The following is a 72089-nucleotide window of genomic DNA, read 5'->3' on the forward strand; positions in this document are numbered from 1 at the left end:
TTCCTGTTCCACAAAACTACCAAATAACATTAAACCTCTTATCTAGTGCAATTTTGAAAATTAAAAATGTCAAATAACATAAAACCATAAAACACATAATAGATTAGAATACAAAAAATAAAATACACATTTTTTTCTTGAATTTGAGGGTTTATCGCTACCAACCTGAGCTACTCCCCAAGATGGTTGGAAAAAATCAGGCCTTAATTTACTTCAAAATTTCTTTAGGGGCTCCTTAAGCCGGTTGGAAGAAATCACGCCTTAATTTACTTCAAAATTTAGTGAAGGGTTGTATACCATATCAAAATATACATATAACTTGTAAGTATTTTTTAGGTTTCACAATAGCTAACTACATAAGTAAATAAAGCAACCAGGCCTTAATTTACTTCAAAACTTCCTTATGGACTGTATACCATATCAAATTTGACATAACTTGTAAGTATTTTTCAGTGTTACAATAAATAAAGAGTACATACCTTATAGGCTGATGCCACCAGTATAGCAGTTTTGAACGAAAAAGCATGCCATATTCAGAGACTAACAAATTCAACATTGCAGTAGAGTAAAAACAAATTCAAAAGCAACCATGTCTTAATTTACTTCAAAATTTCGTGAGGGGTTGTATACCATATCAAATTTTACATAACTTTTAAGTATTTTTCAGGTTTTACAATAAACTAATGACATAAGTAAATAAAGAGGACATACCTCATAGGCTGATACCACCAGTCTAGCAGTTTTGAACTAGAAAGCATGCCATATTTAGAGGCTTACAAATTCAACACTGCAGTAGCATAAAAACAAAATCAAAAGCAACCACGCCTTAATTTACTTCAAAATTTCACCATATCAAATTTTACATAACTTGTAAGTATTTTTTAGGTTTTACAATAAACTAATGGCGTAAGTAAATAAAGAGTACATACCTCATCCAGTCTAGCAGTTTTTAAGCATGCCATATTCACAGGCTAACAAATTCAACGCTCAACACTGCAATAGGGTAAAAACAAATTCAACAGTGAAGTAGGGTAAATTAAAAGATTGTAGGGATGTTATTGCTTTTCCCAATTAGAAAGAAGAGCAATCACAGAGGAAAATGTAAGACCATAAAACACATAATTCATCAAACCACTTATAGTTAGATGTGAAAGGCGAAAGTGGTAACTGGACCATGGTAAATTCTAAAGAAAAAAGTGGTAATTGGACCTTGGTAAATTCTAAACTGGACCTTGGTAGATTCTAAAGGCTAAAGTGGTAAGTGGACTAAGTGGACCCTCGTAAATTCTAAAGGCGAAACCCTCGTAAATTCTAAAGGCGAAAGTGATATTTGGACCTGGTAAATTCTAAAGGTGAAAGTGGTATTTGGACCCTGGTAAATTCTAAAGTTGTTTTGCAAGAAAGTGAAAGCCAATGCTAGTAAATAGGTCATTAAATTATGTCATAAATAATAAATAAATAAATAATTTTGATTAGATTTGACGTGCAAAAATTTTCACCAACCATAAAATATGTGCTGAAAATACGTCTTATAAGACGTCAATTTCCAGGATTGGCAGCCATGGGCTAAATCTCATTTCCTAGAAGCTCCTCCTTCCATTCTAGAGTGCACCCAAACAACCATGCCAACCCATCTGCAAGAACAACTAAAACAATACTTTGTCATTATGCAGACAAAGTGCATTTGCTATGAAATTTTACATAGATGAACCAAAATTTGATTAAAAAATTATAATAAGATCACAAAATGACACGTGTAAAAAAATTATATAGGAGAGAGCTGAACAAATTTGCAATTATTATTATTATGTTTGATGCAAGTTACACAATGTATTGCTCTGTTGTTCTATTAATTATTTAATCACATTGTTTTACCAATTATCTTTGGAGCTTTCTGCATACGAGCTTTCTTTGCTTGCACACTGCTTGTCAGTAGAAGTATAGAAGTTCTATCAGAATAATGAACACGTGAACTTGATGGATTTTACCCTACAATCGTCGATTCACTACCTTTCAAAGGGTATAATCCAATCCATTGTAGAGTTATAGGGTTCGGTGGATGCTCATGTGTTCTATAAATGTTATAGTCCTCTCACTGTTTCAATAACCATATTGTTCGAACTTCGCAATACATTGTCGTCAAGCTATAATCCTTTCATTGTTTCAATAACCATAAATAGTCTAATATTAGAGGCGATAGTCTCAATAGCAGATTAAGGGAAGCACAACACTACTAACACAACAAAAGTTATCCATTCACTATATTAAATATCCAGATACCTATATTGAAATACCTATAATATTAATAGATATCCACATATAGGTAATAATAAGGTATCTATGGAGTATAGTGAAGAGATTAAGCTGCAATAATGTTGATAGGTATTCTACTATCGAAGAAATTATACTGAATCCAGTGTGCCTACATATAAATAATAATAATCAATCAAAAATATCTTAAAGGCAGGAGCATGGTTTTCTGGTACAGGAGGAATTCATTGGGCATTAGAAGAGGATCTACCATATGGCGGAATTCATTGGGCATTAGAAGAGGATCTACCATATGGCTAAGCTTCAGGAAGATTCAGTTCTTCTTCATGGAGAATTTAAGATGGAGACTTTCCTCAGGATCGAGTATTTATATAGGTTTTGACTCAACTCTGTATGAGCTGGAATCAAGGCTTCCCCCTGCTCTGATCTCTTTTTTCCACTCAAAAGGCTTTTTCACGTGGAATAAGCTAATTAAATCATGGTCCTCTCAGAAGCCAGTTTGGAAGGATGGGGACGACTTATCCTTGCCCCTTTCACTCCGTCCTTTTTGGTTATCGGCTATCACAGGCTTTTCAAGCAAAGGCATTAAACAATCGGGTTCAAAGGATGAACTGATATGGTCACTTGAGAAATCCTCTCAATCTATCTGCATCAGAGATCTATATGCAGCTTTCTCATCCGGCCAGCCGCCTTCATCCCCCATCTTTCCACTCAAATTCTGGAAATCGACTTGTCCGCTCAAGATGATATTATTTTCATGGTTACTCTTTTCAAACAGGAATCTCACTTGGGAAGTTCTCCAAAGAAAGGGATGGCAGGGTCCGGGAAGATGTCAAATGTGTCAATCTGCAGCTGAATCAAATGCGCACATGTTTTTCCAATGTGCCTCATCTTCTAAAATCTGGTACGACTTGTCATTGATTTATGGTTTTTCTCACCGGGTTTTTTCATCTGTTCAGGATGGCTTCAAATGGTGGAGTGTTCAGCGTCCTATCTGGCGTTCATTATTCATTCTCACTTGCTGGTTTTTATGGAGATGGAGAAATGAACGCATTTTTCAGGACTCCAGGATACCCCTTGCCTCTATCCTGGTTTCAATATCGGCCTTCATGCCTCCTCCGGATTAATCTCAGATCTATGGTCTGTTTTTTTAGCATGTTCTTTTTGGTCTCATGCGTCTTCTTCTTCGCGGCTTATGTTGATCCTGTTCATTTTAGATCTATCTCGATAGATGGTTTTCACTTTCGCCTTCCCTGGAGGTGTATTATGTGTTGTTTTTCTCTGGTCAATATGCTGGTGGAAGTATTTGGTACAATCTGTAATTTTCCGCCCTTGTCCACATAACGACAATCATGTATTTAGATCTTTATATTCTCTTAATATAATCCATGATGATTTTCTCTCTGAAAAAAAAAAGGTATATATGGACTATAGTGAAAAGATTAAGCCGCAATAATGTTGATAAGTATTCTACTATCAAAGAAATTATATTGAATAATGTTGATAGGTATTCTACTATCGAAGAAATTATATTAAATCCAGTCCCAGTACTGCATTGGAAGTTAGGCTTCACCATTTTAAACGAAGAAATTAATAAATATGGAGTACTAGCTTCTTAAGCTGGGAGCAATTTTCAGAGATATTTTATTGGGAATTAATTACGTGAAATTAAAAGTATTTACGATTTTTATTTATTTAATTTTTAAATGTCCACTAGTTCTTATTTATTTATTACAATTTTTATTTATTTAATTTATTTAATTTTTAAATGTCCACTAATTCTTATTTATTTATTTTTATTGTTCTTTTACACTACAGATCAATTGTAATTTTCTATATTGGATTTAGAATTTGCAATTTAGAAATTCAGCCATTCAAAACTACACTTGGAAAATTTTAGCAATTCAAAGCTAAAATCAGCACTGCTGTAAATTAAAGGGAGATTTGGAATAGGGAAAAGAGCTTCATCCACGGAGATTTGGAATAGGGAAAAGAGCTTCATCCACGATGGTAGCAGATGAGGCCGTTAAGGCAATATTATGGCTAACGGTAATTATAGACTTATATGGTTAATTCAATACCATTAATAATTCAATATGTGGATTAATTAGTGATAATTATAGACTTATATGGTTAATTCAATACCATTAATAATTCAATATGTGGATTAATTAGTTATAAGTAACCCATTAATATGATATTGTTACTATTTTTTTTTTTTTTAAAGGGAGAGACTAGTTCTCAATCAGAAGCATTATAAGGCCCTCTTTTTTTAATTACAATATATGCATATCAGCCAAGCTGATAGCTGTCACATCGAAGTGATCATATAACCAAGGAGATTTGGAATAGGGAAAAGAGCTTCATCCACGATGGTAGCAGATGAGGCCGTTAAGGCAATATTATGGCTAACGGTAATTATAGACTTATATGGTTAATTCAATACCATTAATAATTCAATATGTGGATTAATTAGTGGTAATTATAGACTTATATGGTTAATTCAATACCATTAATAATTCAATATGTGGATTAATTAGTTACAAGTAACCCATTAATATGATATTGTTACTATTTTTTTTTTTTTAAAGGGAGAGACTAGTTCTCAATCAGAAGCATTATAAGGCCCTCTTTTTTTAATTACAATATATGCAAATCAGCCAAGCTGATAGCCGTCACATCGAAGTGATCATATAACCAAGTTGTCACATCCACATTCGCAGAATACGCTGCTGCGTAGCTACACCATAGGGGTCGAACCTGGGCGGGGTGGGAAGTAACCGACTTCCCCTACCACTGTATCATGCACTTGTCACTATTTAGATTAACGTTAATACGAGTATAGCTAGCTAAATTAATAGCGCTATAATTATTCTATTAGTTTACCACAAATAGGGTTATAAAGAATAATATAACCGCTAATATTTAATGGATAAATCTTTTTCCATTATTAACATTATTTATTAATTAATTATAAAGTAATAAATATCACTAGGGTTTGCGCAGGAATTTAGTTAATATTCATGCCCACGTTTTCTTATTGCAACCATGGAGAACATTGAACTTCCAATAGTCTTTGCGATTTATTTGAGTCTTGCTTTAACTATATTGTTTGTGAAATTTTAGTTATATTTTGAAAAAATTTGGTAGGGATTTTTGTAAATACAAGTTAAACTTGTTAAACTTCAAGATTTTAGGTGCTCCAAAGGTTTTGATAGTGCTAATCTATTTCCACCATCAAAAATATGATTCAAACACTTTTTCTACAAAAAAAAATTGAATTTTTTTGCCTTAACCATTTTTAACCATCAAAACAACTTTTGACCATCAAGACAATTACTCTGCCTACACTTATATTTCTCCAAAAGCCTGTCTATTTCACTACATAGGTTTATTTGTACGAGAACAGATGAACCACTCCCACTTTATTTTAAAACTTTGTACGAAATAATATTTTTGTTTAATAATGATATTTCTATTTTCGTTAGCCAAGGAATCATTGTAGGGAAGTACAAAAGCTCCACACAATTAGTTCCTCCCTCACAACGAGAATATATATATATATATAAAATATCGTTAAATGAAGTATGAAAAAATATGGCCCTATGTGGTCAGCAACATTGTGCGGAAGCTTCACACAATTTTTTCCTTTACACAATGAACAATTAAAACTAATTTATATAAAAGCCCTCCAAAAGTAGATTCCTTTCTAAGAGAATCAGTTGACACTCAACTTTCTCTATACAATGAACCATTAAAACTAAATTTCATAATAAGATTTCTATAAAAATCCTCAAGTAGATTCCTTTCCAAAAGAATCAGTTGACGCATCCGTTTCAAATATATGAAAGTGCTTTGCTATAAGTAGTTTCAAATATATGAAAGTGCTTTGCTATTGTAATAGTTTTATTCTAATTAAGTACGTTAGGTTAATATTGAGATATACATATACATATAACTAGTGATAATGATATATTGTAATATGAGTAATATTATTATTATTAAAAAATTTATAATTAGTTTTAAATATATGAAAGTGTTTTACTATTGTAATAGTTTTATTTTAAGTATGTTAAGTTAATATTGAGATATACATATATTAATAATTAGTGATAATTATACATTCTAATATGAGTAATATTACCATAGAAAAATGAGCATATTATACATATAATATAAGTAATTATGAAGTATAATGCATAAGGAAAAGGATAAATCTATGTTTGCATTTCAATGTACACAACATAGCAACAACAGATAAGATTCAAAAATCTATTTATAGTGTCAATCTTTTGGTTATTATTTGTAAATTGATTTGTAAAACTTGCATACTTCAAACTGATTCCTAATATGAAAGTACTTAACTCACAACGTATATTGAACAAGCCAGTGGTGGTGGCAAAGTGGCTTTGTGGAGGTGGATGTGGTTGTGTAGAGGAAACATGTGCAGAGGATGACTATGCATAAGAAAACATGTGCATAGGATGGCTATGCAGAGGAAGTTCTATGCAGAGAAAGTTATGCAGAAAGAGCTTGTGCGGAGTAAACATCTGCAAATATAAAAATACGACATTTCGATTTCATTAACTATAGTGATAAACATGAACTATGCTAGCGATTAATCTTGTTAATTTTTTTTTTTTTGTATACATGGTAGTACTCTCTATATTTACTTTTTGCAAAAATTTACAGTCAAATCCTCCGATCAGTCACCTGCCCGAAGGAAACCAGGTGACCATCAGTTAGCATTGTATGCACTCCAAAATTTAAATAAGTTCATCAAAACCATATTGTTTTTGCTAACCATTACACAGGTTCTTATCTTTCGCATTTCAAACAAAAACATTCAAAAACTAAAGATAATTAAACTAATCCTCATCAGAGGAAGTTATCGGTACTGTCGCCTTTTCTTTCGGACTCAACACCTTCCCTCTAGAATTCGACATCTTCACCCCTGGGCCTGGAAGCTCTCGTCCCTGGAACATTTTCCATTTTATCTCAGACAATGTCTACTCAATCTGGCCCAAAGCTAGATTATTCCTGTATGTTTGGATTTGAATTGTCGCCAACTCTTTCATAATTTCCCCCCGTACTGGGTTTGGTTCCTTGTTTCTTTCCTACCTGTTTAGCACTTCCCTTTACATATGTTCTTGGTGCAGGGTCATGGCGCGAGCTACAATGTGTTTCATTATCCAATATTGTTGCATGGTCCTGTTAAAAAGAGGTTGCTGGCCATTTGACGTACCCGGGTCCTGCAACATTCCTTCCCATTCATCCATAGGGAAGTCTCTACCTCTCAGGCTATTTCTTAGATCTCTTTCCCAGCCCCATATTTGGTCTCTGACCTCCTTCAGATTTGCCTCCATGTAGGCGTCAATTATTCTCTTCATCTACTCTTCGTTCGGTTTCCTTCCTTTTTTCTTCCCTGTGTCGCTTGCTCCTTCTTCTTTTTTAACAATCCTCTTGCTGCGCTTAGTTGCCATGTTTCTTCTCGTCTTCGCCTTGGCTCTCTTATCCTTGGAATGCTCTGTTTGAGTAGCAGTTGCGTCCTTACCGATGGTCAGACCTATCACATAGTAAACAGAAATGTCAGTTTTGGCCATTGAGGGTATATATTTGATCGGGGTATTTCTACCCCCTCTCATCATGGTTCTACTTCTGCATTTTCTTTCTCTTTGGTGCAGTGCTGAGGCCTCTCTAATTCTTTTAGTTTCAGGACCCCCATCATTCTGACTTGCACTATGTATGCTAGAGTTCTTTTCCTGGGTTGAGTGCTCCGCCTTTCTCACACGGTCACTCCTTTCTCTACTTGGCTTGCCTGCCCCTTTCCTAGGTTTGGTTTTCTCAGTTCCTGTGTCCCTATCTTGGTTATCTTCAGTTTCTCCTCTCCCTATGAGGTTCGCCCTATTCCTCCCTCGTTTTTGTCGGGTTTTCATTTCCCTCCTAATAGGGTTCAACTCAACAGGTTGAGTCTCTGGGCTGGAATTGCCTGATTCATCAATTCGGCTACATGGGTTATGGATGGTTGGGTCCTCCATGTCCTTTCTCTTCCTCACATTACTCTTATGCTCATCGTTCCCGGCCATAGTCCCCAAGGCTTCTTACCTGTCCCGAACTCCCTTATCTATATACTTGCTGCTGAGTTTCTGATGATCATCCCTATCTATCTTTAGGCCTACTCTATAATTCAAACTGAATATTTTTTTGAAGGATGGAGTGGGAGATTTTACATACCTGTCTACCTTGTTGCCCTGTTCTATCTTCTGAAGCTCTCGTTTGCTGTCTGTGCGTTCTCTCTCGCCACCTTCCTTCTTTCACGTCCACATGCAAAATGCATGGTTTCCCTCTGACTCTATCCCTTTATCATTCTCCTATCGTAATTCTACCACCAGTTGTCCACTCTTCCTTCCTTCCTTGGCCCGCCTTCCTTCCCACTTGCCTTGGGATGCTACCCATCTGTCTTGTCCTCCGTTCTTCATTTATTTCTTTCCTCTCCTAGCTGCTCTTGTTGTCTGTTTGCTGACTCTGCACTACCATTTGGCATCAACTTGCTGCCCCTTCTCGGTCTTGATGTCCTGCCCTCCCTTCTTCCACACCTTTCCATTTCTGCCCCCACTCTCCTCGGGTCTGTCCTTTCTCTGCCCCCCTCCGTCATCTAATTCATCTCTGTCCTTTCATCTGTCCTTTGGTGTTTCGTGGTTGATCTGTTCTATCCTGCCTATGCCTGCCCTTGTCCTTCTTCGCTCCCATCCACATCAGCTAAATTCTCTAAATGCTTACTGTGTTGCTTATCTTCTTCCACTGCTTGTATCATTTGTTTCATTTCCTCTTTCTGATTAAGCTCTTCCCCTCTCGCGTCTAACTGCTGCTCTCTATTTCGGCATCCCCTGTCCGTGAGTAGGTCCACCAGGGCATTTCCTCTCCTTTTCACATGGGATGGTATGGTGTATGCAATCTTCTGTAGTTGATGTCGTAATTCTGTTATTACCCAAGCCGTCCTCCAGCTTTTGCTCAACTTTTTAGCTATTGTTCCCTGCTATAGTTGTTTCACTATTTCTATTACCAGCATTGAGTCCCCTTCTATCTACAGACTTAGGTACCCTTCCCTTATTGCTATCTCTAGTCCAGTGTTTAGTGCATGGTATTTTGCTTCATTGTTCGTGGCGATGCCACAGTCCATTGCATAGGCCCATTTGATATTCCCTTCCTCGTATTTGAATATCCATCTTATGCCAGCCTCCCCTGGATTTCCTTTTGCCACACCATCAAAGTTTAGCTTGATGAACCCCTGTGGTGGGTTCCTATATTGTTCTTCGGCTCTTGCCTTGCCTGAATCATGTTCCTTCCCTATCCTGTTTGTGTTTTTGATTTTCATTTTTAGTCGGTTCATAATGCGGGTCTCTGTTCCTTCCATCTTCTAGTCATCCTCTTTCCAGTTTTCCAAAATTATTGTTTCTCTTATGTTTTTCATGGTTTGGTTCCATATTTCCCCTTTGTCTTTTTTATCTTCGTTGAATATCGCCCTGTTTCATGCCTTCCAAAGGTTCCACGGGAGAAACCCAATTGACAACTTCCAGGCATGGTTCAAGATTGTGTTGCGGTACGACTTGCTGCTCCACATCTCTATTGTTGTTTTTATACTCCCTATGTTCCTATCAGTAATCTTGAATAGTTGGTGGTGGTTTTGCCATAGGTTGTTACTTACACTGCAGGAGTTTGCAACGTGCTCCATGGTTTCTTCTTGGTTTTGTCATAATGCGCATCGCAAGGGCCCACGCGTCCCTTTCCTTCTCAATTGGTCCCAAGTTAAGGCGTGCCCATGCAGCACTGTCCAGGTAAAAAACGCCACTTTTGGCCAAGTTTTTAACTGCCATATTCTTTTCCATTTTTTATGTCTGAGTTTCCAATTCCTCCTGTCTTTATATGGTAACCTTCTGAGATATTAAATGTGCCTTTTATGCGTTTAACCCATCTTATCATATCTGATCCTTCTTTAATTACAATTTTCCTAGTTGCCAATTCTTTTTGATAAATTATCCATTGATCAGTTTTGGGTGCTTCGGGCCAGTTTCTCTTCGTCTTCCATTTTCTCCAGTAACTATTCTGTTCCACTACCTAATAGTTTCTTACGGCATCTTCCATTATTTGGGTTGTGTACTATTGGATTTCTTGGAGCTAAGGTTCCTGATTCAGAATTCCTCTCTGTTGCCACGTTTCCTGCCAAAAGTTTGCTTTGTCCCCCTCTCGGATTTCCCAAAAACCGTGGTCTCTTATCAAGGCTCTATTCAGGCTTGCCAGGTTTCAAATGGCTGATCCTTTCCTTTCTGATAGTGTTTATAGTTTGCCCTCCGGAGTCCTGGCTATCTCATATTTCTTTTCCCATAGCAGTTTCCATAGGTCGTCCCCTCCTTGAACCCATCTCCCCCATAATTTTGCCCCCATGACTTGGTTTAATAAGTATGGGTCTCTTAGTCCTAGGCCCCCCTCTGTGACAAATTTTCTTAACCATGTCCATGAAAGTAAAGCCCACTTTTTTGTTTTGTTTGACCCTTGCCACATAAATTTTTTGAATATTTGTGCCATTTTCTGGCATATGGTTTTAGGTATTGCTTGACTAGCCATCTGATATACTGGCATAGCTTGAAGGACAAATTTCAATAGTATAAGACAACTCGGGGTGTTGAGCGTTTTGAATGTCCAATTGTCCATTCTTTTTTGAATTTTCCCTAGCAATCCTTTCCAATTCACAATTCTATTCTGTTGATCACTCAGTTGGACTCTTAGGTATTTAGTTGGAAAATGTCCAATTTTGAACCTCATTGTTCTTGCTAGGAAGGCTTGGCTCACCCTTGGTGTGTTGAAGAAGAATATTTCTGTTTTCTCCTTATTTACCTCTGTTCCTGATGCTTTTGTGAATTCTGTAAGGATTTCCCCTAGTTGTTTTGCTTCCTTGAGATTTTCTTGACTATACATCATTACATCATCCACGAATTGTTGATGTGTAATGGTTAATTCTTCCCCCCATAATCTCAGCCCTTTGAATTCCCCTCTACTTACTCTTGCATTGATTAATTTACCTAAACCATCGGCTGCTAAAATAAACAAGAACTGTGAAAGTGGATCTCCCTGTCTTAGGTCACGGGATGGTTTAAAGGTGTTTGTTGGGGTTCCATTGAGCAGGATTGACATGCTTGGCATGGATATAATTGACATTATCCATGCTACCCATCTATCGTCAAATACATAGGCTTGTAGGATTCTTTGAAGATATTGCGAGCTGAGTTTATCATAGGATTTTGCTAAGTCAAGTTTAATCGACATTCCTTTATTTCCTGTCTTCTTTAAGGAATGAATCACCTCTTGAGCGATGACAATCTCATCCACTATCTGTCTCCCTTTCACAAACCCTGTTTGTTATTTTGCTATCAAATCTGGGAGTAGAGGTTGTAATCTTTTTACCATTATGGTAGCTATAATTTTATAGATTACATTACAAAAAGCTATTGGTCTGAAGCTATGAGGTTCCTCAGCCTGTTCTACCTTTGGTATTAATGCCATAAAGGTTGCATTCCATGCTGGATGCATTCTTTTATTGCATCTTGATTCTTCTAATGCGCTAACTATATCTTTTTTCATAAAGCTCCATGCTACTTGAAAGAACTCTACTGTAAATCCATCCGGGCTAGGAGCTTTATCTTTGGCCATTGTCTTTACTACTTCCTCTACCTCTTTCTCAGTGATTACCCTTAGGAGAGCTAGGTTTTGTTCCCTATTTACATTTTTTGGGATGTATTGACTTATCTTTGCTATCTCCTCTTCTCTGTTACTTTTCGACTCTGTCAGTATGCCCTTGAATTGCTGAATTAGGAGATTTTCCATTTCCTTTTTCTGGGTTACCCTATTACCTTGTTTGTTTTTTAGGGAGAAAATTCTATTCTACTACCTATGTTGCTGCATCGCTCTGTGGAAGAATTTTGTGTTCCTTTCCCCCTATTTTAACCACTATACCCTTGATTTTTGTCACCATATGATTTCCACATGTTTTCTTCTTTCCTCCAATCTAATTAGCACCCCTCCTTCTTATTGCGCAAGCTCCTCTGTTCTCCCTTCTGCTATTATTTTCTATTGTATCTTTTTCATTGCTATTTGGTGTTGTTCCTGGTCTTTATGTATGTTGCCAAATTCTTCTTTGTTCCAAGTATTAATTTTAATTTTTAACTCTTAAGTTTCAGTTGGAGTGTGTGCATCTTATTCTTTCCTTGTATTTCCTCTTCGCTACTCTACCACTATTTTTCCATCTTTTCTATGAGGGTTGGGTCTCTTAGCCAAAATGCTTAAAACCTGAAAGGTTTGTGCTGGTTTTGGTTGTTCATAGCGATTTCAAGTTTTATTGGCTAGTGGTTTTATCCTTGGCATGGTAAGATAGTTGCTTCATAGAATATATCTTTCCCAAGAAATTGTTCTGTTGCTAAGGACCTGTCCATTCTAGAGGCTATCTGCCAGCTGCCTCCTCTTCTATTATTCCAGGTGTATTTTCCATTGATAGTGTTTATATCAATCAATTGTAGGGCTGTCTGGGTTTCCCTAAATCTCTCCATATTTGAATCCACCTATTGTAGTCCGCCTTTCTTTTCCATTGTGGTTGTGATCATATTAAAATATCCTGCTATCACCCACAGTTTTTCTATGTGTCGGTTACCTAGTCGTTGCAACTGTGTTAGGAAGGCCTCTCTCTCTATCGGTATGTGAGGCCCATACACCACCGATACAAGGAACCATTCTTTATGTCCTATCATTCTAAATCTCCCTGAGAGAATCCTTTTCATTCCTATCCATAAGTCAACCATGACTTCTGCTGGATTCCACAAGATTGCAATACCCCCTGCACTCCCTTTTGAATCCAATGTCATGCTTTCATAAGAGGGTTTGATTTTTTTTAGAATTTCCTCCATTCCCCCCCCCGGTTATTTTTGTTTCTTGAAGCAACATAATTTGGGGTTTTTCTTTTTTGATCCTCTCTCCCAGGTACCTTTGCTTACCCTTGCTGTTAAGCCCTCTTATATTCCATGATGTAATAATCATTGGGGAAGTTGGGTTGTTTGATGGAAGACCGTTGAAAGTGGCACTACTCTTCCTGTATTGCCTAGCATTTCTCCCATTACTTGAATTGATTCCTGTAGGTTCTTCCTTCCTCGTTTCCCCCCCCCTTTCCCTTTGCTTTGATGTTCCTAGCTATTGTCATGTTGTGTTCCTAACTGCTCATTCATCCCTGTAGTTCCATGCTCCCATTTTTCTTTGTATTTTTGGAATGTTTCTTTGTATAATTTTTTATCCTCTTCTGGGATAAACCTCTCATCCAGGTTTCGCCACTTATCCAATAGGTTTTTTAGAATTTCCTCTTCCGTTGTTGGATCGTCTCCTTTATTTATGTCTATTTCCATTACTTCATTCTCCTGGTTTTCCTCCTTTTCTTTTCTCCCCTTTTTCTCTGTTTCTCCTTTAGCTTTCTACTTGTTGTTGTTAGCATCTTGATTTATTCTACCTTCCTAATTTGGTTCCTCTTGGTAGTCCATACCTCGAGTTTCTTCATCTTCTTCTTTTGTCTGCAATATTTCGAACTTGTTTGTCTCTTTTACTTTGGTTTTCTGTTCTTTCCTACCTTCCTTAGGGGTTTCCTTGGTAGGTCGTTTCTTGGTTTTGATTTCTTGAAACCCCTCGTTGTCTTCGGTGGTTTTCCACTGTTGCTTAGTCTTTCTTTCCTCTTCCTCTGCATTTAAGGGGCATTCCTTGAAAAGGTGTCCATATTCATGACATTTTCTGCATCTAAAAGGTATGTGTTCGTAGTCCAATGCCTGCTGCCAGACCTCTTCGTGATATTCTAGTTCAACTGCACCTGGTATAGGGTTTGCAATGTTCATATAAACACATATTCTTGCATACGAGGTATATCTTCCTCTTTTAGTTGATTCCGCTATCTTTACAAAGCTACCTATGGTATTCCCTATTCCTTTTAGTATCTCTAGGTCTTAGAAATCCATAGGTAGTCCAAACAGTTTGACCCATACAGGTGTTGCTAGGAATTTCTCCTTATCCGGATTATAGAATTCCTCTCAATACCTCATAAATAAACCTGCATTGGTATGGAAATATGGGCCATTTTCAAAAACTTTTTCTTTGTCTTGCAGGTTTGAGAAGATTACCGTAAAGAATCCTCGTGCTCCTGGCTTCAGTTCGATGTGGTCGCGTGGCTGCCATTTCTGTTGGACCCATCTTGTCAGCTCTTTCTCTGAGGGCTAGATGTCGATGAACTTGCATATCATTGCATGGTCTTTCATGTAACATCTGTACCTTTCAAGTTTGTTCATTGGAATAACAAACCTCGGTTTCTTCGCTGCGTAGGGTAGACATTTTCCTTTACTTCCTGCTTGCCAGTGTGCTCCCAGGACTGGTCCCAGTGTCCTTTGTCCAGCCTCTGCTTTGTTGTTGCTTGTTCCTTCTCCCATTGTTGCATCTCTATAGGAGGGGATCTCTCCCCTCCTAGTCTCCTCTGCCATTTTTGAGCTGCCTGTCCTCTTCTTTCCGTGCCTGTCTGTTTGTTTTCATGGTGTTCCGCGCTGCCTACCTCATGGCCGCAAGGTCATTAGGGTTGCAGAGCTCCAAGAATCCCTCATCGTTATCTCAAAATCCAATATAAATTTTAATCTTGTTAAAAACTTCATTCCATACTAAATATGCATTTAAATACATTAGAATATATACTTTAATATAACTTTTATATCTATCTATATATATATAGTTTTATTAATCTAAAAATATCTAATTTAATTTATTTTTTCATTATCTAAAAAAATTGAAAATCTATCATATTTTTGTGGGAAAATTGATGAAAAAGAAATTTTCATTAAAATATTCATAGTTTCATGTAATTATGCATAGTTTCAAAAATATTCATAGGTTCATGCTAAGTTTGCATAGCTTCAAAAGGTTGATAGAAGAAACTAACAACCTATGACTATTGGAAATTGCCATATTTTAAGATGACTTGGAAAAATGAGAAATTGAGTTCAAACCAAGTCAATGAGTAGGTGGTGGTAACACTTGCTTTATTTCATTCTTGTGCAATGCAAAGTTAGCAGGTACATGATGATGGAATTAGAAGTATAAAACCACATCTCCTTCTCTTGGTTTTTTCTTTCTTTTATCGTTGCTTCACTACAAACTCAATATCATATACCCTCTCCACATTAAATTGATTTTTTATTCAAAGATCTTGAAGCAAGCAGAGTATCCTCATGAAGTGTACATGCTTTCTCCAAAGCTAACGCTCATTAAATTGATTTTTTATTCAAAGATCTTGAAGCAAGCACAGTATCCTCATGAAGTGTATATGCTTTCTCCAAAGCTAACGCTAACTTGGTTTTCATGAGCCAGTATGTCTCAATAATCTTGTAATATTTTGTGTTCATCCTACATAATTTAAAGAACCCTAAAACCTAGATCTCTTTCATTATCTGGGCTCCTTGTGACTGGAAGTGTCTAAGTGATGGGATACAGGTAGGCAAATAGATGATCACGTCCCTCCTGTAATCACCCTATCCGTGTGTACATGCGCTATATTTTAATCATCCGATCTGAGTGTAGATGCACTATATTTTCATTGCGAGGTGTTTTTCTTTTTTCAAGTTAAGAATTTTATATTTATTAAGTTTAGAATTTTTTTTTAATTATTTTACATTATATTAATAATCTCTATTTAAGGTAGTTAAAAATAAAATTGAATTAATAATATACCAAGTTTAACATCTATAATATCAATAATTTAACATTAAATCATAAAATAGATTTTAAATTAATTTTAAAATTTTTATCTAATTAAATGGAATATTGTGGCTAAGTATTTTTTTAGATAGTTTTCATAAATATTTTAGGAATATATCTTCAATTTTGATAGTCTTACATAAAATGTTCAATTTCCTATCCAGTATTATTTTTGTATTGTACTGAATCTAAATGTGTTGCACAAATTGTATTGCAAAATTTGGGGTTTGTTTGAAAGGTTTTGATTTAGGTTTCTGGTGATTTAAATATTATATTTCACTAACAAAATTACAACAAACAAAGTCATCATGAAAACACTCAGATAGAGTCACTTGTATTAGGTGTCAAATGTTTGAATAAATTCCTAATGCAAAACGTAGAGGATCAATTTCATAAACAAACAATTCATTAATTAAATTCTCCAAAAACTTGAGTTTGCAAATGAATTACATGACTATTTATTTTGAAGGAGGAAAACTCTCAAATTCTTCAAAGAGATAACTCCTTCTTAGATATTTGGAGGAAGTTGAGAGAAATCCTCTCAATTCTAGGAATTTATCCTAACTACTTAATCCTAGCAATTTCTCCACAAAATCTATAATTTTCTAAAATTCTCCAAATTAAATAAATAAATAAATACAAAATAGAAGATTCTCTTGCGTCATACTACACGGGAGGAAAATATACATTCATATTTTTTGCTTATGAAGTTCTTCAATACTAGTACCATATTTTGAAATCTCTTTTGCTGTCATCCAAGCAACATCTTTGACTAGTTGATTCTTCCATTTAACCAAGTATTGAAAATACTATTCATATTTTTTGCTTATGAAGTTCTTCAACACTAGTACCATATTTTGAAATCTCTTTTGCTGTCATCCAAGCAACATCTTCGACTAGTTGATTCTTCCATTTAACCAAGTATTGAAAATACTTTTTATTCCTGGTCCTTTTAGCCAACCTTTTATTGATGATTGATTGAATCTGCTTTGCTGGTGCTTAAGGTAATTGTTTCTCCCAGTGAACTTTATCACTAGCCGGTGCATTTGTAGAATCATTTAATGGTTCCTTATAGGGATATGGATGTGAATGGTTCCTTAAAGGGGTATAGATGTGAAACAGTGAAGATTGGTGAAATGCCAGAGCCTTTAGGTAGTTCTATTTCATAAGCGTGAAATGCCAGAGCCTTTAGGTAGTTCTATTTCATAAGCATTCGAGGAAAATTTCCTCAAAATTTTCCATGGTTTGATCTTTTTCAATTTTAACTTATTATATTCCCCTTTAGGAAATCTTTCTTTCCTAAGATGTGCCATAAACAAGTGTCCAACATCAAAATCCAGTTGTCCTCTTTTCGAATCTACTCTTTGTTTATACTTGCTATTGCTTTCTTGTAATTGTTGCTTGACTCAGTCCTGTATTTCCTGCATGCTAACTACAAACTCTTCGCCATATGTACTTCTAAATTCAATTGTCTTCTTAATCTAAAATATAAGTCTAATCTCTTTAGAATCAAAGTGTTTTATAATGGTCTTCATAGCTCTTAAAATATGGAAAACCTATAAAGAAAGAAATGTCTTTTGTGTTTTAACATAATCATCATTATATGAAGAAGAAAAACTAATATAAATATAATCATAAACCCTTCATAAGAAGATTACAAACAATTATACTTTCCAAATTAGAGTCAATTTTACTAGTATATAATTACAAATAATAAAATGTCACATAACCTTTCATTAAATTACTTAATATTTTTCAAAACTAACCAGTATAACATGATGCATAATACATATAATATGACTTATTATGTTAATAAACTTACTTTAAATACCATAAATTTTAAATTTTTTGTATTTTATTATTAACCAATCATAATTAATTGAAAACAAGCGAATTCCTAGCTAGATGTGAAAAATAACATTGTCAATATTGACCCAAAAAATAACAACCACTTATTTTAACATCAAACTAAAATGATGTTATTTCTTAAATAGATAAATAATACTCTTATAATTATAAAATAAATATAATTTATTCAAATTTGAAACTTATAAATCTAGATATTTATAAAACTTTAAAAAATGTGCGAAACCTTAGAAGAAGCCCGCCTCCTTAAGGGTACATATATTAGACATATACAATATAGTCTCATCAGATATACAACATAATTGCATCATGAGAGTAAAACCAAGGTAAGGAGGTTATTATTAAACCCTCCCAACCATCGGAAATATCTTTAATTTATTTAAATTTAAAACTAATAAATCTCAATATTTATAAAACTTGTAACCCTAATATAATCTGACAACTGTACATTCATTTTCAAATTCTTTTACAAATAAATTAATTTTACCATCAGAATTTGGAAATCTTTTTATCTTAAAGCTTTAAAAAATCCAACCAAAGTACTCTGTTGAATATGAGAGCCCATCTTCTATAATTTTAGAATAACTGATTTGGCTTAACCATGGGCATGGGGATGCAATTACCCAAAAAAACAATTAGCCATATGAAAGACCATTATCAAGCACTGAAACGTTCTTCCTCTGCAAGCAAGGTGATATTGAAATATGAGCTCTTTGCATTAAGCAATTCTCAGGTTAAATCAACAGCTCAAGTGTTTGAAAGACCATTATCAAGCACTGAAACGTTCTTCCTCTGCAAGCAAGGTGATATTGAAATATGAGCTCTTTGCATTAAGCAATTCTCAGGTTAAATCAACAGCTCAAGTGTTAGAAAATAAAAATATATGTATGTATGTATTTACAGAAGTTTAGACAGATTCTCCTCGAGCAGAATTGTTGCAATAATCTTATAGACATTTTGTGTAGGGTGGAAACTATCCCAGAATACATATTTCGTAGCATCAGTGCAGGTAAAAGGGCTTGCCCTATTGCATAACACGGCCACTTCTAGTAGACCGGTGCCACAGCAGCCATCTCTTACTTCCACAAACCCTGTCAAACAGAATGTTAATTTTTTGTCAATGAGATTTTAGCAAAACTATGATTGCAGGTTTTGAAATATTTTGGAACGAATTTTAACACTTAACTTTACTCTTGTCCATTAATTTTCTGAAATATTTTTATTATTTAAACAAAAATGGTTTAAACTTAATAAATATATATTTTTATCAAATTATATATAATATATATAATTTTATTAAGGATATATTTTTATCAAATTATATATAATTTTATTAAGGATATATTTTATGTGGGTTTCTTTATTTCTATTACATATTTTCCGAATATTTCAAACCTAAGAAATATTAAATAATTAATTTAATCAATTAAATTCTAAAATATTCCAAAAATCCACAATCAACTTAACCTCAAAAATTTTATGCCTTACCATATTTCTGTGGAAACTGTATAATGTCATAGAGAATACTGTAAATATCACCATAGGCCATCTTCAGTCCGACGAGCTCAATGCTCAATGAGTCCACAGCTGCAATTAATTTCTGATTGAAGCCCATGGAAGCTTCATTATATTCATTCACGCATCCTTCGCTGTGTCCTCCCCTTATCGTTATCACCGAAGGCAAGCAACCTAAGGGAGGAACCCCTATGACAGCGAGTTTACGAGCACCCATACTGTATATCCACTGTATTTGAGGAAAAAGAAAAATGGTGTAAAAATTGGATATTATGGTAGACTTTTGGAAGATTTTAGAATTTAAAAGATATTTAAAAAGTATGCAAAATAAATTTGAGAATATTCCAGAAATCAAACATAAATTTGAAGTAAAAATCTATATTAAATTAGCAATAACAAGCATAAAAAACTGTGGGTTGCATGCCTACCCTGATAAATCCTGTGGCGATTTCCACCAGGAAATCTTCGTATTCTTCCACAGTGTACTGCGCCATTCTGATTGGATTTATAAAGTAATTGTTGACAAAGTCGTTGCTCCCCATGCTTATACCATAGATTGCTTCAGATAAGATGTAAGATGCAGCTGCTTTTCCCACTAGCTCTATCAGTTGGTTTTGATACTGGGTGAAGTACTCCATTTGTTTCCACAGAGGTATGACAGACTATATTCAAGTATGGCAGGATACACACCCGTCATAAATTGGTTTTTGCGTTTAGAAAAGCTATTTGCGAAGGTAAATTTAAACTAAAAGCTTAGATAAAATGCCACAATCTATTTTAAAAACATATATAGAATTGAGCTGGATTTACCTGTTAAACAAAATAAAAATTAAAGCAGCCTGGTAGTAGTAGCCAGTGATATTAGTAGTTATTCTGCTAGTGTGAAATTATGATAATTATTGTTTAGTGTGAAATTATGATTGGAAAATGGATAATATATCTTTCTTTAGGTTTGCTTTAATATTTTGAAGAAGCAGTGGAGAAATAATATAGACAACATTTAAGGGAGATTTTAGAGAAATAATAAAAAAATTATTATTTTATTTTGAGAAGTGTGAAAAAATAATAGAGAAAATATAACAATATTAGTTTTTATTATTTTAAATTATCTTTTTAGTGTGAAATTATGATTGGAAAATAGATTTTATATATATATATATATATATATTTTAGGTTTGCTGTAATATTTTGAAAAAGGCAATAAAAAAATAATATAGAAAACATTTAAAGGAGATTTTAGAGAAATAAAATATCTATATATATGTATATTATTTTATTTTGAGAGGTAGGAAGAAATAATAGAGAAAATATAACAATATTAGTCTCTATGGGCAGCAGTGGATGAAAAAAAACATGATAATGATAATTTATATTATTTTGGGAGGGGTGAGAAGGAATAATGCAAAAAAATATAATAATGTTGATTTTATTATTTTCAGAAAAAGACTAGGAGAAATAACTAAAAAAAAATAACAATGTTAATTAAAAAATATTAATACAATCAGTGATCGGAGGGGTGAAGAGAAATAATGGTGAAAATATATAATGTTATTCACAAAATATTAAAACAATTAGTAATATATATAATTATCGAGGAAGGGGGAGGACCAGGCTGAGGGAGAAATAATGGCCAAAACATAACAATATTAGTCACAAAATATTAAAACAATCAGTAATATATATAACTATTTAGGGAGAGAAGAAATAAGAAAGAAAACATAACAATACTGAAAAAAAAAATATGAAAACAACCCAGTAATTATTGAATTTGGGTGATATTGTGATTGAAAAATGATTGATATATATTAACTTCAGATTTAAGAAGTGCACTTGAATGTTTATATATCAACTTGCAACCTCCCACTACCTATGACACCAGAGAGTATTGGCCAATGAAAATAATATAAAATTGATTTTAAACTTTAAAATTATTAAATACAAATTAAAATTGATCTTAACATTTAAAATAAGAAATTTAAAATCATTAAATATATTTACAAATAAGGAAATATGTAGTTATAAATGTAAAGTGTTTTCATCTTAATAGAATAAAATTCTATTAAGGTAAGAATAAATGAGTGAATTTTGAATTTGTATAGGAATTATGATATTAATATAGTTACTTTGAAAGCTAGAGGCATCAGCCACTGCTGCAGGACTATTTGCTAAATGGCATAAGACTTGATGTCTACCAATAGCTAACTTACGAAACAGTGAGGAGAATAGCTATTACTTTGAAAGCTAGAGGCATCCGCCACTGCTGCAGGACTATACTAATAGCTAACTTATGAAACAGTGAGGAGAATACCTATGAATTCTATTTTTCAGTAATCTCATAAGTAATTACTCAATAGTAATCTGATAAGTAATTACTCAATAGTTTAACTAAGAGAGTGAATTTATAATTAAGTTAAGGAAATGTGAAAATATAATCAAGGATTTAGGCTTATAAAATGGAGATAATAAAACTATGCCACAATCTTTGATTCAGACTCTAACATCAAAATTTGAATAAAAAATATATTAATATATAAACTTACAGAAAATTTTGATTAAAAAAGAGGAACCCAAAAATTGAGGAAATGGTAAGAATATATCACTATCTTTCATTACTGGTGTAACATCAAAAATTTGATTAAAAGAAAAATAATATGCAAATTTATAAAACAAGTCGATACACATAACTATAATTTTCCCGAATGTTTCCTTGTAACTATATATGGTAATGTTACCAGAATTGTCGCGGTGACATTATCATATCCTGTCCCCGAGGATGCAAAGCTCACTCCAGTGATCAGATCTTCACTTTTGAGCTCAGGATCCAAGTAAGCAGGAAGAAGCTCTTTGATTCCCAGAGAAGAAGCTGCAAAGGACATGAAAAAAGAGTTAGCAACATTGGATGAAAATGTAAACCTAATACCCAATCTGCTAATTTTTTTGATCTTTACCTATATAATCCGTGACGATCTTTCCATTACAAAACCGCCCCGTGGGCTTATGACCATAGAAGTCCCTGCCATAGGGAGGAAAATCACTCTTGATAAGGGTGAAGACTTTGTTGTTGTTGCCTGGATCTACAGTGGAATCACCAAAAATTATCACAGCAGGTGCAAGAGGTGGTTGTGTGCCATTGCCTGGATATTCTTCTGAGGCTCCACACTGAACAACAAGTATGAGAAACACAAGAAGTTTGAGAAAAACAACTTGGGATGTTGCCATGACTACTTTGAATAAATTACACAGTAGAGAGGTTCTTGCGCCCTAGGCAATAGCCAAGCGTATTTAAGGAAACTATGTAATGACTCTGAATTATACTTCTCTGTAGTTTTTAAGATATTTTTCGGAATCTACAATGAACATAAGTTTAATATATTCAATAAATTTTCCGCATATTTTCTGGAATCTGCCATCGACATAAGTTCAATATATTCAATAAGATTTTTCCAGATTACATCTCTCAGAATTTTACCCAGAAAGGAATTTTTCTTTGATTTTGGCATTTGATCAAGAAAATTGAAGGAATTTTTCTTTGGTTTTTGCCTGTGATGATCTCAATGGAGCGTTTTGACTAGATCTTTCTCGAATCCAGTTTTCTGGAATCGCCCTGACACGAGTTTTTTTTTCAATCAATGCAAAGTAATCAATGTGCAGAGAGGATTCTCTCATTAAAGAGCATGCATGGGCGCTTCTCAACGGGTGTGATTTCAAATTTATGATGCCAACAAAGAAAATTGGAAGAAAATCAGTTTTACCCAATTATGACGCAGGTCTGGTGCGATTCTAATTAGCAGTAGGTTGTTATGTGGAGACAAGATTTTCATGGAGGAATTATGGCCAGAAGCCAGCCGGCTATTCAGATTCCTTCATTCATAGCTCTGGGTATCGTCAGACAGTTAGTTGCAGATCTATAGCAATTAATGGCGAAAAATGCTCTAGGATACAAGAATCTGATCAAGTTTTCTGCATCAGTTTTTTTATTTATTTCATCTGAGCGCCCATGCAGTGAGAATTACTCCAGCTAGAACGACGGTTTCATTCCTCGGTTGTGCAGGAGGAGATTGAACAGTGATAAACGCTGAAGTAATATTCTGTTAATTCCTTTCCAAAATTAGGATCTGCTCTTAAGACCAAAATGCAAAGCGCAGACACTCCCGATCTATCAATTTCTGTTTGGAAAAATGGATTTTTTTTAAGAAATTCACGTTTGACAATTAGAGCGAAGGGGATGTTATATTCATAGTAATCGTAAGTTTAAGTAACCACAATTTTTGTTTGCATTTATTAATAAAAAATACAAAATAATTCAACATAAATATGATTTATTTTTTAAATGGGACAAAGGCACTTTATATTTCATTTCAAAAACTGACATAAATATGAGGGTTTGAACCCCATATAAGTTTTAGCTATATAAAATATAAACATAGTAAACATATCTTCACTGGGTATAAGCATTAAAAATCCCATGTTTAGAGGCCATGAATTACACCTGAAAAAAAAAAAAAACCAAGCAACTAAGTAGGTTATATGTAGTAACCAAAGCATAATATCATATGAAATCCAAAAACGCATAATATTATTTGACATCCAAAAGCATTAGGAATTTCGATAAACTACATCATATATGGCAGAGGGAACACGTCATATACTCCACAACAACAAAGGAGCATCCCAGTGAGTACCCAAGTCCATACCCAAAATCTTAATGCCATAGAATTCCATCACTCCACAATGTCAGAGGAGCATTCCAGTGAGAACCCAGATCCATAGAACCAGACCATGTGCATAAAAGTATGCCCCCATTTATAAGTCATAAAACATAACCAGAGACTAGACCATCATGTTGAGGACAACATTGTTGCCACAAGAAAATTCCAAGACATAATATTTCAAGAGTTAACCAGATAGACCTCCCAAGTACCATCCAAAATCCAGAAATCCAGAGGACCAAAAAACCAAAAACATGTTACTCATTATGGTCTGAGAGCATAGTAGGGGACTGAACACTATCATTCGTTGGAGGTTTTGTTAGATCTCCAGTTGCAGAATGACAAAGAAAAAAACCTTCCATCTTAGACAGACGAGCATTAAAATTGTCTAAACAAAACCACATATCACGAAGCATTCACTTCATATCTTTCAAACCAATGAAAACATTGTAATTATTCACTTGTTTGTCTTTGAAGATAAGATGTAACATGGTTGTGAGCTCATGGTTAAGAGCCAAGGAACTCAAAAAATGGCACCTCCTCTGTCGAAATCTTCCAAGTGTTGGCAACCATTTCTCGTCCTTGGAGAATAATTCTGAATCAGAATAATATGGATGGTCTCCAACTTATGCACTCTCTAGGATGAGAATCTCTCGCTAAATTTCTAGGGGAACCACATCAAAAGCAGAGGATACTGAATCATAAGCAAAATGGCACACCCTTATGTACCCATAATCACTGAAACCTCCTCTCCAACTGCTCATCCTTTGTCTTGGAGGCACGAGGACAGAAGCAAAAAGACACACAACACATCCACTTAACAACCCACACCCAATGAAACTATATGAGGAATGAAGTGGAAGTTCGTCCAACTCAAACCAAAAAATAGGAAGGTTGTCTCCTACAGACCAAATAAGAGATCCAGTGCCTGGAATATTGTTCAATTCCCCACAATGAAGACTCATAACCCACAGAGATAACCAACCACCATAAAAACACTAAAATGAGACAGGATACGACTATCCTACCACAGAAATGTGTCTGAATGGATTCCTAGGCCAATATAGATAACCATCTAGAATTAGCTATCAACAACAACCCCACTACTAATTGAATTGGGAATTTGTCCATAGAAGACAAACAATAAACTATATATGCTAACATACCAATTTCCAAACATAGACAAGGCAAGTTTGAAAAATATACAATTAACTAGACCCATAAGTCCATATTCATTTGAAATTTCCTAAGGATGATGAGAAATATTTTTGTAATGGCTATGTGGCTCCAACAATACATTTCAAGCAATATTGTGATTTTTTTTTGTTTAAAATACATTTTTGAATGCATAAATAGATCCAACATATTGGCTTTACAGAAAACATCTATTAGAAATGGAACAATATTCATATATACATATATACATTTTGGTCAAAATCATATATACATTTGAAAAAACATGGAACATGATTCTTATCTATGGAGATTCTTAATATGTAAGTATACTTTGTCACAATACCATGGACCAATACTATGACTTATTAATAGTAAATGCCCCAAAACTATAAGTCATTTCATACGACATTATTCAATTTAATTAAAAAATAAAAATAACATAATTATTTGAAAGATAAATCTCAATCTTTGATTTGTGTATATTATTAAAAATATTCAAGAATATTTTATATAGGTTAAATTTCTACTATCTATCTAATAATTATTGATAATTAAATTAAAATTTTAGAAACATTCTAGAATAAACAAATCTATTAATATAATAATTTTTTTTAATTTATTTACTGATATTATATATCTATATATATATATATATATATATATATATATATATATATATATATATAAATATATAAACCATTAGGGAATATTGACCTAATACAATTGTGTAACGATGAATAGTAAAACCCAAACACAATATGCATTACATGGATAGGAATTTTATTTGAGATATTATTAATTTTAAAGATATTCATCGTCGTATTAAGAGGTACAGATATTCATGAGAGTAATAAAAATAGGATATTATGGTGAAAGTTCAATTTTGTTAATGAATTAATTAAAAAATAATGTTTTTTTTTTCTAAGTTAAGACTAATCTAAGTACCCACGGGGGATTTGAAACGGTGACCTATCGCAAGGAGTGCTTTAACAATGCACCCATTCACCGTCAATCCAAAGCCCCGTGGGCAATTAAAAAATAATGTTATAGTGAAATTTAAATTTTGTTTTTTGGTATTGGGTGAGATGGGATATTATTGGATCTAGAAGATGATGAGTTTCGGGATGATATGTTTTTATTGGATGAGGTCAAGAATTTATAGCTTCAAAAGCCTTGTGAAGGAGGTTAGGAGATCCAAGTTTTGTCCATCTGAAGAGAAGATGTGATATTCCGAGACCATGTAAATATTTAAATTTATTGCAGACCAAACAAACTATTTATTATTTTAGTTATAAAAACTATTTCTGTATTTTTTTTTTTTGAAAAGGTGAAATAGGAGTTATATGTAAGTATTGTTTTTACTTGCTAAGTAGTTAGAGAGATAGTTACCTGTCCCTAACTGATTTCTTGAGGATTTATTCAAGAAGATCAAGAGGATAGGGGTATTTGAGATCAGGAAGCAAGAAGCAAGAAAGGCAAGGAAGAAAATCTGTGCTAGTTTGTCAGACAATTTTCGGTGGCTACATCTGGTTAGGACCAGATAGCTGAGATTATTGATACTAAAAGAAAGAAAGGTTCCTGTAATCAGGAACAACTCGGGGGGAGATTCACTGATACAGTAATCTCAAGGTTGGGAGGCAAAATAGTGAGCAGGTCTAGTGGTAGACCAAATCTGGAAAACATCATAACCCAGATAAGTGAAAATTCTTGTATTAGTAAGGATAGAACATATACCTCTATACAAGTTTATGTTTGAAGCTTGCTAACAGATAATAGCACTCGACTGGTTAATTTATGGAAATTTGTAAGTATGTCATTTTGTATATCTATAAGAAGTAGATTTACTTCGTGAGAATTCAATAAGTAGTATAATTAAAAATTATAGTGTAAAACTAAAAAAAAAAAAACTGAGAAAGTTATCTTTTATACTCATGAATAACATAGTTAAGATTCCATGGAAAGAAAACTCAAAACTGATAGCGCATTTCGTTTATAACTCAGTAAAGTAGCATAGTTAAAATTAGAGTGGAAAATCTTACCAATGTATTGAATATAATAGAAAATTGAAGATTGACAAATACATAGCATTTATACCCTATGAATAATATTAAGGAAAAACCCTAAATCCCGATAGTATCAAGATATACATATAAATCATAGCAAAAACCAAAATACTCAATAGCGGAAATCTAGTTAGGAGTTCCACTTCATATAGGTTTAATCACAAAAATCTTGTACGCCAAATCAATACTGTAAGAGAGCAAAACCCTGAACTAGGGTAAGTAGATAGTCGAACACTGACAATCATTTAGCATTGAAATATATACTAGAATAAGAAATAAAGTAGAGTCTTGGGATCATCGAGATTTCTAAAAGATTTAAAAAATTCATAAGGCTGAGATAAGTAAATCACCGACTTTCTCTTTAAAATTTTACATAGTCAAGACTGTGCCTTTGCGGGACAGGCTCAGTTTAAACATCAACTCATTTAATGAAACACAGGCAAATGAGATAAATATAATCTTATCAAGAGACACAAAATTTACATAGTTGTTATTCCTTCCAGTAAAAATAGCTAAGTAACTTAGGAAAAATTCTTTACAACATCCATAGCCGGCCATACAAAAGTATGCAAAAGCAAACATCGCGGTGGTGCGAGGCTGCAAAAAATCCATGAAACAAAGGAGTTGGGCCAATTCCTCAGACCCCATATTTCTGTACTTATACAAAAATACATACCTCCCTCAGGGCTTAACATATTACAGACAATAAAGACAAATAAGTTAACAGTTTGTAAACAAAGTCCACCTCTAGGATCTCAGACCTGAGAAACTCTCAACAGAGCACAGTAGAAAGATTTAAGTACCTGGTTGTGAGAGGTTCCACCTTTTCCACGCGTAGAGGACCGAATGAGGGTTTCCCCCAGTCCACCACCTAAATCTTTAGTACCTATGAAGCCCTCCATCCACGCTGGATGGGTAACTGAAATTAAAACTCTTATAATACAACTGTAATAAATTTAAAGAGTGATAGAAGGGAAGTATTCAACCGAACTTACCCAATGGCAGTTGCTGGTAGAAACCCTCTCCGCGAAATTTCAGAACTAGATTCCAATGAAGCTGACAGAGAAGCCACAAGCAAACAATAGTCATACATGCTGCCGGAGAACAAGTATGGAGAACGAACAGACCTCAGCCACAAACAAAACCACTGTAAGAACCTGTGTATGGAAAGGAACCTTTGGTAGAGCAGGCGACATTCCTTCCCCAGAAGAGCACAATAACCGAACATTGTCGATACACCCTAGGCATAGAACCCGAAGGTTAACCATCGTCATCTAATCCGAGCCACATTTGTAGACCATCGATAAGGAGTCGATCTCGATGATGACAATGGAGTTGTACCGCAACAAAGCCTCCAGACCGCCACCTAGGCTGATAATAGCTGGACAACTTAAATATGCATGTAAAGGGCTGAGTGGTACAACCAGATTAACTTAAATGCACATGCAAAAAACTAGATGGTAAGCAATGATATAGGCTCAGAGGTCGAAATTATTAAAGAGCGACATTAATTGTAAACTCAGGCTTAGTCCTATTTTAATTAATACAAATCATAACATAATCTCGAGGTTGGTAAGTGGGCTTGTTGGCTCGTGTGACAAAACTATCCAAGGTTAAATTACCCTCAAAAATATTGCCACGAGATTACATACCTGTAATATGGTTGATCCAAATAATCATATAATAATAATAAAGAAATGACAACTGTCTAAAGTTATGCTGCTGTCAAAGTTATAGATTCTCCATGGTAAATAATCTTAGTTTAATTGAATCTTTTTATTATAATTGTTTTAATATGTGAATACATACCGCCCTTAGGGCTTAACATATTATAGATAGTAAAGACAAATAAGTTAACAGTTTGTAAGCAAAGTCCACCTCTGGGCCCTTAGACCCGAGAAACTCTCAACAGATCACAATAGAAAGATTTAAGTACCCGATGGTGAGATGGTTCTGCCTTTTCCACGCGTAGAGGATAGAATGAGGGTTTCCCCCAGTCCATCACCTAAATCTTCAGTACCTGCGAAACCCTCCATCCAAGCTGGATGGGTAACCAAAATTAAAACTCGTATAATACAACTGTAATAAATTTAAAGAGTGACGAAAAGGAAGTATTCAACCGAACTTACTCAATGGCAGCCGCTGGTAGAAACCCTCTATGTGAAATGTTGGAACTGGATTCCAATGAAGCTGACTGAGAAACCACAAGCAAACAGGAGTCATACATGCTATTGGAGAACGAGTATGGAGAATGAGCATACCTCAGCCACAAAGAAAACGACTGTAAGAACCTATGTAGGGCAAGGAACCTTTGGCAGAGCAGGCGACATTCCTTCCCCGAAAGAGAACAATGATCGAACATTGTCAATACACCCCAGGCATAGAACCCCAAGGTTCACCATCTTCGTCCGATCTGAGCCACATTCGTAGACCGTTGATAAGGAGTCGATCCTGATGATGACAATGGAGTTGTACCACAGCAAAGCCTCCAGAGCACCACCTAGGCCGATAACAACTGGAGAAATTAAATACGCATGCAGAGGGCCGAGTTGTATAGCCGAAGTAACTTAAATAAGCATGCAAAAAATCAAATGGTAAGCAACAATATAGGCTCAGAGGTCGGAATTATTAAAGACCGACATTAATTTTAAACTTAAGCTTAGTCCTGTTTTAATTAATACAAATCATAGCATGAATCTCGAAGTTGGAAGTGGGCCTGTTGGCTCGTGTGACAAAACTATCCAAGGTTAAATTACCCTCAAAATTATTGCCACGAGATTACATGCCTGTAATATGGTTGATCCAAATAATCATGTAATAATAATAAAGAAATGACAACTGTCTAAAGTTATGCTGCTGTCAAAATTATAGATTCTCCATGGTAAATAATCTTAGTTTAATTGAATATTTTATTATGATTGTTTTAATATGTGGATGTGTGACATAGGGTATCAGAGCGCTCAGGTTTCCAAATTGAGACCTCTAGAATAAAGAAAATAACAACCTCGGTGATGTGCATAGAGGAAGAAGGGAGTAGTCAGCATGAGGAGAACTGGGAATCCGCCACACAGGTCAGTAATGGGAGCAGGACCAACATCCTTTCAAGAAGGAAATCTTGAGGTATGGGTGCAATTAGGAGATGAGCCGTGAAACACCAATACAACTATCATGGAAACTATACAAGAATTGAAGGACGAGATGGCTCGGCTATGGGAAGATAATGAAAGACTGATGCAGGAGTAGGAAAAGATTATGAAGAGTCTATTTGATAGACAGAATCATCAGCCACTAGTCCCTAGCCCTGAGCACAGAAATATGACAGGAGAACAAGAGTTTCGAACTGAGAATGTGGAAACAAAAGGTGGCGAAGAGAATCATGAAGAAGAATCAGATAATGTGTCGGATCACAAGACACAGAAAAGACAGAAAATGGAACTTCAAGGGGAGTTTTGAAAAATAAAGCCTCCTCTCTTTGATGGTGAACAGGAAGAGGCAATAGAAGCATGGCTCATCAATATGAACAAGTACTTCCAGCTGTACAAGTATGACCATAATCTAAAGGCTCGTTTGGCCATTTTCTAGCTACAAGGAAAAGCCACCCTGTGGTGGGAGGAAGTAAAAACAGTTTGCGGAGTAAATGAACAAAGTATAACCTGGGAAAAATTTCAAAGATATTTTAAAGAAAAATATCTAATGGAAAGATTTTATGACGAAAAAGAAAAAGAGTTTCATGATCTCCAACTAGGCCAAATGTCCATGGACGAGTTCATAACAAAGTTTACATCATTACTTCATTATGTCCCTTACATACGCGAAGAAAAAGCAAAAGTACAATGGTTTATCAGCAGTCTTCCGTTGTTCATGAAAGAACGATTGGAGTTTGATAACCCAAAAACCATGGATGAAGTAATATGTAAGGCGCAGATATGCTACCAGCAAAACAAACCGAAGGGAGATATGGGAAAGAGATGGGCCGACAAAAAGGGAAGTAAATTTACTCCCAATCACAAGGGGAATAAGTGTACAGACAATAAATGTGTGTATAGAGGTCAAATAACTAGAATATGAGTAGGAATCAGCCCAGATTTAAAGTACCAGGCAAAAACAGGATGAATGAGCAATCTGGCAGAACTAAAATAGAATTAAATAACAGACCACCTGTACAATGTTGGGGATGTGGAGGCCCACATTATGTCAAAAACTACCCACACCGTAAAAGAGCTGATTAGATCTCATAGATACAAGAAGCATCTACTGTGGGAGAAGTGGCTAGAAGAATTCCTAAAATTAATGCCGCCCTTGAAGACCATCAGGCAGAATTTCAGCCAACCATGGTTGAATTCGAAGGTAAAATTTTGACCGAACCATATCCATTTTAATTGATCCTGGAGCTACCTTGAGTTATATTAGCCCCAAGATAGTGGAACAATGTAAATTGCAAGTTGTTAAGTTTAAAAATCCTTGGTTAGTACAACTAGCCACAGGAGCAAAAAGAAGAGTTTTAGCCAAAGTCAGTAATTGCCCTCTAATGTTAGCTAATTAGTCTATCATGGCAGATCTGAATGTGTTACCCCTGGGGTCATATGACATCCTTATAGGTATGGACTGGTTGGAAAAACATTGGTCCCTCATTAACTGTAAAACAAAAACCATTAATTACCGGGATGAGAAAGGAGAAAGACAAGAAATTCAAGGTATTCAAAAACCTTTGCAATTAAGGCCTGTAACAACTTCCCAATTAGCAAAGTGCATCAGAAAAGGCTACCAAGTTTATGCAATACAAGTAGGGTATGCTGACTCTAAAGAAAAAATTGTTTCATTAGAGAATATACTAGTGGTACAAAATTTTCTGGATGTATTTCCTGAGGAAATCCTGGGCCTACCCCCGAAAAGGGACATAGATTTCACCATTGAGTTAATTCTAGGTGCTGCCCTAGTTTCCCGAGCACCTTACCATATGAGCATACCAGAGCTAACAGAATTAAAAATGCATCTACAAGAGCTGCCACTTAAAAATTATATCCTTCCGAGTGTGTCCCCTTAGGGAGCTCCGATGATTTTTGTTAAAAAGAAGGACAAAACCTTGTGAATGTGCATGGATTACCATTAGTTAAATAAGCTGGCCATTAAAAATAAATATCCCCTTCCCCATATAGATGAGTTATTTGATCAGGTGAAGGGTGCAACTGTATTTTCAAAAATTGATCTCCGCTCGGGTTATCATCAGATCAGAATAAAAGAGGAAGATATAGCAAAAACTGCGTTCATGACTCGTTATGGACATTATGAGTTCGTAGTGCTGCCTTTTGGACTGACCAATGCCCCAACAACCTTCATGTGCCTCATGAACAATATATTTCATCAGTTCTTGGAAAAGTTTGTGTTAATATTTATTGATGATATACTGATCTACTCTAGAAGCATAGAAGAGCATAAGGAGCATCTTTGTATTGTTCTGCAAGTCCTAAGAGAACCCTAGCTATGCAATAAATGTGATTTCTTTAAGGAGAAAATCCAGTACTTGGGACACGTCATCACCAAAGATGGAATCACAGTGGACCCAAGGAAAATAAGGACTATCTTGGAGTCGCCAGTACCAAAGGATGTCGTTTATATAAGATTGTTCATGGGTCTAGCCAGATATTATAGATGATTTGTGGAAGGCTTTTCTAAAGTGGCGTATCCTATTACCTCTCTACAAAAGAAAGGAGAAGCCTTTAGGTGGACCTTTGATTGTTAAAGGAGCTTTGATCAGCTCAAACATCTACTTACCACTGCGCCCATTTTGAGCATCGTTGATCCCAATAAAGAATATGTGGTTTGTACGGATGCTAGCAAAGAAGATGTAGGTGGTGTATTAATGCAAGAAGGCAAGTTTGTAGCCTATGAGTCAAGGAAGCTTAAGGAGTACGAACAAAAGTATTCGGCTACAGTTTAGAGTTAATAGCAGTGATCCATGCCTTAAAGATGTGGCGACATTAATTGATGGGTAAGAAATTTCTGTTAATGACTAATCATCATACTCTAACAAATTACTTCAGAAAACCCACTTTGAATGCTAGGCAAGCTTGTTGGGCTTACTTCTTAAGCGAATTCGATTTCAAAATCAAACATTTGAAGGGAAAAGAGAATCGGGTTGCGAATGCCTTAAGTCGAAAGGTAAATTGTTTGTATGAGATTTCTTTCAGTGAATCACGAACTACTTTTTATGAGAAGATTCGTGAAATAACCATGCAAGATTTAGTATATAAACATTTATGGCAACAAGAATTTTTTTTGAACAACCATGAACAACAATTGGGATATGAGGTAAATTCAGAAGGATTGTTGATTTATAGGAAAAGGTTATATGTGCCTAACCAGAAACATCTTAAAAATTTAATTTTAGATGAATATCATAAGATTCCTTATGCAGGCCACCCTGGATACCAGAAAATGATTTCTGCCCTTAGAAAGGAATTTTTCTGGCCTGGTATGAAGAAGGAGGTAGTAGAATATTTGGCCCGATGTCTGGAATGCCAACAAGTAAAGGCGGAGCACCAACACCCATCGAGATTACTCCACCCACTGCTTATTCCTGAATGGAAATGGGAAACCATATCCATCGATTTCATTACCGGACTGCCCAAGTCTAAAAGGAAAAATGACTCAATCATGGTGGTAGTGGACAAATTGAGAAAATCTGCTCATTTCATACTAGTACAGTCAACTTATAAAGTGGTACAAATTGCTAACATTTTTATGAAAAACATCTTTAAATTACATGGAATACCCAAAATGATCATTTCTGACCGTGATGTGAAATTTACATCAGCCTTCTGGAAAGCCATTTTTCAAGGATTGGGCACAGAACTACACTTTAGCACTGTGTATCATCCTCAAATGGATGGACAGACGGAGTGAGTAAATCAAGTAGTTGAAGGCATGTTGCGAACTTACGTAATGCAACAACCATCTAAGTGGGAGGACTACCTGCACTTGGTAGAGTTTGCCTATAACAATGGATACCATACATCCTTACAGATGAGCCCCTTTGAAGTGTTATACGAGTGTAAGTGCAGGACACCCTTGAGTTGGAGTGGCCCAAAAGACAAGTTGATGCTAGGACCAGATATGTTAGAGGAAATGGAGGAGATGGTGAAAAAGGTACAAGTCAATTTGAAAGCCGCTCAGGACCGGCAAAAGAACTTTGCTGATTGCAAGAGAAGCTTCCAAGAATTCCAAGTGGGGGATCATGTTTACACTTGGGTACGAGCCAAGAAAAGATCCTTGCAATGGACCGGATGTGCTAAACTAACACCCCGATTCTGCGGCCCTTTCCAAATTTTAGCTTGAATCGGGCCAGTGGCTTACCAACTTGCCTTACCCAGCCATATTCATGTGCACAATGTCTTTCACATTTCTCTACTTAAGAAATACATTTATGATGCTAACCACAGACATTCAGGTAAAGTATATAATAAGCATTTTTGTTTGAATTCAGATTTATTAAACAAGCTAGTTGATGATTTAAAGTGTTTTATTGCTATTTATAGGTCGAACCGAAAGGCGAGTTCTTGGTCGAGCCCCTAGTTATACTCAATCAGAGAGAAGTAACGCTGTAGAAACGAGTTATCACCCAGGTTAAAGTGCAATGGCAGCACTATGGGCCGGAAGAGGCTACTTGGGAAGATGAGCAGGTTATGAAGGAGACCTTTTTAGATTTATTTTCAGAAAGAAAACATTGGGACGATGTTACATCTTGGGGGGGAAGATGTGATATCCCCAGACCATGTAAATATTTAAATTTACTGCAGACCAAACAAACTATTTATTATTTTAGTTATAAAAACTATTTCTGGAATTTATTTTTTTGAAAAAGTGAAATAACAGTTATTTGTAAATATTATTTTTACTTGCTAAGTAGTTAGAGAGACAGTTACCTGTCCCTAACTGATTTCTTGAGGATTTATTCAAGAAGATCAAGAGGATAGGGGTATCTGAGATCAGGAAGCAGGAAGTGAGAAAGGTAAGGAATAAAATCTGTGCTGGTTTTTCAGACAGTTTTCAGTGGCTACGTTTGGTTAGGATCAGATAGCTGAGATTATTGATACTAAAAGAAAGAAAGGTTCCTGTAATTAGGAACAACTCGGGGGGAGATTCATTGATACAGTAATCTCAAGGTTGGGAGGCAAAATAGTGAGCATGTCAAGTGGTAGACCAAATTTGGAAAACAACGTAGCTCAGATAAGTGAAAATTCTTGTGTTAGTAAGGATAGAACATATACCTCTATACAAGTTTATGTTTGAAGCTGGCTAACAGATAATAGCACTAGACTGGTTAATTTATGGAAATTTGTAACTATGTCATTTTGTATATCTATAAGAAGTAGATTTACTTCATCAGCAATTAGTAAGTAGTATAATTAAAAATTACAGTGGAAGACTGAAAAAAACTCACAGAGTTATCTTTTATACTCATGAATAGCATAGTTAAGATTCCATGGAAAGAAAACTGAAAACTGATTGCGCTTTTCGTTTATAACTCAGTAAAGTAGCATAGTTAAAATTACAGTGGAAAGCTGAAAGCTAACAAATCTTACCAATGTATTCAGTATAATAGAAAACTGAAAATTGAAAAATACATAACATTTATACCTTGTGAACAGTATTAAGGAAAAACCCTAAATCCTGACAGTAACAAGATATACATATAAATCATAGCGAAAACCCAAATACTCAAGAGCGGAAATTTAGTCAGGAGTTCCACTTCGTATAGGTTTAATCACAAAAATCTTGTACGCCAAATCAATATTGTAAGAGAGAAAAACCCTGAACTAGGGTAAGTAGACAGTTGAACATTGACAATCATTTAGCATTGTAATATATACCAGAACAAGAAATAAAGTAGAGTCTCAGGATCATCGAGATTTCTAAAAGATTTAAAAAATTCATAGGGATGAGATAAATAAATCACCGACTTTCTCTTTAAAATTTTACATAGTCCATACTGTGCCCTTGTGGGACATGCTCAGTTTAAACATCAACTCGTTTAATGAAACACAGGCAAATGAGATAAATATAGTCTTATCAAGAGACACGGAATTTACAGAGTTGTTATTCCTTCCAGTAAAAATATCTAAGTAACTTAGGAAAAATTATTTACAACATCGATATTCGGCCATACAAAAGTATGCAAAAGCAAACATCGCAATGGCGTGAGGCCACCCAAAATCCATGAAACAAAGGAGTTGGGCCGATTCCTCGGACCCCATATTTCTATACTTATACAAAAATACATACTGCCCTTAGGGCTTAACATATTATAGACAGTAAAGACAAATAAGCTAATAGTTTGTAAACAAAGTCCACCTTTGTGCTCTCAGACTCGAGAAACTCTCAACAGAGCACAATAGAAAGATTTAAGTACCCGGTGGTGAGAGGGTTCTACCCTTTCCACACGTAGAGGACCGAAAGACAGTTTCCCCTAGTCCATCACCTAAATCTTCAGTACCTTCGAAACCCTCCATCCAAGCTAGATGGGTAATCGAAATAAAACTCATATAATACAACTGTAATAAATTTAAAGAGTGACGGAAGGGAAGTATTCAACCGAACTTACCCAATGGCAGTCGGTGGTAGAAACCCTCTCTATGAAATGCTGGAACCGGATTCCAATGAAGCTAACAGAGAAACCACAAGCAAACATGAGTCATACATGCTGCAGGAGAACAAGTATGGAGAACGAACAAACCTCAACAACAAACAAAACCATTGTAAGAACCTGTGCAGGGCAAGGAACCTTTGGCAAAGCAGGCGGCATTCCTTCCTCAGAAGAGCACAATGACCGAACATTGTCGATACACCCTATGCATAGAACCCCAAGGTTCACCACCATCGTCCGATCCGAGCTACATTTGTAGCCCGTCTTTAAGGAGTCGATCCTGATGATGACAATGGAGTTGTATCGCAGCAAAGCCTCCAGACCACCACCTAGGTCCATAACAGCTGGAGAAATTAAATACGCATGCAGACGATCGAGTGGTATAGCTGGAGTAACTTAAATATGCATGCAGAAAATGAGATGGTAAGAAATGATATAGGCTCAGAGGTCGGAATTATTAAAGACCGACATTAATTGTAAACTCAGGCTTAGTCCTGTTTTAATTAATACAAATCATAGCATAAATCTCGAGATTGGAAGTGGGCCTGTTGGCTCGTGTGACAAAACTATCCAGGGTTAAATTACCCTCAAAATTATTGCCACAAGATTACATACCTATAATATGGTTGATCCAAATAATCATGTAATAATAATAAAGAAATGACAATTGTCTAAAGTTATGCTACTGTCAAAGTTATAGATTCTCCATGGTAAATAATCTTAGTTTAATTGAATTTTTCTATTATGATCATTTTAATATGTGGACGTGTAACAAAAGAACTCAGTGATAATGCTCTGATGGGTTCTATCAAGCGTACCCATGAATTAGTCTCCTTAGACTCTGACAAGGATGCCTCCTTAGATTGTTAGAACAATCTTAATGTAGCTTTGGTAGCCACATCTCCAGAAGGTTGGATCAAAGTAGCAAAGAAGAAAGGAAAAAAAAGACGCACTAGTGATCAACCCTAAGCTATGTGATTCCAATTTTTTTGTTTTTTTCGTTTTCTATATGTGTTTTGTACTTAGTTTCATGGCCATCCTTTGGCCTATTCTATCTATGGCCATCTTTAGGCCGGTTCTATCATATGGCCATCATATGCTGTCAATGTAAAACTTTTTATATTAATATAAATCTTTTTGTACTAACTTACAAAAAAAGAGATTGGACATGAACTTAGTGGGGTGGGTTGAGGACGTTGTCACCTTCCTCACATAGCACTGATGTGTCACCCTCCCACACTTTGTGATGAGATACGTTATTAATATAGAGCATGCTTCACAATGCCTTTAGGTTGGATTTTAGGGTAGAAGAGTTGGGCCATATGGCTATGATGTTTAGTGCATGCTCCACATCATACCCATTAGCAATCTTATTCCTAGTTATTACAACATCTATGGTATTGTTCTTTGTTGCCCTACATCTTAGTGAATCATTGGGCTATTAAGGGCCAACTACTTGGTTGATGTATTTCTACAATTGTCATCATCTTTTTCTGTGGTTTGTGAGTTGGTTTTTTCTATAGTGATTCGTAGTCTCTAACAAGTTTTAACACTTTTCTTTATATTTTTTTTCAGGGGCTCTAGCTCTGGCTTCTCTTCTTCTTGCTTGGCTCCTTTTTTTAGCACTCCATCTCCACTTCCTTCGTTACATTTCCTTTTTCGTTATCTCGAAGTGAAAGTTTATTAATTGTTTGTCAAAGTTCTCTTACGTCAGTGGTGGAGAAGGTCGAGGATTGATAGGAGCAATCCAAGCACAAGCATAGGTAGCAAGTTTAGCTTGCATCTAAATTGATCCCTTCGTCGTTCAAAAAGAAAATTGATGAATCCAAAGTCAAAGTAGTTGGGTAGTGCACTTTTATTTTGGACTCAAAAATTATGGGTATTGTGTTGATATGGGTTTCAGATGTTGGCCACACCACAAGCCATCAAAACCAATATTTATGTACCATACACATGTATTGGTGCATGAAATATTTTCCTTGTTAGATACAAACAATGATAAATAAGAAATTCTAATGATGCTACATGATATGGTGTTCTAGCTCAAAGATTTAAAAATTAGACTAGTGCACATTGAAGAAGCAATTGATCTTAAAACAACACCAAAACAATTGATCTTGAAACAACACCAAACCAACCTCATCAACCTCATCTTGATGCCCAAAAATTCATTGAGATTAATGCCTCTACTTCTACCTAGTCTTTATATGCTTAGCTCCCTACAACGTTTTCTATTTGTAGTAAAAAATCTAATGAAACTAATAAGCTTATACATATTAGTTTTTATAGACTTATTAATTTTTACAATGAGATACAATAGTTGGATCCTATAATACCTACCATTATTTCAAATTTATGCAAATTTATATTTATAGGATTATGTTATAGTTGGATCCTATAATACTTGCAATTATTTCAAATTTATATTTTATATGATTATGTTATTATTTTGGACATTTTCTTTTGACACAAATTTTTTTCAATGATTTAGCTTCACACGTGGCATACCATATAAACCAATGGTTACAATAGACAATGCCTCGTGTAACTAAGCGTTACAACACACAATGCCTTAATATAAATATTACGTGGCATGCCATATAAACTAATGGTTACAATAGTCAAGGCCTCATGTAACTAAGCGTTATAACACATAATGCCTTAATATAAATATTATTTTTTCGAACGAAGTTAAATTTTGTTGATGAATTAATTAAGGAAAAATAATAGAATGAATTTAATAAATATGTTTATCGATTTTATAAAATTGGTAATAATTTTGATTTTTTTTTCATAAATTGTTTTTAAATTTTTTAATTCTAAAATATTAATAAAATTTTATTATGTTCAAGTATTCTTGATTATCCCATGAGAATTGTCATCGTTTTAGTTATAAGTGCGGTTCATCATGGATTAGTTCGAAATATCCACCATCAAAATTTCTCACATAAATAATCTAAAAATATTTAACATAATTATTCTTCTCATTTAAAATTTTATTAATTATTTTTTCTTTAATTATATATATACTTACTCAACTTAATTTATAAACTAAATGATTTTTTCACAATATTTATTCTAGTTATTTTTAAAGAAAATCTAGCAAAAACTTTTAAAAACTTGTCCTTAAGTTGTTTAATATTTTAAACAATAAAAAATCATGTTCTTGCTTGAAATTATATATATATATATATAACATAAATTATTTTTAATTTTAGATTTACGAAGAGTTCAAATGGATCAAATCTCTAGATATGGAAACTTTTTTTGAGTGCAAATTTCGCATCTCTACATATAAAAGTATTCTCATTTTTAATTTAATCTATATGGAATATCCATGAAATATTTTTAACAGTAGTGATGATAGAGAGTTTAGTTATATCTCAAAAGTAATTATTATATATATAAATATATATAATTAAAAAAAATGTTATAAAATTAAATTAAAATAAAATATTTATAAAATATTTTGATTGTGAAATGAGTTATAGTTTTTGCCATGTTGTATTGATAAACTATGGTATTAACTCATTGTATTGTAATAAAGTCTATTTACAACTTAATCATATCCATCATAAAGTGCAGGTGAATATCCATCTTTAAGAATCTTTTTATATTGTAAGTTTATTGTAACTATTAAACTTTTATGTGTTTATTAATTAAATTTAATATTCTTACAAAATCATGATTTTAATTTATAGGGTAAAATAGATCTTAATTCATAACCACTATTTATATGTTATATATTTTAATATTATATGTATATTTTTCTTTTCTTTTATTCACAAATTTGTACATAATTTTATTAATAAAAATAAAAATAAAATATAAGAAATTGAATTTTATTATTTTTAACTTTTTATTATTAATTGAATTAACATTTAAATGTTTACACTCATTTAAGACATATTTCAATACGTTTCCACGCAACGATTTGACTGCTAAGTCTACAAAGGCATACATACTCTACCCCCCTCCGGTTTTGAACCTGTGACCTCTTAGGAGGAAACACATGCTCTTAACCATTAGGCCCACTCAAGCTATATACCAAACACTTGTTGATGGAGAGTTTTTTTTGTGTTTTTTGTGTTTTAATTATTTTATAACATTTAATTAATTAATTTTATTTTGATTAATATAAAATATTTTAATTTTAATAAGTCTAAATATTTTAAATATATTTAAAATAAATATTTTAATGTAAAGTTTAAGTAGATAAAGATTTCAACATTAGAATATAATATTGTTGTATATATTTATTATCTTATTAATTTTAGTTATTATATATATATATATATTTTTTAAATTAACATTTTAATTATATAATTAAATATAAAATAATTATATTTTTATTTTATATTTAAATAAGTTTTTTTCCATATTTTAAATAATAGAAGATTTTGAAATTGTGTTGTGAAATTTTAGTGAATTATAGTGAAAAAATCTATTTTGTCTATAAGTTAGACTAACTAGGTCGTTTTAAAAAGCCAAGTTCAATAGCAAAAACTAAATCTATGTAAACTAAATTCCAAAATAGAAAATCTTGCTTCCCATTTTTTGAAAAAAAAATATGAGAGTTGTTTTGTGCAAGTATATTTCAATGGAACATAAATTCATGAGAATCATTCTCAAATTTTAAAAAGGCAAGCAAGGTTTCCAAATTGGAATACATTTTTAAATTTAAATATAATAAATCAAAAAGATAAAATGGAAATGCCTCTACAAATGCCCATTAGCCTTCACTGTATCAATGCTGGTAATCTTTCATTAAAATTACCACTTGCTTTGTAAAGTAGATCAATTTTATGTGTCACTTTAAAAGCCAAGCTGGATAGCAAAAACTAAAACTATGTAAAATGACTACAAAATGCCTATATATTAATAAAGTAAAATTTATTTAAAAAAAATATGATTTAGACTTACCTTTATTGCAACGGCGCTCTACAATGAGTTTAGGTGGATGGATGAGCATTAGATGTGAGATATTTTATGGGTGAGTGTTGGATGTGAGATGTAAGATATTAATTCAATTTATTTAATATTATAACTTTGTTTTATAAAATTACGAACCAAAATTTTAGATAAAAGAAAGGATAATATACATATCACATTAAAATATTAACATATAATCATGCTTATAAATTAACATCCATTTTACCATATAAATTAAAATAATGATTGCATAACCATTTTTCAATTTAATTAATAAGCAGATACAAATTTAATATTTACAATATAACAAGATTTTTAATCATGAATATTTATCATGGATATTATTAACTTCTAAATAGGTTTTTTTACAATACCATGGGCCAATACCCAAAAGGGAAAAATAGAGAGAGGGAGAGGAGGGAAGAAAATTATAATACCATGGCCTAATACCATGGTTTATCAATTCCATGGGCCATCTATGCTTTTGATTATTATGTTATAGATCTAGGATTTTAGTTATATTGTTACAATACCATGGGGAAGTACCATGGCTTATCAATACCACATACCAAAAAACCATAACTTATTTCAAACCAAAACACTTTACAAATATTTTATTTTAACTTAATTTTATAACATTTTTTAATTCAATCTAAAAGAAAAAATGTTATAATTACTTTTGAGGTATATCTAAACCCTCCATCCTCAAGAGTACTAAAAATATTCCCACAGACTAAACCAAGGATAGAAGCATTTTAACCAAGGATCCCAGGAGGATAGATGCATTTTAAACAAGGATCCCAGCAAAGAGAGAAAACAGAGTGACTAACAATGATAGATGAAAGATAATGCATGATTCTTTTAAGTTTTTTTATTATTGTATTTTCTTTGACATGGTTGATCCAAAATATAAGTTTAATATTTTACAACCAATTATATATATTTTTAATTTAGATACTTTTTTAAATACAATATAATGGGGTCATATTTAAGAGAGAGAGTGAGAAGGAGGGGGAATACAGTGGGGGAGAGAGATAGAGGTGGGAGAGATAGGGAGAGAGAGGAAGGAAGAAAGAGAGGAGGGGGGAGAGAGGAGTAGAGAGGGAGGGAGAGAGAGATGAATTTGGAGGGGGAAGAGAGGGAGGGAAGAACAAAGACATTGAGAGATAGAGGTGGAGAGAGAGAGGGAGTGATAAGGGAGAGATGAAGATGGAATGAGGGAGAGAGGAGACAAGGGAAGGGAGAGAAAAGGAGGGAAGGGAGAGAAAATGAGAGGATAGAGATATGGAAAGAAGGGGAAGAGAGAGATAAGGAGACAAATATATGGAGGGGGGAGAGAGGGGGAGAGCAAGAGGGGGAAAGCTAGAAGGGGGGAGAGAGGGAGATAATGACAACGTTGGAGGGTGGAGAGAGAGTGTGTGTGATGGGGGAGAGACAAGGGGAGGTGGGAGAGAAAGGGAGATAGTAGAAGAAAATAGTTAATGGAAAATCACTTTCCATTATTCAATATTGTTAATCACTTTGCAATCAAATGCATTAATAGAAAATAACTAATAGGATTGACAATAAGAACAATAGAAGGAAATAATTTTATGTTGATAGCAATGAAGATTGTTTGTAATTCACTATATTCTTATTATTAACATTTTCTATTCTTTAGCATTGTTACATTGTCACTTTGCACTTAAAATTTTTATTTCATCATTTTTTATCATTCAAATTACTAACAGTCTCTCTCATCTCAACAAATTGAAGTAACTAAGCAAAATTAAAGTTAAATTAACCAAATTAATATTAGACATATTTAACATATTTAAAATGATCAAAATAATTATATGTGTATGTATGTCACTGAAACCAACCTAGATCCATCTTAATGCCGGATCTATAAGTGCCGAGAGGGAAGGTGCAAACCTTTCCTCAATTTTTGCACTAAAAAAGGGTTTGCACTTCGAGAGATTTGATCCCTCTCGGCGCTTGATAGATCTGGGGTTAAGATGGATCTAGGCTAGTCAATAATAGCCGATTGATGAATGAAGGTCCTAATTGTTGTAACCTAATCACTTTATGCGTGTAAAATTGATTGGAATTTTATGACTTTAAATATGCTACTTGAGACAATAATACCATGAGTAAAAACCTTGGGTTGTGAAAACCTAGAGTCAAAATGTTTAAATAACACAAAAACTACCAACGGTAAATTATACTGATTATTTTATATCAATTTTATTTTAGTTAATAATTTTTATTTTATTTTGACCAAGTCAAAATGTTAAACACTACATTACAACATCTCTATCATACTCGGTTGAGATCCTCTTACAATTAAACTAACTATTTTATTTCAATTTTATTTTAATTTTAACTTTAATTCTATTGTATTTTGACCAAGTCAAAGTATTAAACATTACATTACAACATCATTACAATACTAGGCTAGAGAGCACCTCTCGACGCAATAACCTTACAACATCTCTTACAACACCTTTGTCGATTTAGCTTGTCCATGGAAGAGAAGGTAGACTATGGGTATGACTGTAGTGACTGTGTGAACATCTAGTCTGATGCTCCAACTTGGAAACACATTGGGGCATAGATGGTGTCCCCTTAATATGGTTTTCAACCATGCCTCAACTTGGATCATATGACATGACGAACATTTCAACGAAATGTTTCCCTTAGCAGTTAGGGGTTTTTACGTTAATGTTGGCTTCATTTTCATGAGGTAGTAAATATTGTTACGAGATTTTTTCCTAGTAGTAGTTCATTTGGTATAATTTTCTCTCTCAAACTTTGGACTTCTAAGATTCCTTCCCCTAGTGGTCTGATTTCATTGTAAGAGTTCCCCATATCTACTAGAATGTAGAATTTGGAGTTATTACACATTGGTGGGTTATGTCGGGAATAATTTATTGCAAGATTTTCAGGCAGTGAAAGCCCATCAAGGATGGCAGGGCTCCTAGAAAAAATTCAATTGAGTTGTTGGAATGAAAACCCTCCTAATAAAATTCTCTTGAGGCCAACAAATAATGAGGGTGCGAGAATTCTTTAATCTAAGAAGACTAGGTTTGGAAAACAAAAAAACAAGGGGTTTCTGAAAATCAAAATGGAGGAAAAATTTTGACAAAAGGGGAGGAAAAAGCAAGGAATTAGAAACCCCTTACAAACTTGAAGAACCCTAGTGGCCAAAGGAAAAATTGGCTAAAGTAGAATAAATAAAAATGTGCCAAAATAAAGGTAGGTGTTCGCATACTGGTCTTGGGTGACGACATATAGATTGCAAAATTACTGACTATGGGAGAGAAAGTGTTAGTGGTGAGGCTTAGAGGACACTATTTCTCAACATATTATTTGAGTGATTGGGTGAACAAGGAGTGGGGAAATGAGCTTGAAAAATTCTTGATAGTAAGCCTCTTATCCAAGGGTTGGTTATTGCTATGTTTTGCATTAGTAAAGGATGCAACAATGGCTCTAAGGAAAATTTGGAGTATTGATTCCTTTCCCATTCTGATGAAGCATTAAACCCCTCTTTTTGATATCAACAGAAAAAAGTTTGATAGGGCCCTGGTTTGGGTCCCTTTTGTTGGACTTCCTAGTTTTGGATAATGGACATGTTCCGGAAAATAGGAAACCATATGGGAGAATTCTTGGACGCTAATATGTCATACATATCCACCAAGATACTATCCTTGGTGCTCATAATGGTAATTCTAGATCCCCATGATGGTTTATAGGATGAACTAAACATGTGCCATGGAGGTCCAACCCATCAACATGTGTTAAAATATGAAGGGAGCTTGTTTCGATGTCGAAGATAGAAAAAGTAGGGGAGCTTAATAAAAAAAAATTATTATCCCTTCATGACAAGAAATGGGTGGAGGGACAAAAACATAGGTGAGAAAAGAGACCTCAAGAAAAAACTCACAACATTGAAATCCTTGCCACTAATAGCTCAAAGGAAATTAGTCACACAAAACGAAGTACGAAGTACCCAATATCTAGATGCAAGGACCAAGACATTAGCTATAGCACTATTATATGGTTCACATGTTGTTAGTGTGGGTCCAATCCATTCTAGTACATCCATTTCTCCCCCCACTATATTTGCTATAATTTCCTCTTTTGATTGCTTGGTTATGGGGTTGGATCTCTCCTCTCTTGCACATTTCCATTACAAACCACTTAGGCCCCATACCCCTTTTGGGTTTGTTCTATACCATTTCCTTGTAGCTAGATTGTTCATCCCCTCACCCCACACCGCCCCCCCATCCCCCTCGAAAATATCTCCCATCTGATCTATGGATGCATCGTTGAACACTCTGTCACACTACAATATCAAGCCTAGATCATCCAAGGACCTCCTTGAGTCAAACTTTAGTGGTTTAGGGTCCTCGTCCCATATTAAGGCTTGCAGAAGGTACAGGGAAAGGAAATCGTAGCTATCCAAGGCCTAAAATACATAATGTATGGATGTTGTTGTGGGGAAACAAAATTCAATTTTAGGGGTGCTTAGAGTAGCACAAACCATGATACAATCGTCTCCATGATTATAACACGCTCCTCCCACATTTACGTAAGCTAACAGGTCCACCAAGGTAAACATGTGACGAAGAGTTACTATGATATGAATCAACTCCCCATGTATAGTTAAGGAAGTGGAATTGACATGAAAAGACCAATATGACTTTCCTCAGAAGCTACAGAACCTTCAGAGCTAACCAATCCCTTCAGGTATCGAACCCCTAAGAGAACTTTCTTTTTCACTGACCTAGAGCCTCAGTCACTCTCATGACAAGGAATGCATTCGAATAGGACCCTACATTCGCTCCCATAGCAAGGCATCCATGTGACTGTGGCCATTTTCAGGCAGTTCAGTGCCAGTGACCCTGAATTCTATGCCACTTTTTAAGGCCAAGACTCATGCCATTGCCCGTAACTGCATGAAACTTTAGAAATGATAAATAAAATTAAAACAAGGTTACCAATGCAAACACTTGAACAAGGAATTGATATGAACCCTACTATCCATGACATGAATTTTGTCAAACATATCATAAACATGAAATCTACAGGTCATAACAATATATCTGAACATAGGGATCTCGTACTTATCTGAGAATCGTCAAAGAGGACTGATATATCCTCATAGTAGCTGCATCGTTATCTATTAGGTCATTCATTCATTAAAATTTCATATACTAACCAAAACATGATGAGCGCCATACATCATACCTGTCATAAACATGCTTATAACCAAGAAATAACAAGATCTATATCAATGAGGAAACGAACATTAAAGACACATAATGGAAAGCACATTTAGTCATAAAATACCAAAGGAAAAGGAACTCTTATTAACATATTCAAATCCAACCAAGTCAGAGACTTCCACATACCACCTGACCATAGATTGGGCTGAACCAAATCTCCCTTTCAACTAATCACCCTCGTGCCATATTCCGAGCATAAATGTGGGATCTCATGAAACAAATCAAATGAAACCAAAGCAGGGCTTCAAGAGACCAAACCACCTCAAACCCCAACTAATGATTCCACCTCATGACCGAACATCACTAACCATAACCAAATCGGTCTCTACCCAAGTTGTCCAAGGCTCTAGAGTGTTTGTTCCAACCAAGGCTTCCAAGACCAGTATCTCAACCCACAGTTGTTGCTGGGCTCTAGAGTGTTTGTCCAACCAGGGATTCCAGGACTATTAGCTCAACCCATCGAGGGCTCCAGAGAGTTTTTCCAACCAAGGCTTCCAGGACTAGTAACTCAACCCAAGCTATTACAGGGCTTCTATAGCATTTGTCCAACCAAGGCTCCAGGAACTAGCAACTCAACCCACAACAATAAGGAACATGAGAACCAACCAAAAAACAACAGGAAATAAACCCACAACACCATTACTATCCAGGAAATGGCAAGGTTAGGAAAAACCATTGTCAATCCAGGAATTCCTCGATTCCAATGACAGATCATAACCAAGAACCCACATGCATGTGGCATGCATGCCAAAACTAGCAAGGAAATCATACATGCAACTCGGTACCTGCAAGTGAAAACCGTTGTAGCTGATGATCCCATTGGCCTCTTGTGATTTCTTGCTCTTCGTTTTCCTTCTTTCTCCAAATCCCAAGTATGCCAGACTCCTCCAAGAGTTCTCCAAGTAAACCGTAAGTGTCCAAGAGTATGAGAGATAGTAGAAAATGAGAGCTCCAAAACCGAACTGACAAAAGGCTACAAATTAACCCTCATAAGCCTTTTTATTAATTATGCCTCTATTTTCTTCATTTTCCATTATTTTTCCTTCATTTTCCTCCTCACATGCAACTTGTGACCTTTCACCTCCCTTTTCTCTTATTTTCCATTATTTTCATAAATAAAAACCAATAAATGTCTCATGCCTTTCCAAAGCCTTTTCCATTTCCTTTGCCAATTTCCATAGTCATTAATTAATCACAAGTGATCCCCATCACCATGTTTTTTCTCAACATTTAGCTTGGAATATGTGTCCCATGACCATGGTTATTATTTTTCATTTATTAACTTTATTACATGGATTTTTGATCGGGGTTGTTATAGAACGCTCACCCTTGGGGGAACACCTTCCTCAGTGTTCAATGACATCTACAACCCACAAGGCTATTGAAAAGAAAAAAATACTGCCCATGGAGCTTTATAACTTAGCTCATTGTAGTATTTACAATGATAATCCTGCTGCGAAGCAAACCAATATGAGAAACATAACAACATAAAAACCATAATGACAAGACACCCATACTGCTTATTGGAGCTTTATAACACAACTCATGGCGGTCTTTACATCCATATACATATATAAACATATACCAAAACATCACACCAAAACATATGCCAAAAACATTCGCTAAACCAACGAATAGAGAAGGATACATAACCTGCATATGATCAACCATCTCCCATTGACCTTCATTGGGCCCAAAGTGCTTCCATTGCACCTTAACCTGCTCGATTGCTCGGTTCCAGAGCATGAACGTCTTTCTCTGCAAAATGCACTATGGTTCCTAACTAGTCAATCACATGATCAACATCTTTAACATACTTATTAAGCAATGAAACATGGAAAACATCATGGACTTTCACTTTCAGAGGCAGTGCAAGTCGATAGGCTACTGGTACAATTCTTTCAAGAATCTTGAAAGGTACAAAAAACTGAGGTGTCATCTTGGCACATGATCCAAACCTCAAGGAGCTCTTCTTGGGCTTGATTTGAAAGTACACTTGTTCCCCAACCTGAAACTCCTTAAAAAACCTATTCTGATCTGCATAACTTTTTTGTTTGTCCTATGTTGCCTTTAGATTCTTCTTGATTACCTACATTTCCTATTCCATCTCTTCGAACATGTCGAGTCCTATCAACACAGAGTTAACTGGATCACTCCAGCTGATGGGAGTATTACAACTCTGTCCATATAGTGCCTCGAACAGAGTCATCCTCAATGACTCCTAATACCCATTGTTGTAAGCTAACTCAACCAGTGGAAGATACTCTTCCCACCTCCGCTCTTGATGCATCACATACATCCTCAACATTTTCTCCAATATCCCATTGACCCTCTCTATCTGTCCATCTATCTGTAGATGATAAGTTGTATTTAAGACCAGCTCTGTACCTAAACCTGTAAATAACTCTTTCTAGAACCTAGAAGTGAAGTTAGTGTAACAACCCTAGTTAAATATTCATGTAAAAAAATATAAGACCAAGGTCATGGGACACATATTCCAAGATGAATGTAAGGAAAAACATCCTAGTGGGTGTTAATTTCAGTTATTATGGCTAAAGTAAATTGGAAAAGGAAATGGAAAAGGCTTTGAAAAGGCAAAGTGACATTAATTGGCATTTATTTATGAAAATAAAGGAAAATAGGAGAAAAGGAATATGAAAAGTCACAGGTTCCATGTGAGGAGGAAATTGAAGGAAAATAATGGAAAATTGAATAAATTAGAGTCCTCATTAATAAAAAGGCTTCTGAGGATCAGTTGGTAACCTTTTTATTAGTTTAGTTTTGGATATTTCTCTTTATTCTCTCTCTCTTTCACTCTTGGAAACTTAGAGAATTATTGGAGTACTATAGAATTAGATCAAGGAAAGAAAAAGAAATATAAAGAAGGCAAAGGGAAGCAAAGATCAATTAAGGAAGAGCAGGATCAAGCAGCTACAACGAGATTACTTGTAGGTATTGATTTGCATGTGTGCTTTCTTTGCCAGATTTGGCATGTATGGTACATGCATGTGATTATTTGGTTATCTTTATATCATTGGCATGGCTTTTTCCATGTGTGACAGTGATTTTAAGCCTTGCCTTTCCATTTCACAGATAACCATGGTGTGATGGGTTCTCTTTTATTTGGTTAAGCTCGATTGTCGGATGGTTTTGAAACTGAGTGAGGCGGTCTCTGAAGAGGAACACAAGGCCTAGGAAGACCTATACTAGAGAAGGTGGTATTGTGGTAAAGCTGTATTTTGTGTACCTCAGTGGGCATGGGAATCCTTAACTAGTGAATGTAAGGATATAAGGTAAAACCTAGAGGTGTGTGCCCTAGATTAGGCCTAGGAATCCTTGGCTAGTGAATGGTGGGATATATTGTAAAGCATGGAGGTTGGAGTCTCGATAACTGGTGAATGGTGGGATATATGGTAAAGCCTAGAGACTAGGAGGCAGAAAAATTCCTCACGGTGTAGGCAGAGAAATCTGGTGGCATCCATGCTTGTTTATGTCCTAGTGATCCGGTGGGGATTGTGGTAAATCCTGAGGAACCTTGGATTGGTTTTGTTGTGAGTCCCACATTCATGCTTAGAATATGGCACGGGGGTGATTGGATGAAAGAAATATTTGGTTCAACCCAATCTATGGCTAGGAGGTATGAGACGCCTATGTTCAAAGATTGGCTGAAAGAAAGAAGTATGAGACCCCTATGTTCAAATGTGTATTTATGACTTGTAGATTTCATGTTCATGATATGTTTGACGAAATGTTTGTCATGGCTAGGCCTTGTGAGGTCTAGTTCTTATATAAGATTTGTATGGAAGGCTTTTTCTTATGTCATTCATGGTTTTGGAAAGTGTCATTAAGTTCTGGGTAGAGGTTTGGATCCTAGCCTGAAAATGTGGCTTAAATATCGCGGTCATTGATCCGAATTGGATCCATGAAAATGATTAGAACTCTATGACTATATCAAATCAGGACAAACTTCAAAAAACTTGTGAACAAAGAGCCATCAAGAAGGACCTCTGGAAAGTGGCAGTTTGTAGCCAGCAAGGAACGATAAGGACCTCGGTCAAAGCAAGTTGACTGAGGCCCATGGAGACCGCGCAGGGCGCAAACTAGCAGTTAGGAAGTCTGGATCGGAAAACAGAGGCCGTTTCTGATGTGCGATTAGTGCTAATCATGCATCGCTGGCAAAAACCCCTCGAAATGGAAAGGTCCCCAGCGCTCGGTCACAAGGGAAGTCAAAAATCATGGGAAAAGCGCTAAAAGCGAAAGGCGGGTCCCGCGCTCCAAAACCAGTGGAATATCGGAGGCTTGTTGGGTAGTAAGCGGAATTGTCAGGAGACCAAGCGATGCCATACAGTGAACGATGCGTGTCCGACGAATGAGAGAGAAAACCTCTCTCATCGTGGGCTAACGTCCAAGCAAGTCAACCGTGTGATAAGAGTGAACACTGTAGGATTTGGGGGCTCTAGATCTAATGGTAGAGGTTGTGCCCAATGAGAAACCGGATCTGGAGGGAGAATTAAGCTGCGGCATATAAAAGTCTAAAGTCTGATTTGACCACTGAGTTGGCGGATGAATCATTACACAACGTAACTGAAATACCAAACTGTTTGAGGAAGAGCTGGCGCAGTTCGTGAGAGGACAAGTGGCCACTTCCCTATGAGACGTTACATAGTGGCGATGACGCAGAGGCAGGGAATTCCAAGCTAACAGCAGTAGGCGGTCTGAAGGGGCGGAAGAGGAAGCAAACAGTCATGAGACAAATTGGCTTTAAGCCATGAACAGACAGAAAACATAGGAGGGGAAGATAGAGCGCTGTAAGAAAGAAGGAGAAAGTGAGACAGAGAGATAGAACAAAGAATAAGCAAGAAGCAGAAAATAGAGAGCCAAGCTGACCTAAGGCAGCATCGAGCAGACAGAAGGCTTGAGAGGTTCAAGCAATTCCTTGTGAGGATATTTGTCGGGAACTGAGTACCAAATTGGACTCATCCCATTCAAGACCAGTTGAGGTTGAGACTTGGTAAGGAAGAGTCTGTGCACTCTAGTGGCTTGGGGAATCCAAGAACCACCCTACTAAGCATTATCTATTTCAGGAGACTCAAATTGAGCTCCTCATTATAGAAAATCTACTTTAAAGACACAATAAGAAAAGGCCACCACTGAAAGCTGGACCGGAGACGTAGCCCAGGAGGATTGGGTGAACTCCTTATTAATTTGTTGTGTTCTTGCATTTTCTTACTGTGTTTCTCTTACTGTTTTCCATTATCCAGTGTCTGTGTATTTTGCAATCTGATTGATCCGTTGCCTAAGATAACATAGACACACACCAACACATGAGTCTGTAATACCTTCATTCATTAATTAATTAACTGAGATCACTAACAAGTGATTTTCAGATCAAGTGGTATCAGAGCTTTAGGCTGTTAAGGTTAGACAAGCTTGTGTTGGACTTAGTTGTTGAATGCTAACTAGATCAAACCTCAAATTAGGAGAAGGAGAGTTGGCTGAAACTAATCCTGAAATTGGGAGAGTCTATCCTTAGAAGACAATGTTAGAAGAAGGTTCTATGTAGCCAGACCCTCAATTCATAGATAGTTTCCTAGCCATAAAGTCCATGGTAGAGGAAATGTATAGGGACTTTAGAAAACATAAGGATGAAGATTCATCAGGCTCCAAACAAGGCAAAGGAGAAGATTAGTCTCACTTCCATGACCACTCAAAAGGCAAAGGGAAAGAAGAAAGCTTTCTCACACCTCCTAATAGCCCGGAACATAGAAAGAAGGCATCTTTGATTAAACTAGACGTTAAATTTGATTTACCTATATATGATGGAGAGTTGAATGCAGAAAAGCCAGACAATTGGATTAGAAAGATTGATGTTTATTGCAGAGTATAAAGTATCAACTCAGACAAGAGCAAGATTCAGCTGGCAAGCCTATGCCTTGGAGGCACTGCCTTGGTTTGGTGGGAAGGCAGGACCCAAGCTGACATGAAAATACATGGTAAGACTATCTTTGTCTGGAGTGAATTTGTTTCTGCAATCAAAAAATAGTTCTATCCATTGGATTACATGCAACAAGCCATGATGAGCTGGAAAACTCTTCGGCAGTTGAAAGGGAAAAGTGTACAAGGATACACTCATGAATTTAGAAAGAGAGCATTGATTCTAGGAATCTCATTAGACTCACCTGAGACTCTGTTGAAGTACATTGGTGGTCTACACAGCTACATGAGGCACACTATCTTCATGTTTAATCCCACTAGTATAGATGAGGTATCTGTACAAGCTACTCATCTAGAAGCTAGAGGAAAGAATGGAAGTCCAGAAGTTGGGGGATCATCCCAATCCACTGCAAGCAAGAATAAGGAGAAAAGAAAGCACAAATGGAAAGCAAGGAAGGCTAACACTGCACAAAAAAGTAAGGCTTCATGCACTCACTGTAAAAAGGATGGGCATGATGATGAGCACTATTGGATTCTGCATCCGAAGCTAAGACCTAAGAAGTTCGAGGGCAAGAAGAAGAAGACTGCTGCAGCTATTCAAAAAGATTTGGGGTCAGAGTTAGGAGATGAAATAACCATTGAAGGTATAAAAGGTAAGAATTCTGAAGCATCTACTAGTAATTCTGCATAATCTATTATTAATGAAGAAAATGAGAGAAAAAGGCATGAGCTTTTCCATATTCGAGTTATTTCCAAACATCAAAAGGTTGATACTTTGTTTGATAGTGGCTCACGAGTAAATTTAAATTCTGAAGCAATTGTAAAGAAGTTGGGATTAGTAACTACACCTCACAAGAACCATACCCATTAGGATGGTTAAATGATAAAGCACAACTACAAGTGACTAGACAATGCAAACTCAAGTTTTCTTTTGGGTCAGCATTTGTAGATGAGGTTGAGTTAGACATAATTCCTTTGGATATATGTGGAATTGTTTTAGGAAGTCCTTACTTGTATGACAAAAAAGATATTTTCTATAGAGCTAAGAACAAGTATCTACTTGTTAAATATGGAATCGAATACTTTGTAAGAGCTCATAAGCTCAAGAATAATTATACTCTCATAAACGCAGGGCAGATGAAACGAATGATAAATTCATGCAAACAATTCTTATTGATGGTTGTAAAGGAAAAGAAACCTGATAAAACCAATGTATTTGAGGGCTGTAATGCTAAATAGCAAGCTGATTTAGAAAAGGTTGTTTCGGAGTATGATATCTTGTTTCAAGAACCTAAACGTCTGCCACCCAAAAAGGAAATAGTGCATGATATTATTTTGCAGCAAGATGCTCCATTGCCTAACCTTGGAATGTACAGGTTGTCTGCTTTAGAGAATGCAGAAATCAAGAAGCAGGTGCAGGAGTTGCTCGAGAAGGGGTTCATCAGACCTAGCACATCACCATGTGGGTCGCCAATCGTTTTGGTGAGAAATAAAGATGGCTCGTGGAGAATGTGCATTGATTACCAAGCACTGAATAAGATAACAATAAAAAATCGTTATCCCCTTCCTTGCATAGATGATATTTTAGATCAATTGAAAGAAGCTGTTTATTTTTCCAAGTTAGACTTGCATAGTGGATACCATCAAGTCAGAGTTGCAGAACAAGATGCATGGAAGATTGCTTTCAAAACAAAGCAGGGATTGTATGAGTGACTGGTTATGCCTTTTGGCTTAACTAATGCTCCTGCTACTTTCATGAGATTAATGAATGATGTACTCAGACCTTTTCTTGATGATTTTGTTATTGTGTATCTGGATGACATTCTGATATTTAGCAAAACATGGGAAGAACACTTAAAGCATGTTAAGAAGACACTAGATGTTTTGAAAAGAGAAAAAATTCATGTTAAACTCTCAAAATGTGAATTGCACAAAACATCTTTGAATTATTTGGGACATATAGTAGGGGGTGGTGAATTGAAGATAGATCCCTCTAAGGTGGCAGTCATTGTAAACTGGCCTAAACCCAAATCTGCTACAGAAGTTAGGAGCTTCTTAGGAGCAACACAATATTGGAGAAAGTTCATTTCTAACTTTTCCTCAATTGCAGCTCCCTTTCATGCTTTAACAGGATTGAACAAGGCATTTTAGTGGGGAGGAAAACAGCAGAAAGCCTTCGACACCTTGAAAGAAAAGATTAGTACAGCACCTGTACTAGCATTGCCCGATCTTCAAAGACCATTTGAGATCCAAATGGATGCCAGTGACTATGCCATGGGAGCAGTGTTGACACAACACGGTAAACCCATATGTTATCATTCTGAGACATTTAATTCTGCAACAGTTAACTATCTTACGTATGATAAAGAATTGTATGCATTAGTACAGAGTGTGAAAAAGAGGAAACATTACTTAATGGGCAAAGAGACAGTAATACATACTGATCATCAACCACTTCAATATCTACACTCCCAAACTAAGTTGCAGCAATCAAGACACTATAGATGGATGGGTTTTCTACAACAGTTTCATTTAGTCATTAGATATAAAAAGGGCATACACAATAAAGTTGCAGATATGTTATCTAGACCCATTATAAATGTATCTACTATACTTAAGCATAATTCTGTGTTACATGAGAGCTACATTGAACAATATGCTCAAGATATAGATTTCAAAGATGTATATGCAACTTTAAGTCAAGGAAAACAGGTAGAAGAATTGGATTATCATGTAAAGGACTGACTCCTATATCATTGTGGGAAGTTATGCATTCTACAAACTGAAAGAGTAAAGATAATATGAGAAGCACACACTTCTCTAATATCAGGTCACTTTGGGGTAAGTAAAACAGTTGCACAGCTGCAAATATTTTGTTATTGGCCAAAAATGAACGAGACAGTTTCTATATATGTAAGAGGTGTACTATGTGTGCTAAAAGCAAGCCCAGTAATAGAAAACTAGGCTTGTGAACTCCATTACATTCCTTCTCATCCTTGGGAAAGTGTTTCCATGGATTTTGTTGGAGGACTACCTAAATCTAGGAAAGGTCATGATTATCTGTATGTTGTTGTGGATAGGTTCAGCAAAATGTGTATTTTGATACCTTGTAATAAACAGATTACACCTGAACAAACTGTAAAACTGTTCTTTCAACATGTATGGGTTCATTTTGGATTACCCACTTCCACTGTATCTGATCGAGACACCCGATTTGTGGGGAAGTTTTGGTCAAGTCTGTGGGAACTAATGGACACCAAACTGAAGAAAAGCACAGTTTTTCATCCACAAACTGATGGCCAGACAGAAGTAGTCAACAGGACAGTGATCCAGTTGCTCAGGGGATATTGCAGCAAGCATCCTAAGCTTTGGGATGAACATTTATGTTATGTGCAACATACTTTCAATAGAGCAAAAAATTCTTCTACATAAAGATATCCTTTTGAGACCTGTTTTGGTTTAACACCAAGGTCTCCTTTGGATTTTGTCTTTGGTAAAGACACCATAGTTGAGGGACACAGTGATGTGGACAAGGCAACTAGGTTCATTGAACAGATCCAAGAGATTCACCAGGTAGTACAGGAACAGCTAGAAAAGAGCCAAGCCAAATACAAGGAAAGGCATGATAAGCATCGGATAGAGCATGGTTTCCAAGTTGGTGACCAAGTTTGGCTGTATATCAACAAGGATAGGATGCAAGGTGAGGGTAAAAAGCTAAAGCCTATCAGGTATGGACCCTTCAAGATACTTGAGAAAATTGGTGAGAATGCTTTTCGCCTTGATCTACCAGCTTACATGCACATCTACTCAGTCGTGAATGCAGATTGATTGAGATTATTCAAACATTCACTAATTGAGGATCCTAAAGAGCAGAGTCAATTGCCTTCTATTGATGACCTGTTACCTGAGTATCTTAATGAATTGCAGGAAGACATAGTTCTAGACAGGAAGGTAAGAATGATGCGTAGGGGAGATGTTGAGTACCTTAGAGTTGGGCTCAAGGGTTCAAAGATGAGTAGTGAAAAATGGATAGAGATTGGACAAGTGAGACAATTGTACCCTCACTTAGTCGATGCTTGAAGACCAACTTTTGGTGGTCCAAAAGCTTTTTTTTTAGTGGGAAGGCCATGATCCGAATTGGATCCATGAAAATTATCAGAACTCTATAACTGTAACAAATCAGGACAGACTTCAAAAAACTTGTGAACAAAGAGCCATCAGGAAGGACCTTTGGACAATGGCAGTTTGTAGCTAGTAAGGAATGATAAGGACCTCGGTCAAAGCATGCTGACCAAGGCCCATGGAGACCGTGCAGGGCGCAAACTAGTAGTTAGGAAGTCTGGATCGGAAAATGGAGGCTGTTTCTGATGTGTGATTAGCGTTAATCGCACATCTCTGGGCAAAACCCCTCTAAATGGAAAGGTCCCGAGCGCTCGGTCACAAGGGAAGCTGAAAACCGTGGGAAAAGTGCTAAAGGTGAAAGGCGGGTCCTGCGCTCCAAAACCGATGGAATATCGGAGGTGTGTTGGGCGGTAAACGGAATTGTTAGGAGACCCAGTGATGCCATATAGCGAACGACGCGTGTTCGACGAATGGGAGAGAAAACCACTTTCATTGTGGGCTAACGTCCGAGCAAGTCAACTGCGGGATAAGAGTGAACACCGTAGGATCTGGGGGCTGCAGATCTAACGGTGGAGGTTGTGCTCGATGAGAAACCAGATCTGGAGGGAGAATTAAGCTGCGACATATAAAAGTATGAAGTTCGATTTGACCACCGAGTTGGTGGATGAATCATTACACAGCGTAACTAAAATACCAAATCGTCTGAGGAAGAGCTGGTGCAGTTCGTGAGAGGACAAGTGGCCACTTCCCTGTGAGACATTACATAGTGGCGATGACACAGAGGCAGGGAACTCCAAGTGAACAGCAGCAGGCGATCCGAAGGGGCAGAAGAGGAAGCGAATAGTCATGAGACAAATTGGCTTTAAGCCATGAACAGACAGAAAACAGAGGAGGGGAAGATAGAGCACTGTAAGAAAGAAGGAGACAGTGAGACAGAGAGACGGAACAACGAATAAGAAAGAAGCAGAAAACAGAGAGCCGAGCTAACCTAAGGCAACATCGAGCAGACAGAAGGCTTGAGAGGTTCAAGCAATTCCCTGTGAAGATATCTGTCAGGAACTAAGTACCAAATTGGACTCATCCCATTCAAGACCAGTTGAGGTCGAGACTTGGTAAGGAAGAGTCTATGCACTCTAGTGGCTTGGGGAATCCAAGAACCACCCTACTAAGCATTATCTGTTTCAGGAGACTCAAATTGAGCTCCTCATTGTAGAAACTCTTCTTTAAAGACACAATAAGAAAAGGCCACCACTGAAAGTTGGACCAGAGACGTAGCCCAGGAGGAATGGGTGAACTCCTTATTAATTTGTTGTGTTCTTGCATTTGCTTATTGTGTTTCTCTTACTAGTTTCCATTTTCTAGTTTCTGTGTATTTTGCAATCTAATCGATCCGTTGCCTAAGAGAACATAGACACACACCAGCACATGAGTCTATAATACCTTCATTAATTAATTAATTAACTGAGATCACTCACGAGTGATTTTCAGATCAGTCATAGGCACAACACTGGGTGAAAAAAACTGCATTCGCTCCCTTGTAGGCATCAGGCAGTGTTGTGGAAACGTATAGGAGATCAAGGCAATGAAAAAAGAGGTTTAATTTAGGGTCTGGTCACTCAGAAGGGTGGTTTAGCCCTTGGGGGTCCTATAACACCTAATAGGGAAGTCATTAAGGGTTTTGGTTTGTCGATTCCACTTCCTTAAGGTGATCTAGGAGGTTGAATCATATCATAGTAACTCTTCGTCACATGTTTACCTCGATAGGATGGTAACTTGGGTAAATGTGGGAGGAGGGTGTTACCGAGTGGTATCAGAGCATGGTTCAACACTTGGACTGGATAGGTGGAATGTATTTGTTATGCGTGCATGTAGGTTGTATCTGTGCTTGTTTTATATTCATGGTAGTGGTCATTTTTACAGTTGTGTTGACATGTAGGAGTTGGTGATGTTGTTGTTAGGATGTGATTGTCATGATTGCATGTAAGTTGTATATGCATTTGTTATGCTAGTCATTGTCTATATGTTGTTATGCATGCATTGTCATGGTTATAGTTATGCATGTATGGTAGGTCAAACATGCATTGTGAGGTCATTGTATGGAATTAGGTCATCATGATGCTAATGTGTTGGTTGAGATAGAGCAGGAGATGCATATCATTAGAGCGATGTTGCAACACTGGACCTTGGGGTAAGAGAAGATCATCATATAGGTTTGTATGTTTGGCATGCAGGTATGTGGTTAATGGTTTTTATAAGCATTAGGGTTACTTATATGCTTGTCATTCTATTGCTATTATGGTTACATGTATGGTAAATGCTAGTTGATCAATGTAGTCATATGCACATGTGTCAGATAGTCATGAATGATAGTAACCTGTTGTTATATGCATTGTGGTCATATGCATGATGATTATGGTCATTATAGCTGATATCTTGATGTTATTATGTTTTGTGCTAATTTGGATTGACCTATGCATATGATTATGGTTATGAAATTTAAGTATGAGTTAATATATTGTGATATTATCTCATACTAATTTAGACTGACTATGCATATGTGATTGTTACGCATGAATGACAATTGTTTATGAGTTTATGATGTGAACATATGAGCTAGTTATTGTTATGGATATCATGACTTTATTTACATTTGAATTGATGTGTTGTGAAGTTATATCGTGCTAATCTAGATTATTGTGCAAACAAGATAGCCTCCCCTAAGATACATTAAGGTATTAGTTTGCTTATGTCGACTATTTGGTGTTTGAATGTTTTATTATGTTGTTTATTTGGCGTTTGAGTGTTTGGTGTCTATTATGTTGTCTATTTGTTGCTTGAATGTTTGATTAATTGCATGATATGAGTATGTGTATGTAAGATTGCATGAAGGAATGATCTTGTTTCAAGATGGTTGTACTAACACATTATGTGTTGAGATAGTTGATATGCACTTGAATGCAAGTGAGCTCTAGTTCTAGTATTATGATTAATAACTATAAGTTGATTGTAGATTATGACATGATCGTTCATCTTGGTAAAGATTGATTTCAAATTAATATATATGATGTCTTGATCTTTGGAACATGTGACTGACATGTGTGAGTATTTGCAGGGCGACATGCTTTGTATTAACGTGTCAAGGTAATAGTTGATGTGTTTATATATCTAACAATTGGGTGATGTGACAATACATAGTAAGACTCGATTGCAACAAGTTAAAAAGGTAAAAGAAAGGAATTGGGTGAGAATTCCTTTGGCTATGTTTGCAAGCCACAATTCCAAATTAATGAGTGCTTTGATTAACACAAGAAGTCCTCTTAACCTTGATTTTGTTTGACATCATGTGGATATGTGCTAGATTCATGCACATGTATTTGACATGTATAATAGTTGGTTTCTAGTTATAGTTGGACCCATCAATGGAATTGTAGTCGCTTGAGAGATGGTATGGATGTGTTTAGTTACAAGGTAACTTTCTTCATATAACAGGGTAAGGTAATTGATATATTTTTATATTTATTTATATATTGACGGTTGTGTGTCTATGGCAGTAGGATGTTGTGGATTGTATGGAAAAATTGTCTGCTATGAAATATTGAAGAAGGATCAGGTTGAGTTTTCCTTTCGAAGCTTAGGAACCATCGAGATTGAGTCATGGTTATGTTTTTTGTTTGTGCTTTTGGTATTTTGTGATTTGCTTTTCTTGATTTGCAGTTTCATTTATGTCTAGTGTATGGCCATACCTATTTGTTTGGGGTGTTGTATTGTTATGGGTTTTTCATGGTTTTCTTCTTGTTTATTTATTGTTCTATCCTTTTGTGTTTTGAGGGTCTTGGGAATTGGTTGGGAAGGAGGAAGTTAATGGAGCTCACGGAGAGATGAATAAAACCAAACAGGTAATGTAAGACCTGGATGAAGCTTGGTGTATGTAGAAGGGCACCTGAAGGGATGAATATGGCATCGAGTTCGATTAGTGGGGTCTATTGAGGTAAATAGGTTGTGGCAGGATAGTCATGAGAAAGGTAATAGGCAAGGTAGAGTAAATGGATTTGAAGTATCATATGACTTGGCTAGGTTGGGAACTATTGGTTTCAATGTTGTGCATGTTATGTATGGATAAAGGAAGTTATCTTAACCTTAACCTTATGATATCTAGTAATTATGTTGTGCTCATGATTATGATGATGTATATATATTTATATATGTATGTATGTATTCTTTTGTCTAATAGTGACATCAGGAATCATGATTTTTTTATGCATATTTTTATATGTATGTATGTCATTGTCTGATAGGGTCATCAAGAATCACTCTTGTGGAGGAATGATTGCCTATGCATATGAATGGCATGAAGAGGATCTTGGTTTATGAGGAATCAAGTGGGAAGAGTAGCCCTAGAAGATCTATGAGGTTAGTATCTTGTGGATATGGTTGATATTATGTGTTTGTACTGTGTCTACATTTATGCTATGGACAGACTATGATGAGGGATACATTAACATAGGGAAAGTAGTGTGACCTGCGACATGCTGGGATAAACATGTATAGTGGAAAGACACTAGAAGCAATATTTCCTGGTAGAGACAGTGTGGCTTCTGGTTGTGCAGTACTATTGTTGTGTATATGTTGTACATGATTTACCTGTTGTGTTGTGTGCATGTTGCATATGCGGTACTGTGTACATATAGTGTTGCATGCATGTTACATATATTGTAATGTGTACTATAGTGTTGTGTTTGTGTTGTATATGCAGTGCTATGTACATATGGTGTTGTGTATTTATAGTATATGTGGTGCTATGTACATATGGTTCTATGTACATGTTGTATATGTAGTATTTTGTACATATGATGTTGTGTGCTTATTGTATATATGGTGTTGTGTGTATATTTCATATGTAATGCTGGGTATAGATGGTGATATGTATATGTTGTATATGTAGTGCTATGTACATATGGTGTTGCATGCATGTTGTACATTTGGTGCTATGTACATATGGTGTTGTGTGCATGTGGTGTTGTGTAAATATTGTACATGTGGTGCTTTGTGCAGGTGGTGTTGTGTACATGTCGTGCATGTGGCATTATGTACATGTGGTTTCATGTACATGTCATGCATGTGGTGATGTGTATACATTGTATAGTGGGTGCGATGTACATGTGGCATTGTGTACACATTGTGCAGATGGTATCATGTACATGTGATGCTGTGTACACATTGTGCAGGTGGTGTTGTGTAAATGTGGTACTTTGTACATGTTGTACATGTGGTATTGTGTTCATGTTGTACATGCTGTGTTGTGTACATGCAGTACTATGTATGTGAATTGTATAGTTGTGGCATCGTGATTATTATATTTGTTGTGTTGTACTCTATGTACATATATATATTGCGTTGTACACTAGGTGTCAGTGTATTCATTGTGTTGGGTTGTACATCGGGTGTACGTGTATGTGTCATGATGTATACCTGATATAGGTGTATGTATTGTGTGGTGTCGTACGCCGTGTGTGGTTGTATGTGTTGTGGTGCAGACTATATGTAGTGCATGTAATTGAAGAGAAGAGAAGGAATTGGGTGCTTGCCAAGTTTGGTAACCGATTTAGTGTGTGTACGGAAAGAAAGAAGGGAGAAGCAAAAGAACTAATTAAAGGATAAGTATATGTATTTCATTTTGGTTTTAACTATGCATGTGATCTATGACTCTGATTTATGATGGTTACATGTGATTTATGGTGGTTGCATTTTGAGCTAACCGGATCTGATATGTTGATACATGATAATTTGATCAAAGATGCTAGTTTGACTTGTTGTGACAAGAAGTAAACAGGATTGCAAGTGTACCTTATTGAAAAGCTACCAATGAGGTATGATTTGAAATTATTTGAATTTTTATTGAATCTAATGGTATTTATGTGCTTGGTATAGGAAAGAATGGAAATTCCTGGTTCGGTGGTTGAAACTGACTACAAGTATTAGTAGCAAAAACACAAGGAATTGGAATAGGTAGCAGTATGCTAGTAAAGCACTTCAGGAGTAGGGTCGTTATGGGACACTAGTACCCAATAGTGTCCATTGATTTCCATGAGCATGCTATGACCGGTATGATGGTTTTGAGGCTAGGGATATGCCTTGGTTTTTTGACCTTCCAATGTGAGGAAACCTTGCCAAGGGATGGATTGCTGATAGGGGATGTCGAGGAACTTGGAAGGTGAGAGACTAGACAAAATGGGGTGACTGAATTACCCAAGGGACTGTGTAGCAAAGAAGGGAAGGTTGGGGATTGTATTTGTTTTGGTCATAAGAATTTCCAGATGGAATCATAAGCACATTGGGAGTGTGCCCTGGAACAATGAGCCGATAACTTGAGATGACAAGTGGCACAATATTGTGGTGCTAAACATTGGATGCAACTTTTACTTTGGCAGTGGATTTTTGACTTCTTGGGAAGGAGGTGAATTCTAGTACTAATTTTGAGGGTGGAGGTGTGAGCCTCTGAATTCCCTTGTTGCAGATGTAGGCATCACATCATTTTATTTTCTAGTTAAAGAAAATGTGCATATGTATATCATTGTAAATACTGTATTGTGCTGGATTTATCAAGCTCAATAGATAGTATGGTTATTTATTGGTTGAAGCAAGTGTGCATAAGTATATGTGGATGTTATCGTAAATACTGTGACGAGAGGTGTTATAAAGCTCTAGTAAACAATATATTTATCCTGTTTAAGAAATTGTCATTGTAAATACTACAACGAGATGTGTTATAAATCTCCATGGGAAGTATGTTTTGTTTTCAGTGGTTTGCTAGTTTATCGGTGTCATTGAACATCGAGGAGGGTGTTTCCCCAAGGGGGAGGGTTCTATAATAGCCCCAGTTAAAATTCATGTAAAAAAATATAAGACTAAGGTCATGGGACACATATTCCAAGTTGAATGTTGGGAAAAACATCATAGTCGGTGTTCATTTCGATTATTATGGCTAAAGGAAATTGGAAAAGAAATGGAAAAGGCTTTGAAAAGGAAAAGTGGCATTAATTAGCATGTTATTTATGAAAATAATGGAAATTAGGAGAAAAGGAAGATGAAAAGTCACAAGTTGCATGTGAGGAGGAGATTGAAAGAAAATAATGGAAAATTAAATAAATTAGAGGCCTCATTAATAAAAAGGATTTTGACGATCTATTGGTAACCTTTTTGTCAGTTCATTGTTTAAGATCTCTATCTATTTTCTCTCTCTCACGCTCTTGGACAATTAGAGAGTTATTGGAGTACTCTAGCATTGGATCAAGTAAAGAAAAGAAAGGTGTTGATGGTGCTGGACCCGCCAACATTTAGGGTATTTCCCCAATGTGAAGTCCCAATTAGACCTCACACCATTTGGTGTAGGAGTCCCATCCAATATAAAGGCCCAGTTGCTGAATTATTAAATATTTTCCTTGGCTCTAACTGTCAGCAAGAGAGAGGGGTGCAAAGGTATCTTTGAAAAGAAAGGGGGTTTGCCTGGTGAGTGTTTAGGGGCAACCGTGTCAGGGTTTTTCTATTGTAGAGCGGGGAGAAAAGTGATCCTTTAAGTGAGAGGTAATAGTACCACTCAAGAAGAGACACACATGAACCAGAAGGGTCCATCTAACACCCAACATAATAGTCCACATCGGATGCGGCGATTGTTACAACCAAAAAATAAAGAAAGTTATGTCTAATATCCCGCAGAATAGTCCACAAGGATGGGACAACAATATTAACCATTACAACATATTAGAAATGAGATAAGTACTAAAATAACCAAAACAGTTCAACTATCTTAGCACATGTTGAAGCAAACATGAAATACAAATATCCGTAGAATAGTATTACAAATATTCATAGTCCATGCATGAAGAACATGTTGGACTTGAAGGCTTCTACTATTAAGTAAAAGTTCCAAGACACATGTTTATAATGTACATCACTAGCCCCAATAGTGGAGCATTGGAGTCACTCCTTGCTCCTAAAAGAACTAGCTGATCTCTTTATTGCCTTACAGGAGGAGCCAAGGTGAAAAAGTCCTTTGCTAATACAATGAGGGGGTATATATAACCACAGGTGACTCGAGTACTCTCATGACTGTATGACTTCCTATGACTTTTAAACTTACATGACTCTATACATTCCATGTGTGTCCTTTGGACTTCCACTTTACAATACATTTTGAATACACTATACATGATCCACAATAGTGATGTGGCATTTGACCACTCATGACATGACATGACACTGCTGACATGGAATGATTGATGATGTGGCAATGTCAAGTCATTGTTGCTACTAAGTACTGGATGTCTTCTTGAAGATTCTTTCTCTTCATCTCTACATGGCTTGGTGATGCAAAATCTTTGATGATCTTTAGTCGTGGATGGTGGTTGCAAACTTGTGTCCCTTTTCTTTCTCTTGACTGATTAACTTGTGAGTTCAACAACAAGAAATACTTTAGGCCTACTTCCCTCTTTCTTTTCCTTCTCCATCATCTTTCCATGACCTGTTAGTGTACCTGTTCCTGCAATTCACTCATGAAAAGACGACATCAATCCGAAAACCCCCTAGTCTAAGATGATGCATTCTTATCCATCAACTAAGCCTGGGATAAGTGACAAGCTGGGAAGAGGGACTTAGTGACTACACAGTGCGTAGTTCCAGTAGTTAGGGGGGAGAGATTGAGATCTAAGACTATGCAATGCATAGCTCAAGGAGACTTGAAGGAAAAGACTGCGTATTTTCTAGAGACAGTGGGCTCAGGATAAGGGAATGGGCATTGGGAAAGCTAACTGTGCAGTTTTGGATGTCAATGGAGGCTAGGCTTCTGCGCATTGCGTAGTTATAATATCCAAGGGAAGAGCTTGAGGCTTGAAGATGTGAAGTGCGCAGTTCAAGCCATGTCGGGGGAAATAACTGTGCAATTCTAGGGGTCAAGGTCAGGAGTCAAGCACATGAATTGCATAGTGCAACAACCCTAGAAGAGAGGGACTTCACATTGCATAGTATCAAGTAGCAAGGTCATAGATTAGAGGGCTGAGACTATGTAGTGCACAGTTCAGTTGGGGCCCGGTAATGATAAGTTGCTCAGTCGGGAAGATTTTCTAAAAATGGCTAAGTGTGGGATAAGTGATGAATTGCGACTGACCTTGATTGATCACATACTTAGCATAATTTGATGAAAAAAAACATAGATCATTTGAACACATGAAAAAATAATTTCCCTCTGTGTGACTTCCTTATGACAAGGTAAGGTGAGTGTGACGATTAAGATAGACTTTAGGACGAGCGTGATGACACTTGTGCGACAATGGTCAAGACTTTGTGTATGAGTGTGGCAGATGTTTGCATTGTTAGAAAAACTCATATACACAAAGACTGACCTTTGAAACCATCATAATAGGCTTGCAAATATTGCATGACATCTAAACATGCCAAAAGACGACAGTTAACCCAACATGCAAAAGGGACAAAAGCACTACAAAGAAAGCTCATGAAATGAGCTCTAGCATTTGCAAAAAGAATGTAAAATACCAAGGAAGGATCCGAAATTGAGTGTAAGCCAAAATTTTGGAGGGTGTTGCAACAACTACAACACTACACTGGTTGAACTCCAAATTCTCTTTCTTGGCTAACTTATTCTATGTAGGGCCTTGGTTCTTCAAGGAGTATTGATTCATCATGTAGATTATGTTGTCCTTCCCACTTACCCCACAAATAGACACAATCCCCTCTATACCTTCTCGGTTGAGCACAACATAAGATTCAACATAATCACTATGTTTTGAGTTGAGAAGGGTAGTGTAGCTCACAAGCTTAAGATTTTCAGAGTATAATTTTTCATCTTTGGTGTTGCTCCACTGCTAGGAGGCTTGGAAGGTAACCTGATGAAGTCACGTAGGAACACAAACATTTCTCCACTGTCAGCGTGTTGGGTTGTGTTATATTCTTTCCACGACTAACCTACGTAGTTAAACGGGGGGTTAGAGGGGGGCGGTAGCCCCCCTTCGTTGCGTCGATTGTGCAGCGGGGGGGTCACAGGGGGGGCGGCAGCCCCCCCTGTCCGAGGGGTTTGAGGGGGGCGGGTAGCCCCCCTCTACGGGGTCCGGGGCAACGCCCAGGAAAATTTTTTTTTGGACCCTATATTAGGTTGGGCGAACCTACCTATGGTTTTGTGCATGATTTTCGCACATGGTATTGGACGCGATGGTTTTTCGGTCCATGGTATTGGATGCTTCGGCATGTATAAATATGTATTGTAACATTGAAAGGAACATAATGAAAAATCAAGCTGGTAGTCCCGGTTTTGGGATCCAGGGAAAAATCTCTGTGCATATGTGTTTTATGGGTTATGCTCTCACATTGTTTATTTTCTTTGTTTAAGAATTCGTATGCAGGTAATTTCTGTACAGGGTTAAAACCTACATTTGGTATCAGAGCTGTTTTGGCTTCAAGGGGATGCCTTTGTTGCTGAGGGGTTTCGCTCGGGCCTGTGGTAGACCCTGTTCAGTGGGAGATCTGCGAGATCGATTCTGGTGGTGAAAGAAGATGGCGAGCAGTGGAAAGATCGAGATTGAGAAGTTCAATGGTCAGAGTTTTGAGTTGTGGAAACTCAAGATGGAGGATCTGTTGGTCGATAAAGATCAGTGGATCGCAGTAGATCCGGGTACTAAACCATCGGGAGTGACCGATGAAGAATGGAAGAAATTGGATCGGAAGGCAAAGAGCACAATACGATTGTGTGTCTCAGATTCAGCATTGCTGAATGTATCAGGGGAAGCTACGGCAAAGGCTTTGTGGGTCAAGTTAGGGACTTTGTACCAATCTAAGTCTCTGGTGAATAAACTGTTCCTGCGGAAAAAGCTGTATAACCTAAGGATGAAAGATGGAGACTCGGTGACAGAGCATCTGAATGCGTTTAATACTGTGGTAAGTCAATTATTATTTGTTGATATTAAAATTTCAGATGAAGATAAGTGCATCAGTCTATTGTGTTCTCTATCAGATTCGTGGGATAGTCTGGTTATTGCAATAGGTAGCAATGCAACTGCTTTGCAGTTTGATGAAATAGTCTCAGCCTTGCTGACGGAGGAGATGAGACGGAAGAATATGGACAACCAGAATGGTGATGCCTTATCTGTACGAGGACGGTCCCAGAACAGAAACAAAAATAAGTCATCGAGTGGGAGATCTAAATCTAGAGGGAGATCTAAATCTCCAGGAAAACCTACAAAGGTGGTGTGCTGGAAATGCGGAAAGGAAGGGCACTTCAGAAGGGATTGTAAATCTAAAGCTCCTGATAAAGGAAAGGGATCTGATGATGCTCCTTCTGCAGAGGCGAAAACCACCTCAGATGAAGGTGGGGATGTGTACTTGGCTTCTTCAAGTACACATGTAGATCATGAGGCATGGTTGATTGACTCAGGTGCATCCTTTCACTTCACTCCCCATAGAGAGTGGTTCTGTGAGTATGAGAAATACGATGGTGGTGATGTCTTCTTAGGAGATGATAGGAAGGCTAGAATCATTGGTCAGGGAAAAGTAAAGTTGAAGTTGCAAGGTGGAAGGGTTAGAACACTTCCGGGTGTTCTACATATTCCTGCATTGGCCAGAAATCTGATTTCTGTAAGCAAGTTGGATGATGCAGGTGTAAAGACAGTGTTCGAGAAAGATACCTGCAAGATGGTTCGAGGAGCACTGATATTGATGCGGGGAGTTCGGACTGGAACTCTGTACAAACTGCAAGGTAGCACTGTTGTTGATGGGTGCAATAGTTCTATGGTTCCTGAAAATGGAGTAGAAAATCTAGTGGTCTCTGGAGAGAAGACCATGTTGTGGCATCAAAGGCTTGGACATATTGGAGAGAAGGGCCTTCGAATACTTCATAGTAAAGGTATGGTAGAAGGTATGAATGATAGCTCTCTGGATTTTGATTTCTGTGAAAATTGTGTGTATGGGAAGCAGAATCGAGTGAGTTTCCCCTCTGGTGGTAAGAGGACGAAACAGATATTAGAGCTTGTGCATAGTGATGTGTTTGGACCTGTGAAGGTTCCATCACTGGGTAAGTCTGTGTACTATGTATCATTCATAGATGACTTCTCAAGGAATACATGGATATATTTCCTTAAGAAGAAATCTGAAGTCTTTGACAGGTTTAAAGAATTTAAGGCTCTGGTGGAAAATCAGACAGAGAAGAAGATAAAGGTGCTGAGGACAGATAATGGTGGAGAATTTTGCAGCAAGGAATTTGAAGAATTTTGTAAGAAGTGTGGTATAGCACGGCAGAAGACTACTCCATATACACCTCAGCAAAATGGAGTCGCAGAAAGAATGAACAAGACGTTGATGGAAAGGGCAAGAAGCATGCTCAGTGGTGCCGGGTTAGGACAGGAATTCTAGGCAGAGGCGGTGGATACTGCACGTTACCTGATCAACAGATCACCCTCATCAGCGTTGGAGGATAAGACTCCACAAGAAGTATGGACTGGTAAGAAACCCTCTCTTTCACATCTAAGGGTATTTGGATGTGATGCATATGTACATGTTCCAAAGGAGAAACGAACCAAGTTGGATAGTAAATCTGAAAAGTGCATCTTTATTGGGTATAAGGATGGTTTAAAGGGTTATAAGCTTTGGAACCCAGTCACACGGAAGGTTGTGTACAGCCGAGATGTGGTGTTCAGAGAGGTAAAAGATGTTATTCAATCTGAAGTCCAACCAAAGGAACCTGAGAAGATAGAGTTTGAGCCAAAGGAGGAAGAATCAGACTCTGTAGCAGAGGAGGAATCAGAAGATGAAGAGCCACAAACTCCGGCTGTGAGAAGATCAGGTCGAGAAAGAAGGCAGCCAGAAAGGTATAGTCCATCTTCTTTCAGTTCAAATTTTGCTTTGTCTGTTACTGATGATGATCCCAGAACTGTGAAGGAAGCAGTGGATTCAGAGGATGGAAAACTCTGGAAAGAGGCCATGGTTGATGAAATGGCATCTTTGCACAAAAATGAGGCTTGGGATCTGGTAGAGTTGCCGGCTGAAAGGAAACCCATTGGCAGCAAATGGGTGTTCAAGAAGAAGACTAATGCAGAAGGAAAGGTGGAGAAATACAAAGCTCGGTTGGTAGCAAAAGGTTATTCCCAGGTGCCGGGAATTGATTTTGGTGATATTTTTTCTCCTGTTGCCAAGGTAGCTTCTATTAGATTACTTTTATCTGTTGCTGCTGCTTTTGATTTTGAGGTAGAACAGATGGATGTGAAGACAACATTTCTTCACGGGGATTTGGAAGAGGAAATCTACATGAGGCAACCTGAAGGCTTTGCGGTGAAGGGTAAGAAAGAACTGGTATTCAAGTTAAAGAAGTCTCTATATGGGTTAAAATAGTCACCAAGGATGTGGTATCAGAAATTTGATACATTTATACGGGGACTTGGCTTCACCAGAAGCAAAGAAGATCATTGTGTGTATTTTAAATTAATTGGTGACCGTGTTATTTATCTGGTCTTGTATGTGGATGATATGTTGCTGGTTGGAAATGACAAAGAAATTATCCAGGATTTGAAGACCCAATTGTCCTCCAAATTTGACATGAAAGATCTTGGTGTTGCAAACTATATTTTGGGCATGGAAATTAAAAGAGATTGGGCAAAGAGGAAGCTCTGGTTAAACCAGAGGAAGTATGTCAAGACAATACTGCAGAGGTTTAATATGCAGGATAGTAAACGGTGAAGGTTCCTATTCCTGTAGGTGTGAGGTTATCTGCTGAACAGTGTCCCAAGACACAAGAAGAGGAAGAGGACATGTCCCGTGTTCCATATGCAAGTGCAGTCGGTAGCCTGATGTATGCAATGGTCTGTACTAGACCAGACATTGCACATGCAGTGGGAGTATTGAGCAGGTTTATGTCAAAACCTGGGAAGGAGCACTGGACAGCAGTGAAGCGGGTTTTCAGGTATTTGCGTGGCACTAGTGATTATGGTTTGTGCTACCAAGGAAGACCAGGATTGGACAGAGTGTTGGATATTCATGGTTTTGTTGATGCAGACTGGGCTGGAGATCTGGATCACAGAAGATCTACAAGTGGGTATGTGTTTAACCTATTTGGAGGTGCAGTCAGTTGGATGAGTAAGAAACAATCTGTAGTGGCACTATCAACTACAGAGGCAGAATACATGGCAGCCACTCATGCAAGCAAGGAAGCAGTTTGGTTGCAGAGATTGTGTTCAAGTATGGGGTTAGTACAGGGAGCTATAAGAATAGACTGTGACAGCCAAAGTGCAATTTTCTTGGCAAAGAACCCTGCTTATCATTCAAAGACAAAGCACATTGATGTTCAGTATCACTTTGTGAGGGATATGATAGAAGACAAAAAGGTGTTGCTGGTAAAGGTGGACACTTTGAAGAATAATGCAGATGCATTGACAAAATTTGTGAGCTCTCAGAAGTTCTCTTGGTGTAGAGAAACAATGGGTGTTTTAGGGCTGGAAAAATGACTAAGCTCTCCTGTGGAAAGAAAACAACAAGTGGGAGATTGTTGGGTTGTGTTATATTCTTTCCATGACTAACCTACGTAGTTAAACGGGGGGTTAGAGGGGGGTGGTAGCCCCCCTTCGTTGCGCCGATTGCGCAGCGGGTAGCCCCCCTCTACGGGGTCCGGGGCAGCGCCCCGGAAATTTTTTTGGACCCTATATTAGGTTGGGCGAACCTACCTATGGTTTTGTGCATGATTTTCGCACATGGTATTGGACGCGATGGTTTTTCGGTCCAT

General features: G+C 36.4%; 1 protein-coding gene across 1 annotated transcript; it reads right to left on the reverse strand.

Annotated features, from left to right (window-relative positions):
- Positions 1-18852: 18852 nt before the first annotated feature.
- LOC149204540 (GDSL esterase/lipase At4g26790-like) lies at positions 18853-37400 on the reverse strand. Its single transcript, XM_089397153.1, has 7 exons — positions 37165-37400; positions 37020-37080; positions 22419-22629; positions 22203-22333; positions 19899-20132; positions 19444-19699; positions 18853-19046 (listed from the first exon to the last, which is right to left on the reverse strand). Exons 1-7 carry the CDS (start codon positions 37398-37400, stop codon positions 18853-18855), a joined length of 1323 nt encoding a protein of 440 aa, XP_089253279.1.
- Positions 37401-72089: the final 34689 nt, after the last annotated feature.

Source organism: Pinus tabuliformis, chromosome 1_2, assembly GCF_031772625.1.
Source record: "Pinus tabuliformis cultivar Carrire ecotype Pingquan chromosome 1_2, CPIR1, whole genome shotgun sequence".
NCBI lineage: Eukaryota > Viridiplantae > Streptophyta > Pinopsida > Pinales > Pinaceae > Pinus > Pinus tabuliformis.

Bases quoted from the DNA above. Each gene is read 5' to 3' on its own strand.
- LOC149204540 (XM_089397153.1), bottom strand. From the start codon at position 37,400: ATGGACCTAGGTGGTGGTCTGGAGGCTTTGCTGCGATACAACTCCATT. The intron at 22,630-37,019 runs GTAAGTTCGGTT...CTTGTTGTTCAG, and splicing joins CTACCACCGACTGCCATTGG to TGTGGAGCCTCAGAAGAATA. The intron at 20,133-22,202 runs GTAACATTACCA...ACTTGAATATAG, and splicing joins ATGTCACCGCGACAATTCTG to TCTGTCATACCTCTGTGGAA.